The sequence below is a fragment of the Sinohyriopsis cumingii genome, chromosome 9 (genome assembly GCF_028554795.1).
Source record: "Sinohyriopsis cumingii isolate HCF-2022 chromosome 9, ASM2855479v2, whole genome shotgun sequence".
Lineage (NCBI taxonomy): Eukaryota > Metazoa > Mollusca > Bivalvia > Unionida > Unionidae > Sinohyriopsis > Sinohyriopsis cumingii.
Genome location: NC_142969.1, coordinates 8509372 through 8581460, shown reverse-complemented (window position 1 = coordinate 8581460; position 72089 = coordinate 8509372). Strand labels below are relative to the sequence as shown.

At 36.9% G+C, this 72089-nt stretch overlaps 1 protein-coding gene and 2 long non-coding RNA genes across 4 annotated transcripts; 2 read left to right on the top strand and 1 right to left on the bottom strand.

The window, feature by feature from the left end:
• Positions 1 to 21163: 21163 nt before the first annotated feature.
• On the top strand, positions 21164 to 27447 carry LOC149791244 (uncharacterized). The gene is made up of 3 exons (XR_016423163.1): positions 21164 to 21266; positions 24350 to 24431; positions 27294 to 27447. It is a non-coding gene; the product is annotated as an uncharacterized LOC149791244 (long non-coding RNA).
• Positions 27448 to 34670: 7223 nt separating this feature from the next.
• LOC149791243 (uncharacterized) lies at positions 34671 to 37539 on the top strand. Its single transcript, XR_016423326.1, has 3 exons — positions 34671 to 34735; positions 35154 to 35312; positions 35954 to 37539. It is a non-coding gene; the product is annotated as an uncharacterized LOC149791243 (long non-coding RNA).
• A 4812-nt stretch (positions 37540 to 42351) lies between these two features.
• LOC149791242 (uncharacterized) lies at positions 42352 to 53231 on the bottom strand. Of its 2 annotated transcripts, none has more exons than XM_089969166.1 (2): positions 53022 to 53231; positions 42352 to 42994 (listed from the first exon to the last, which is right to left on the bottom strand). In XM_089969166.1, the coding sequence occupies exon 2, from the start codon at positions 42989 to 42991 to the stop codon at positions 42578 to 42580; it is 414 nt and encodes a 137-aa protein (XP_089825292.1). In that variant the 5' UTR covers positions 42992 to 42994; positions 53022 to 53231; the 3' UTR covers positions 42352 to 42577. The 2 variants fall into 2 exon arrangements, with proteins under 2 accessions (XP_089825292.1, XP_089825291.1); XM_089969165.1 differs by lacking the exon at positions 53022 to 53231 and adding an exon at positions 47939 to 48246.
• Between the last annotated feature and the right edge of the window lie 18858 nt (positions 53232 to 72089).

Below are 72089 nucleotides of genomic sequence, written 5' to 3'. Positions count from 1 at the left end.
ATCGGTGGCAAGAACAACGCACCCCGCATTTACCTCCCAATCCCAATTTGAGCGAAATGTCCCATTTACAACACGAATTGCAGTCCTTGATGGATCGCCAAGATTTGTCCGAAACAGAAAAATCGCAAAAGTACGGTCAACTCTTGCAACGACTGAAACTCTTTCACCAGAAAGCTTTAGACGAAACAGCTCTACCCACTCTGAAAGATTTTAAGACCTTGACGAAAAGTCCAGCACCATCACCAGTACCAGTACCAGTACCAGTTCCACCATTACCAGTGACCAAGACAGAAAAAGGAAAAGAAGAAGAAGAAGAAGGGTTTCAAACTCCACCAGAAAAAGTACGCAAGTTAACAACACCACCTACCTCCAGAATTGGATGGATTAAAAAGATGATGGCCACCCCTTCTTCAACACAAGAGAAAAAGAAAGTGAAGACAGAAGTGAAGACAGAAGTGAAAGAAGAACCGATATCCCCCGCTCAGACATCCTCCTCCTCTTCAACACCTATTGCCGGTCGCACACGCAAAGCATTGCAATCCAAGAAAATACCCCAAGAGAAAAAGAGTAGCCTCTTCCAAGAGTGGGTGCCTTATTAAGACACCAATCAACACAAAAAATATGGAAAAAGTCTTAGCCAGCATTTACTACGATCCCTCGCATCCTGCAGGTTACGCAGGAGTTCAAAAATTGTATCGTGCTGCCAAAACGCGACTGAAAAGTCTCCGTTTACCTCAAGTGCAACGATGGTTACAAGAACAAGCTACCTACACTTTACACAAACCCATTCGACGCAAGTTTGCCAGAAGTCGCACCCGAGTTGAAGGCATCGATCATCAATGGCAAGCCGATTTAGCCGATGTCTCTCATTTGGCCAGCTACAATCGTGGTTACAAATATTTGTTTTGTGTCATCGACGTCTTTTCCAAATCTGCCTGGGTTGTGCCTTTGACTTCCAAATCGAGCAGCGAGTTAGTGCGAGCCCTGCAACGGGTGCTGAAACAAAGCGGTCGTCACCCTCTTCGATGGCAAACGGACAAAGGCACCGAATTTCTGAACCAAGCTTTCCAAAAAGAATTAAAGAAACGTGACATTCATTTTTTTACCACCGAGAATCCCGAAACCAAAGCCAGCATCGTGGAACGTTTTCAACGCACTTTGAAAGAACGCATGTGGAAATATTTTACGCATCACCACACTCTGAAGTACATCGACATCTTACCGCACCTGGTGCAAGCGTACAACCAATCTTACCATCGAAGCATCGGACGTGCCCCGCAAGACGTGACTCCCGAGAACGAAGTGCTGGTGTTTGAGCGCCTGTTCGGTACGTCGCCGACGAGGGCTGTCCCCAAGAAAAGTGGAGAGTTGACCGTAGGAGATTGGGTACGCATTGGCAAAACCAAACGCACTTTCGACAAAGGTTACTTACCTAACTGGACGACCGAATTGTTTCGCGTCACTGGACGAGTGCATGGCCGTCATCCTGCCGTCTATAAATTGGAAGACATGAACGGAGAAGTGCTCAAAGGAACGTTTTATCTGCCCGAGTTACAACGTGTCACCAAAATAGAAGACGACGTGTACGACATCGAAAGCATTCTCGAACGCAGAACCCGTAAAGTGGGCAAACGACGTGTCAAAGAAGTCAAAGTACGTTGGAAAGGATATCCACCCAGTTTTGATTCTTGGATCGACGCTTCGCAAGTCATCGACTATAAAAAGAAGAAGTGACCATCATGCCCTTTCACACAGCAGACGCAGCTACGTCGACCACTCCTTCTTCCCCTAGTTCTTCTGTGCAAGATTTACAAAAACAACCCTTGTGGGTGCGGTGTGGAGAACGTGTGCCTAAAACGCAAATCGTCTTTTTCTGCCAAATCTTCGTGGTGTATTGTGTCATCGGGGCAGCCATCGCCAATTTGAGTTTGCAACAAGGAGACAAACAATTGTGGACCATTTTATTGAGCAGTTGCATCGGTTACCTGCTTCCCAATCCCTCCCTGAAATTCTCCTCGAACGGGAACGTTGTGTCCAGTGCCAGTGCCAGTCACCACTCCAACAACCACAACCAGAACCCCATTTTGGGCGGAGACACGCCTCTGACATCCACTAACCCCTCGGACAGCCACAGAACTCTGGAATTATGAGTCACCAAAACCAATTTTACTTGACCTTACCCAGTGACAGTTCCATGGAGGTGTTCCCCAACAACACGTTGTGCTGTTACACGGCTAAATTGCCTCAAGCCATCCCCTTAGATCACGAAGCCCATTGGGAAGTGGCTTTAGTAGAAATGATTCACCCGACCCAAGTCCACAATGTCCTTCCCAATCAAAATTTTTTTCATGTGGAAGTTCTTGACGTGCCATTGCAACAGGAATTGGATAAGAGACCCATAACATCTGACGTTAAAAAAACCTATAATGAGAAAACTAAAACGTGGACCTACCACTTTTTCATTCTTCCAGGCTATTATTTTAGTGGTCATCATTTGGTCAGCACCATAGCCTCCAGGTTTAATGGCGTATTTGGGAAAGCTTTGGAGTATGTCAACAAAAGTGTCACCCTGGAGTACCACAAAGTAGCTCGTCGCTTCTTAATAAAATTTGAACGGAGTAAAATCATGTCCATTTTATTTTGTCCTGAATTGTTTGACATGTTGGGCGGAGACATAAACATGAGAACGACCATACTCAAGAACAACGAATTACCCATCGTTTACGACAACGAGTCTTTTAGCAAGTTATTTCGTGCCCCAGTAGAACTGAACCAAGGACTGAATTTGATGTTCGTGTACTCCGATGTGGTGGAGTACAACGTGGTGGGACACACCTCCGTGCCGTTACTGCGTATCATTCCTTTCAAGGTGGATTCTGCCGCAAACGCTGACGAGGAAGGTGGAAACACTTACCACGTTCACCGCGAATTTGTCCATCCTCAATATTTGCCTATCAGCAAGTCGTATTTGGACACGGTCAACATTACTATAAAAGGAGATTTGGGACAAAATATTTCATTCACCAAAGGAAAAGTCACGGTGAAACTCCATTTTCGAAAACGGTTTTCTCACGACTCGTAAGTAAATAAGTCATGTATCCAGTGTACCGAGGGGTGGCTCGACAGCGAGGACACGGTTTAGGAGACATGTTAAAATCGGCCTTTCGTTCGGTGGCCCCGGTGTTGAAACCGATGGTGACACGCGGATTGCACGCCTTGAAAGATGCGGCACTGACGCAAGGCAAAGAATTTCTCCAAAATGTCATCATCGACAAACAAAACCCTAAAGAAGCCTTCATGAGGGCTGGCAAAAATGTCTTGCTGCAAACGGGCAAAGACATTTTAGGCCGACGAGACACACCTATAAATGCCCTGCACGCTACTGAGTCAAGCATTCAGCAAGGACAAGGCAGAAAGAGACGACGAAGAAGAAAACACCCTTTCACCAGACTTCAAGCGAGAAAGGCCAAGAAAAGAAGAACCGTTCGAGACTTAGACGTTTTCGATTATTGAAACACAGAACAAAATGATGCACCGAGAGTCTTGCGCCTGTTCCAAGACGGAACTGGATCTGTTTGCCATGCCCCCTACCATGATGACGATGCAAGAATCTCAGTGGGTGGAATTTCATCCCGTCTCCTCACTGACCGATTCCGCTCCCATCGAGTTTGAAATCAAGGGACAGCCCGAAGATTACATCGATCTGAATAGCAGTTACTTGTACTTGAAAGTCCAAGTTCTAGAAAAAGATGATAGTGGAGTAGATGACACTGACGAAATAGCTCCCGTCAACAATTTCATGCATTCCTTGTTCAGCTCAGTGGATTTGTACTTGAATAACAAACTGGTCAGCAGCAGCATGGATACTTACCCTTACCGTGCCTACTTGGAAAATCTCTTGACGTACGGAATAGATGCCAAGGATAGTCATCTCAATGCCTGTGTGCTGTGGGTAGCTGACACAGCGGGCAAGTTCGACACAATAGATTCAAGCAATTCCGGCTTTGAGGCAAGAGAAGACAAAATCTTAAACAAGAAAAGTTTAGAACTGATGGATCGTTTGCATTTGGACATGTGATTGCAAGAGAAATATTTGCTGAACGGGGTGAATGTCCGCTTGAGACTGAATCGCAGCAGTGCCGCTTTCCATTTGCAGGCTGCTGATCCTGCTAAGGCTCCTAAAAGCATAATCCAGGAGGCCAAACTCTACGTACGACGCGTGGAAGTGTTACCCAAAGTGGGTAACGACATCAGTCAAACTTTGAGCAGAACGACCGCCAAGTATCCCATACGACGTGTGGAAGTGAAAACGTTCACCATTCCTGCTGGACAGCATTCTATGATCGAAGATCATCTGTTTCAAGGACAGCTACCCAAGCGTTTAATCCTTGGTATGGTCCTGAATTCAGCCTTCAACGGAGCCATCAAAGAAAATCCTTTCAACTTTCAACACTTCAACGTGAAGAAAATCGAAGTCAGTCGCGATGGCAAGACCTTGTGTACCCGACCTTTCGAACCTGACTTTGCCAACAAAAATTACTTGAGATCGTACTTGTCCTTGTACGAAGCCAGGGGCCAGTTAGGAACCAACACCAGTCACGGCATTGAGTACGAGGATTACGCAGGAGGCTACGCTTTGTGGGCTTTCGATTTCACTCCAGACCAAGGCAGCGACGAGGGACATTTCCACCCTATAAAATCTGGCCAGATTCGTGTGGAACTTCAGTTTGCAGAAGCACTGAAACAGACAGTGAACGTCATCCTGTATGCCGAATTCGATAATACCATAGAAATCAACAGTTTGAGAGAAGTCATTCTAGATTATTAGAAGCTATGGAAGACTGTTATCCCTCTTTACCTAGTGGAGAAACTTTGGAGATGGAATGTAAGGAGACCGTGGAAAAAGAAGAAGAAGTGATCATGATGAAATCGAGATGGCCAGAACAAGAAGCCCATTTAGTCTCCTGTTTTGCCAAACACTTGGTCGACAAAATGACGGAATTGATCAAGAAAAATTGCTATGGATGTCAAAACGATCATCCCAGTCAAATTCAACACGATGTTAAGTCAAGAAGAAAAATTGGACGAGTTTCTGGACGAAGCTTGGAGCCTCATCTCGAACAAAGACGTGTTGCACCAGTGGTATAAAGACTTGCGTGAACATTCTTGTCCACCATTAACCACTCAAGAGATCCATCGTATCGAAGCTCTCCTGAATCAGAGTGAGGAAACAGAACGAATAACCGTTTATTCGTCAGACATTTTCAAGCAAAAAGTCAGGATCGAATTGACGACTTATTATTACCTGTGAAGAAGAAAACAAATCAATGGATACCTGGGAACTTTATTACCTTTTGAACCACAGTTCGTATACGGCTTCTTGGAATCCTGTCGTCTGTGCTAAAGATGAACTCCCTCATCGCAAACCTAAAGACCATGAAGCTTACGTGATCAACACGGACGACAGTCATCTCCCAGGAACCCACTGGGTAGCCGTATACTTTCCTCAAGAAGGATGTGTGGAATATTTCTATTCGTACGGATTGCCCCCTTTGGAAGACGATATCATCGACTTTATGAGAAGAAATGCTCAAACCACCCGATTCAATAACGTGAAATTACAAGGCACAGATTCTTTGGTGTGTGGACAGTACTGCGTGTATTTTCTGCATCATCGCAGCCTGGGCTATTCCTTAGAACATTTAGTGACTCATTTTGATCCTCGTTCTTCTGCTAGAAACGATGTGAAAGTAGATCGATGGTTTTGTGACCATTATGCTTATCTTTTGCCTCAAGCTAGGAAACGTAGTGTCCATCAATGGCCTAATGATTTCCAACAGTGGAAATCACAATTTCATTCACAACGTTGTCAGCCATGTTCAAAGCAGTTAGTATTTGAAGAAAAAATGTTTGTGATTAGAAAAAGATTGTTTGATGTTATAGTATTGGATTATTGTTAAAAAATGTTAGAAATGTTGTTGTTTAGTGTTAAGTGATTTTTGAATAAAAAATGTTGTGTTTAGAAAAAAAATGCCTTTGTCTTTTTGTTTAGCTATAAGAATGTTGGATTGATGCTCTTTCATTTCTTACTATCCCTCTCATGACACTCACTGAACGTTGCGACTCAAAAACCGTGTGGGGATGTTTTCCTTCACGTCCGCGCTTTGACTTTAAGAACCGGTTTGTTCCCAGTCTAACCATCCATTGTCGACTCATCCTCCTACGAAGGTGTGCTCCAAACTAGCTAAGCTCAACGAAGCCTACGTGAATTTGCATAGGGTCAGACACAGTCTGATACCGAAGCCAGAAGAAATAGAGAATGTGAGAATGTTAAAAATCACTGAAGACCTGATAGAAGAGCTCTTCAGAGAAGAAATGAACAGGGAGAAAGAAGAATGGACAGAGAAGTACAGACTTCAGAGACAGCAGCAACAGCAACAACAACAGCAGCAACAACCTGAAGCTGACAGAGGCTTTGTCGATTGCCGTATCGACACTAAAGAGTTCTTCTTCTCTTTCCGAAGAAGCAGACCTATTGCCAGAAAGTCTATCCTCAGAGGACATCGCATTCTTAGAAACTAAAAAAGAATGCCATAGCAAAACAAAAAAACAGCCCTTTTCAGGGCTACCCAATACTCTAGAAAAGAAATAACGATCAATTTGCCAATGTGTGTAGGTAGAGTAGTGTGAAAATAAACACTAACTCTTTTTTTAAAAAATGTGAGGGTATGTGTTTGTGTGTTTGTGTTTGTGTTTGTAAGTGATAAAGTAGGTTGGTGTGGATAGTAGATTAAAATGATGTTTGTTTGGTTTTTTTTGGGCTGTTTGAGGTGTAAATTTGGGCTTAGATTGGATTGCCTTGCATATGTGGATAGTCTATTGAAGTGATTTATAAAAAATTTTTACAATAGTGATGGGTAGCATAAAAAAGTGAGTGAGTGTTTCTTTTAGGTCCGCGCGTTGTTTTTTGGTCATGATCTAGGTAAGATGAATTTTATGTTTTTAGGGGGATGTTTTCCATCACGTCCGCGCTTTCAGTATAAATTGAAACTCGTTCGGTAGTCTAGCTACCCTTGTTGATTGATCAACACCAGAAGAATGAACACCAGAATAGTGAAACTGTTAGAACTCCAGCTTCACCTGGAATATGCCTGGCGCATAGTAAACGAACTGGAAGCGGAAGCCATTGTGGAGGAGGGAAGGATAAGAGAGGAGGAGGAAAGAAGAAATAAAGAAGAGGAGGAGAGAAGATATAAAGAAGAAGAGGAAAGAAGATACAAAGAGGAGGAGAGAAGATACAAAGAAGAGGAGGAAAAGGAGAGAAGAAGAAAAAATTTCAGAATCCCAGAGAGCGAAAATTGGGATTCTGAAGCAACATATCCTGCCTCTGCTCTCTCCCCCCAAAAGGTAAAAAGTAACTGGGGGGCAAGATGTGTATGCGGCGCAAGACCTGGAAGGTGCCACCATTAGCCAGGTGCCTCTGAAGTTCAAAAAAACAGCCCTTTTCAGGGCTACCCAATACTCTAGAAAAGAAATAACGATCAATTTTGCCAATGTGTGTAGGTAGAGTAGTGTGAAAATAAACACTAACTCTTTTTTTAAAAAATGTGAGTGTATGTGTTTGTAAATGTTGAAGTAAGTTTGTGTGAATAGTAGATTATGGGTTTCTTTATTGTTTCTTAGCGTATGTGGAGAGTATAGTTTGGGTTTGATTATATGAAATGAGAAAGTAGGGGATGTTTTCCTTCACGTCCGCGCGATGTTGGGTCATCATCTAGGTAAGATCCATTTTATGTTTTAGGGGGATGTTTTCCATCACGTCCGCGCTTTTCGTATAAGAACCCACAGTATTCGTCGTTCAAACCATTCTGCAAAGAATAAAAAGAAGATGGCGTCAAACCAAATGGACAAAATACAAACCTTGCAAGACGTTTTAGACAACTTAGGAATAATGGAACAGATGCTAATAAGACTGGTTGAAGACCATTATTCCTATAGTCCCCATCGTGTAAAGATGGAAATTAATAACTTAAGAAAAGCAAAGGACAAGATTAGTTGCGTTATGAAAGAGATAAAGGAGGAGAAGGAGGATGAAGAGGAAAGAATAAGAATACGCAAATGGAACGAAAAAAATTGAAAAAGAGGAAGAAAATGAAAAGAGGAAGAAAGAAGAGGAAGAAGAGAAGAAGAAAGAAGAGGAGGAAAAAAAAAAAGAAAGAAAAGAAGAGAAAGAGTGTTGGAGATAAAATAAGAAATTGGTGGAGGAAAAGAAGAAATTAGAAGAAAACCCAAAGGCCCTTTTCAGGGCCAGCCATATTTCTCGAAAAGAGATAGCCTTTCAATTGCCTACCCCTTTTTTAAAATTTAAAAAAAAAAAAAAAATCCCATGTTAAATTCCCCTTGTACGTGAAGTGACCCACGATTTATTCCCATGTTAAATTCCCCTTGTACGTATATGTTCCCACGATTTATTCCCATGTTAATTCCCCTTGTACGTATATGTTCCCACGATTTTTCGCCATGTTAAATTTCCATTGTACGTATATGTTCCCAAAGGGGTCTGTAATGCTAATTCCCATTGTACGTAAAGTATCCCCCTTCACTACTTACGGAACATTCCAATAGCCTACTTCACTTCCTTAAACTTATTCTGACAGCGGGGCCGTACATCAAGATACTCTTCAGACAACCTTTCATATCCACATAAATCCTCTTCTAGATAACCATACATTTTTATCTTCGCGATAGCCCATGGTGATATCACATACATGGGTAGTCCGTGCTAATCAGCATCCCCGAAATTAGGCGAATTATGATGCGAGCCACTTATAGTATTTATAGTTTAAGTCAGGATCGAAACGGATTGACATGCTTCACCAGCCCAAACGTTCATTACAAAATTCAAGCACAGCGCTTAGTCTCACTTCTAGTCATACGTCATGTGGAATATATAGGTGCGTTAGCGTCAGTGCGCAGTAAATCGATGCCATATAGTTTGAGCATGGCGAAAATGTAGAAAACAATGTATTGAGGTGCACCTGCTTTGGAGACGAGGAGTGATGACATGACAGCTATGAAAACAACCACAGTTATACCACCAGAAGAAAACGATTTTAATTGGGATTTAGCAGATATTTTTTCCTCCTCGCAAGAATTTGTAAGAAAACCTGTACCTTCACCGCGTTCTCCTTCCTTACCTCGGGTAGAGGATTTTAGGCAAAGGCAGAAAGAAGAATTAGAGAAATGTTTAAAACTGCAGAAATAAGCAAAGTAAGCATTTGTAATTCAAAAGCAGCAACAACATAAAATAAGAGAAAATAAGAAAACGAGGAAGAAGAAGAGAAGATAAAGTGATGAAGAGAAGGACAGTGAAAGTCAAACGATGACGGTGATATTAGACATTTTAGCAACGTTAAGGTATTTGAGACAAATGTATCATACTTCTTTAATTCGACCTAAGAGAAAAAAAGACCTGCCAACGCCAACCGTCTTCACTCAGTCACCACTACCTCTACGTTAAACGAAATGTAAAGTGCCAGAGGAAGTATTTAAGTGGAGGATTTTAAACCAACGTGTGCATTTTTAGATTTTGTTTTATAGTCTTTGATGATTTCTACCTAAAGTAAGTACTTTTAATTTCATTCTCTCTTTGAATTGTTATATATATATATATATATATATATATATATATATATATATATATATATATATATATATATATATATATATATATATATATATAGTTTTAGGATAGATAAATGAATATATTCAGAGATACATAGATACAGAGATAGCTAGCTAGATAGATAAATCGATAGATAGATATAGATATATCGATAGACAGACAGACAGACAGATAGATAGATAGATAGATAGATACATAGATAGATAGTAGATAAATATATAGATGGATAGATAGATGTCATGTCAAATATATACAAAGGGGCGCATAAGATGAATCCGCATCAATTAATCATCATTCTTTTGTACTGACATCGGGAACTTAAATATCAAAGTATTCTGTTCTTACGGAACAAATCAAAGGATCTTCTTTGGATCTGCTGTTAGTATACGTCTGCAGCATTTTCCAATGCTATTAAATGATGTGTATTCCTTGCCTCAGACGTCTGTAAAGACATATACGTCACCTGCTTCGCTACAATGTCCGGCTGTCCGGCAGTAAATACACGTTTTGAAACAATATATACGAGGCAGTAATCCTTTAGCTCGGGAGTGGGGTGGGTGGTTGGTTCCCACTCCTCTACAATGCAATCCAAGTCAATTATTCCTTTTCATTACGATCTCTTTCCAACTTTACTAATGCTTCATTTTTCGATCCCACTCAGTAACTTCAGGAGCATGGATATATTGAAATAAAATGTACTTCACAAATTGTTGCAAAAATGTTCTTCAGCGTTACAGCATTATTGAGAAGGTAGAGATGCTTTATGTCCGTGAATACCGTGCTGAGAGACAAGCACGTTTTATGTGCGTAAAACCCGTACTGGGAGACGACCATGCTTTACTAACGTGATTCCCGTACTGTGAGACACACATATTAGTCCTCAATCTTTTCCTCATACACTATTTCGCGCAATTGCTCACACAATTTTCTCACTTTGCGAGCGAATTTCTGTGCAAGTTTCACTTTGCGAATAATTTGAAAATAGTTTATGAAAACATCAGTTTAATGTGGAATTGTACAGGGTTTTCTATTTTGCTAATCTCAGTTTGATACCGGCATATGTGTTCTTTAGGTAGACTGGTGGAGAGCGGAAATGGTTTTGTTCATCACCTCCAAAAGAAGAAAAAATTATACTTCGTCATTTGTATATGTACATGATCATGTCGTCATGTTAAATTCGTGTAAAAGTTATTGATGGATATTATAGTATTATGTACAGAACTACAACTACAATTGCACAAAAACTATTTAAGTATTAAACAGTCATTGTAATTCTAAGACAAAATAGTTCTTGGTAATAGTCAAATAGTTTATTTTTTCGAGGCGTATGAGTAGCCCTGAAAATGGCCGTTGGTGTTATGTAACCCAGTCGAGTTAACATACGGAACATTCCATTAGTCTACTTCACTTCCTTAAACTTATTCTGACAGCGGGGCCGTACATCAAGATACTCTTCAGACAATCTTTCATATCCACATAAATCCTCTTCTAGATAACCATACATTTTATCTTCGCGATAGCCCATGGTGATATCACATACATGGGTAGTCCGTGCTAATCAGCATCCCCGAAATTAGGCGAATTATGATGCGAGCCACTTATAGTATTTATAGTTTAAGTCAGGATCGAAACGGATTGACATGCTTCACCAGCCCAAACGTTCATTACAAAATTCAAGCACAGCGCTTAGTCTCACTTCTAGTCATACGTCATGTGGAATATATAGGTGCGTTAGCGTCAGTGCGCAGTAAATCGATGCCATATAGTTTGAGCATGGCGAAAATGTAGAAAACAATGTATTGAGGTGCACCTGCTTTGGAGACGAGGAGTGATGACATGGCAGCTATGAAAACAACCACAGTTATACTAACAGAAGAAAACAATTTTAACTGGGATTTAGCAAGAATTTGTAAGAAAACCCGTACCTTCACCGCATTCTCCTTCCTTACCTCGGGTAGAAGATTTTAGATAAAGGCAGAAAGAAGAATTAGAGAAATGTTTAAAACTGCAGAAATAAGCAAAATAAGCATTTGTAATTCGAAAGCAGCAACAACATAAAATAAGAGAAAATAAGAAAACGAGGAAGACGAAGAGAAGATAAAGTGATAAGGAGAAGAGAAGGACAGTGAAAGTCAAACGATGACGGTGATATTAGACATTTTAGCAACGTTACGGTATTTGAGACAAATGTATCATACTTCTTTGATTCGACATAAGAGAAAAAAAGACACGCCAACCGTCTTCACTCAGTCACCACTACCCCTACGTTGACATAAGAAGCCATTAGCAGTTGCAGCATCGATCACTCCAAACTTATCCATCGTAACAGGTGTAGAAGTATGACTTGGCCGTGGCAAGGGTATAAGGCAATTCAAGCTTACTGTCTCCAGTTCATGAGTTTGTCAAACACCCAACGGTACGTTACAGGGACATCCAATGTTTGCCAGATCAATTAAAAATTAATATACCTTGTTTCCCATGAGGATTGAATGATGGACATGTGAGTACGTGCGTATTGGTTCTCATTATATAAATCAAAACCCATAAACAGTTTTTCTTTCTGGTATCTCGACTTTTGTCGCTTGTTGATTCTCTCTTGCTTTGATACTGTCGACATTCTGTATCACAAAGTCGTTTCGTCTGGTTGATATATCAATTATTTTGACTTTTACCTCGAAAGGAGTAGTCCTTTGTCTTCTCTAAAGTACACTTTCGTATGACACCCCTCAAAGCTCTGACCAGAATCGTCTTGACCATTTCTGTACTGAATGACTACTCTGACTCTAAAACACTGGCCCTATATATAATGTCAGTTGCGTGTAAAATCAAGTCATATTAAATAATTTATCAAAATATAACGATCGCGCGATTTAATTGAGAATGGATAAGAAATTAAGAGATCGTGTAGTGAAGAATCGCATCGCACACGAGCTGAATTCTAGGCTAAAATCCATGACAGGGGTTTCGAAGACATGAGTGAACCTGACTCATGGCCTTCGACTTCTGACCCCAGACCAAAAGCGTCTGCCTACAACGAAAGTCAGCCAGTAACAGAAAAAAGTATTGCCACATTCGAGAGACAGAAAAACGCTCCACCAAAAGATGTCGAACTACGGCGTTCACTTAAACGGTGAAGTTTAAAGACTTCGAGTCAGAAGTACCACTGAAATTTCATCATCAATTTTAGTTATTTCTTGTTAACAATACCGAAACGTCAACGTCAATCCAAATAAGACGATCGTTTGGGACTCTCCATGTATCACAATGGTTGGAAGTCATCCGTCTCGATCGAGTTTAGCAGCATGACAGTATTGGCACCTTCGAATGTCATCGATACGATTCAAACGTTCAGCAATCCAACAATCAATTTCACATCACCGATGATAAAGCGACATCTTACATGAACATGAACAACGATCTCCTCAGAATGGAGCGGGCCATTATTGGTGGGCGACGTTCGCAACACTAAACTTAACATCGTCCTAATCACTCAAGATCAAGACCAGATGTGTTTAGCCCTATCCATAGTCGGGGGAGAAAGGTATGTTTACAAGAACGACAAGTCAGAATGTTACAGACGGTTAAATCAAAGTATTGACGCTGAACCATCGAACAAGTCAGCTGCTGATCTTTGTTGTGCTAAAAGAAGATATTCATTTGGAGAGGATCTACACTTTAAGGTGACCAACTACGAGCCACACACAATTGTACGATTCCTAACTGAAGAAATCGTCAGTTACCCGTTTGAAAAAAATGTATCATTTCGTGTACCAGATGCTAGTGCCACTTCCAACCATTTCACTTTACCGTAAGGACAAGCCGATCGTGCAGGGTAAATAAATGGGAAGACTTCAAAGACCTACACTTCATTTTACGAGGAGGAACACAGAAAAACACAGAGCTAGAAAGGTGAATCATCTCGCACAGTCACAAGAGATCTAGGATTAGAAGTTTAATGATAAAGTCGGGTGCGATTCTGAGCCTTACGATCCCATCGATGCCGTACTATGCGACATCATCAATTCGGCACGACATCGGCACAGTCTATACTACCACCACTACTACCGCCATAGAAAGCGATGATTACATGTACATTTTGCATATCATGTTGTTTAAGAAATCAGATTTGATAGGAATCAAATGTTGGTCAATACCTTTTTCTCATTGGAGCCTGGTATTTAAGTCAAATTTCAAAATAAATATTTAAGGCGTGCAAGAGAATTGCCAGAACAGATCTACAGGGAAGTTTGGATCGGACTTTCAAGAATAAAATCTCAGTCTGTGACTGTAGCACAAATACGTTTGTGTCAAAAAATTTGCAAGAGGAAGAAGGAACAAAAACATTAGATTTCTCTTGAATAAGACTTTTTTCCCCATAGTATTCGTATTTAGACCGTTTACATTTGAAAATTTAATTACCATTCTTGAACGTTACCATCATTGACACTGGCCAGAAATTAGTCTCAATATCGATCGCTTTAACTCCGCGGTAAACATTCAGAATCTGCCTGACGTGGGTATACAAATTTGCTGTCATGTAACGACCTTTCTCAGTAGCGATGCAACGGATTCCGTGGAAGTGAGACCTTAGAAGATTACCAAAGCCTTTTTCAAGAACTGTTTCATTTTAATTTCAGATGCCATGGTGTGTGTGTTAGTAACTACATCTATGCCATTCCGTTTGCCAGCAGATTCCTTACTATCACTTTCTGCTAAATGAAAATGACCATTCATCTTTATATTTTCGAACAGTTCGTGCAAAGACATCATGACCTTTTTAACTTTATTTTCCTGAACAATAGCTGCAAAGACGTCATGACCTATACACCTTTAAATGTGCACGAAAGACTCATTCTTTCAAAGCGTTGCGCTTTCACATAGCTTTATTGGCTTGGGATTACGTAGGAAGATTTGTGTGTGTGTGTGTGTGTGTGTGTGTGTGTGTGTGTGTGTGCGTGTATTTGTGTGTGTGTGTGTGTTTGTGTTTGTGAAAAGATTTGAGAAGCTTTATTGGCTTGGGATTACGTAGGAAGATGTGTGTGTGTGTGTGTGTGTGTGTGTGTGTGTGTGTGTGTGTGTGTGTGTGTGCTTGTGTGTAGCTTGTGACCAATACTACAACTGGAAAGATATACGTGACTGGAAAAGTGTTGGCTTTGGCGCTTGGACGAAAAAGTGAAATGTATGCCAAAAGATTTGTGTGCATGTCTTCAAACGTCAAGTGAACAATGTGACATTTAAACCAGTGTCATAAACAGTGACAGAAGAACCCAACAAATGGTAAACCAAATTCAGGACAACAGTTTCTTCGTCGACATCGGCACGAACGGAAAACCATTTTTAGGACAAAAAAGGAGACATGGTGTAGAGACTCAAAGAACCTTGAATCGACAAGGTTGTACAGTGACTTATTTGTACTTTGATCATTTCGTTTGCATTTCATTAATGTACGTAACCGGTTGAGTCCAATGTGTTTTTGCATGTCATGTTAAGTTTCAAATCTAAATACTAAATAAACGTGTAATAACATTATAAAATATCTTGTCATGTTTATGCTTTTTTTCAAAATTCTGAACATCATCGTTATGGCTAAATCTTCCTCATATACTCCTTCCTCTGCTATCAAAATGCTATCAAAATGCTATCAAAATCGATGAAGAAAAGTTCGATCGTTAGTATCTTCGCCTTCCCTTTAACATGTTGATTGCTGGACGGAGTGGTTCAAGCAAAACCGAATTTGTCAATTTGGTTGAGTACAAAACCCATTTAATCGATCGTCAATCCCAGAGATTCTTGAAGTGTTACAATGAGTGGCAATCTGAGTATGACCTCTTTCAAGAACGTCAAGGAGAATCCGTAGTCTTTGTGGAAGGCATTCCTCGTGAATACGACGGAATCGTGTCTGACACGAGTCCACCACATCTAGTCATCTTGGACGACATCTTAGGAGAAGACGAGGAAGAAATTAAATTTTGGTTTACATGCGAAGGGCATCATCGTAATGTCAGTATCATACGTTACCAAAAAGTTGTTGCAATAAGAAAAGCCCATTGTACCAACCGTCTCAGTGCTTGTTGTGTGGTTTTCTTAAAACGTCCATGATATAAATTTCAAGTGCAAGTGTTAGCCAAACAGTTAGGAACTCCGTAGCTGTTGTATGCGTACGTCGATGCCACACCCAAACACCTGATGCGTATTTACTAATCGATTTAAACCCGATTATTTACGATGTCGTACCAATCTGTTTCATAACTACTGCCAAGAAGAAGGGCTAGTCGTTCACGTTTATAAAACCTAGAAGAATCCTCTGACACTTCGTTTCTGTTTCACGTATTCTTAGCATGACCTCTCTCAATCTCATCTTCTGGCCAAATTGAGTCGTGCCATGAACGCCATCAGTGGCAAAACAAAACTACAAGTGCGTGCCCATGTGTTAGAAGCTAGTCTGATCGAACTTTACAATGGTTTACGGTAACATTTACTTCAATATACCATTCACATCCCACATCCAATCAAATGCTTTTATGACAAACACATAATGACCTATCACAACTGGGAGATTCCAGAATCGATACGCAAGCCAAAAAAACCCAAATCATTTTGATACAGCTCTATAGAAGTTGTAATCATTCGTTCTCTCATGAGGCACCCCAAAACTAGAATCTTTCCTTAAAGACGTTCCAAATAGAAAAGTGGTGGTGCCACGACCAAGTCACACTTCCAAAAATAATGTCTCAACAAAAAGAAAAACCCCATGAAAACAGTTTTTACCGGAGAGAGAATTTGTGCTGCTAGGATGCAAACGTACATACCCAAACCAAGACCTTAGTGGCAGTATCTCGTCGATCTTGCTGTTGCTAGTGATGTCAAACAACCGGAACCGATTGGCGTTTGTTTCTAATTTTCGTCTTTTGCGTCGGCAGCTTCAGCCACTAAAAAGTGCCTTCCCACAAGAACACATTCCAAGAGAGACTGGGAATGTTGCAACGTTTACTGGATGTATCTAAGCAAGAGCTGCCACGTTCTAGTCCGTTGAAAACCCCTCTGTGTCGAGTGATGCTCATCAAGATGATGATACGACGTACCGACAATCAGTGGAGACGCATTCTAGAACGACAAAAGCAAACATGTGCCAGGCTATTTGCTTCAGTGTTTCTTGCTCTTGAAAGAGAAAATATGTCACCCAAAATAAATGCACACCACTACTACTCTCCTGTTCAAATAGGGAAAAGGACAGGACTAACTCCTTCTTAAGCCATACACTGGAACGTGTTCTAATTACTGTTGAAATCCATCCACCCATGCGGAAACAAATCATTCAAACAGCCACGAAAGAAATTATCAATACCGTGTGCGAAAGGTGTTTGAATGATATGAAAGGAGCGGTGCCTCTGTCCAGTCACTAGAAAGAACGCTTACAAAATCATCGGAACATTCTTAGCTAAATGGTTAAAAGGAATGAGGTGGGTGCAACGCGGAAGCATTCTACCCATGCTGATTGGACACGTGCTCAAAGGAGTGACTGCTTCTTTGCTTGGAGGAGGTGGAAGATAATTCCCATGAAGTTAAATCAAAGTGGAGGACATCGATCATCAATGGCAAGCGGATTTTCCCGATGTCTCTCGTTTGGTCCCCTGCAATCGTGGCTACAAATATCTGCTTTGTGTCAAGGATGACTTTTCAACGAGCTCCGGAAAAGAAGCCAAGAAGTAAGTTCGACGACACAGATTTTTGATTACAGATAACGCCTCATGCCACAATATGGGATTCAACAACCGTCGCAAGATTAATCAAAGATTAGTTGGATACAGTTTAGAACTGTTGGGTTGTTTGCATTTTGAATGTGGATTGCAAGCCAAGTACTTGTTGAACAGACTGGATGCCCGCTTGAGACATGAAGTTGGAAACGACACCAGTCACACTTTGAGCAGAATGTCCGCCAAGTATCCGACCCAACGATATTACGTGTATATCCTCTTAAAATAAAAAACAGAAAAAGGTGAAGACAACAAGCTTTATGAAATTTAACAAATAATTTATTTCTCTAGAATACAAAGTGAAATATGAGAAAAAGGAACTTACGGCATTGCGAATTAAATCCAAAAATAATCCAAGAATTAAAGGTGCAAGTCCTAGTACTAAAATGTCCTGAATAAAACACAGTTCAAGTCCCGAAGAGATCAAATATTTAAGGTGATCACGTGTCTCATAGTCTGTGAAGTGCTGATATCTCAACAGTCTATTGTTGAATCACAGAAATATTATTCCAGGTTTAAATGCAGTATAAAATCCAATGAATGTCTTTACCCACGAACTTCGGCATAGCACTTTTGTATTTCCAGACAAAATAATCACTTGAATTCAATAATTTGAAGTAAATAATATTTAGACCTAACTGTCACAACATAATGCAACTTAAAGTGTTAGATGTTAAAGCACGACTGGTGAAATCCTCACAGTCACATGATAATATAGTTCTCTGCTTGAGCTCAGGTCACAATTAGCATTTTCTAAACACAACCATTACCTAATGGTTAATAACATTCTAGAATGATCTATTGAGCCTTGTTTATTTACAACACAATAACCTATAAACTTCATATGGGAATTTCCAAAACCATGACCATGATCAACATATGTACGCCTTCTTGTTTACCCGAATAATAATCCTGATAATAAGCTCATACTCATAGAGAATAATGAAACTAGTATTAGCTGTTTACATGCATGAAATAAATAAAGTAAAAATAAAAAGGACAATTAGGTCAAGCAGAAATGATTTCCATTTCGGACAAGTTCAAGCCCAGCATACAATGTTACGTGTAATGAAAAAAAAGAATAAACTAACAAACACATATTTAAATTATATATACATAACAACGAGTGGAAGTTAAAACCTTCACCGTAGCCGCTAATCTCTTTTACAAGGACAGTTACCCAAACGTTTAAGGATTGACATAGTCAGCAATACATCCTTCAAGAGAGACGTTGCTCTAAATCCTTTCGATTTTGAACACAACGAGGTGTCCAAGATATACGTCTGGCGAGATGGCGAGATTATGTGAGCCTGACCCGTGGAACCTAGCTTTGACAAGAAGAATTACTTGGTGTCGTATTTGTCCCTGTACGAAGCCGCCGGACAGCTAGGTGCAATACCAACCACAGCATTTCAAGCCATGATTATAAAGAAGGTTACGCATTGTGGGCATTTGATTTCAGTACGGACCAAGGCAGCGACTGGAAACATTTCAATCCTATCCATCATGGTATAGTTCGTGTGGTATTTCAGTTTGTACTATCTTTTCGCAACACGTTGAACTTCATCTTGTATGCAGAATGTGATAATACTCTAGATATCAACAGTTTGAGAGAAGTGTTTCAATACTATTAGAATCTATGGAAGAATATTATTCATCTTTTGAATACTATTCCTTTTTGGAGATGGAAGATAAGGATATCTTTGAAACAGAAAAAGAGAAGTAAATAGAGGCAGTCATGATCTTGATATAGTCAGAACAAGAACATTTAGTCGCTTCCTTTACTAAGTACCTGGCTGAAATTACAGCTCTGACCCACTAAAGTTGTTATGGATGTCAAAACAATCATCCAAGTCAAATTCAGCACGATAACGGCATCAGCCAAGAAGAAAAGTTGGAACAGTATCATGATGACGCCTGTGGTCACATCTCCGAAGAGAAAGTGCTGCATCAGTGGTGTAAAGACTTGCATGACCATTCCTCCCCTCCAGTGACTTTTTTGTTGAACAAATCGAAACTCTTTCCACATAGTAAAGATCGGTAAAGCGTAGCTACTTTCTTAAAATTTTCAGATAAAACCTCGGGATTGAATTGATGGCGTAATAATTACCGTGGAAAAAAGATAAACATGAATACCAGGGAACTTCATGACCTTCTGAGGCACAATTCCTACACAGTTTCTTGGAATCCTGTAGCAACCATAAAAGCAGTCAAATCTGTGTCATCAACATCGACGACAGTCATCTACCAATAAAACTTTGTTATTTAGTTAATATTTTGTTAAGCCGACAGGTCGTGGGACAATAAAGTCCCAAATGACCAGTGAGGCCTATCATGAGTGGAAATGGACCCAACAAACACTGATCCTGTCTACTGCAGCGTGAGACGTCGAGTTTGATTGGGTAATTCTCATATCACATTACCTCGGTTCCGTGCGCACACACTTTTCGGGGCACCTGATTTCCAGACAAGTGAGAACCGGCCCACACACTCGTATTTTGATATCCCGGAAAGGAGTGGAGGAATGGACCTAAACAGAGGCACCAAACGTCAACCGGAACGTCCCAAACACGCATGGGAGTACTCAATCTTAATTGATAAGCGGTTATCTAAAATGGGATAGATTCTATTACCAATTTCGCGCAAGCTACACGCGAAATTAGAGTCATGGCAATGAGTTATAAATGTACGTCGCATTCGCCATATGGCATGCGCGAAGGGTAATGCCCGCACCGCGGCCTAATTAATTAATCGCAGAGGAAGGAAAAAGAGCCTTATCCCGCAGTGCATGTATGGAAGTTTTGTATGTGATATGCGTTATTGTGTGTGATGGATGTTTTCCTTTACGTTCATGTTTTTGTCACATATAGCTGAGCCTTCGTCAGTCTTGGTAGGGCAAATGTTGGTCTAAAACGAAAAACAAAGCTGGAAAGACTGCATTTAATACATGACTTCATCTATGAAATCGTGTGTAGTATTTCGTGTTCATTTCTTTTCTTTTTTTCACAAATAATTACGTACATAGCGAAACGTTACCTGAAATTAAAATACAAGCATATTCAAGCTCGCTACAATATATGTCAGGCTCTTCATCTTATTTTACACACACCAATGGCTATCCTGAAGCTTCAGAATTTTCAGTCCAAGGATCACATTATCCGTCGCTGATTGCATTTCATCAGATTAACATAAGATCATACGTTGTCTTTTCTCTTTTATTCTAATAATTAATGGATATAATAACCGTGCTATCGGTAAAAATAAGGATTATACCGGTAATTGCCACACCATACCTATATCTTATGGATTTATACCGGTTTTAGCCATGTCATGCCTGTAACTTATAGATTTATACCGGTTTTAGCTATGCCATGCCAGTAACGTATGGATTTATGCCAGTAATGGCCATGCCATGTTTCTGATGGTTGGATTGTGACCGGTGATAGTCATGCTATGCCTATAACTTATGGATTTATACCAGTAATATTCATGATTTATACCGGTGATAGTCACGCTATGCCTATAATGTATGGATTTCTGCCAGTAATATTCATGATGTATACCGGTGGTATCCATGCCATGCATATATTGTATGGATGTGTACCGGTTATAAGTATGCCATCAGTAAAACCATAATTGTAGGTCATTTTCGTAGCATGTGCCGTTAGTTTTGAGAGCGTCTTTTATTCCGGTCTCATGCAATCTATATCCATTTCAGAGATCATGGTGAATAACGTAAGATTTATCCGAATATTTACCGCTGGAGCTTGCATCCTCTGTATTCTGACACCAGTCCTAAGTATAATTCCCATCTGCATATTTGAATTGTAAGTATAAACACCGTTTCAAAACTTCATTATCGCTTGGGTCTTGCAAACGTAACTATTGCGTATGTTCAAAATGATATAGAAAACAGCCATGCAATATTGCTACCTCACAAACACGAATATAATGGGATCAAGGTTTATAAGATAACATTTTCTGGAATGACATTGTGAAAGGTTGCAAATGAAAACATTATCATAGCAATCGAACAAAACAAATAATCGTCGTTGGTTTAATCCTCAATACGTACACATTCGAAGCCGCGGAGTTTTGTCATCCTCTAAGTTTCAGGCGGTAGACAACGACTGTTTAAAACCACAATACCTTTCTACAACCTTCTCCTTTACTGGGTTCATCCTGCAGGTCACCCTAACCGATGAATGTTAACATCCTGAGCGACCTGTTCAATTGTCTTACATATGGCTGATTCGTAAACATCAAATGAATATACGTAAAATACGTTTTTAATCGATTAACCCGAAATAAAAATGAAAATAAATTACCAGGGGCCTAGCAGCTGAAGTTGTAAAATTATTGTACACTTTAAATTACTTGGAGTATAGTGGAGCATTTCAACCAGCTACTAAGGTGGACCAAAACGACCTAATTGGGTTGGCAAAACCGGCCTGTTGTGTTTGGGCTTTGGCTTTAAGACAATTGACCAGATAAATACTTAGATTCATAATTAGTCAAAAAAGGAATGATTACGACAGCTACCAATACTGTTATAGGTGAAACAAAGTACATATGAAGTCTATATTATACGCCCCCACCCCCTTAGACCAAACATAATAATATTCTGTCCTGATGTGGTGTAAGTTATCGATAGAAGATGTTTTGAAACAGTATTTTAAGCAGGCGGAATATTTGATGTCCCTTGTCCCACCAACACAAATTTTGAACATGAGTGCAATTTTTTGTGCTATAAAACATCAATATTTACAGTGCTGGCGGACCGATTAATATTTGCAAACACCCGTATTTCGTGGTATAGAGGGACTAGCTCTTGTATACGGAGATGCTAAATGCTGGAGGTTTGTTGCCTTAAATTATGTGGGCGTGTGTACCTTCAATTCATTTTTCAAAGGAAAATTAGTTTCTGATAAAAAGATGCTTGTTGGCATGTTAATATCTTAAAGAGAATTTATATTTTTCTTGCCATTATTAAAGATCAAAACAAATCTATACTCCCAAGTTTTTCAAGCCACTTCGATTATTGGCTGGCAGAAGTGCTAGCAAATAAGTCACGCACGTAAAACGTTTGTTGCAAGTCTATGTATGATAACCATTACACGGGACCATGTATGTATATGTATATAATAAGCCATTGGATATTATTTCAAAATCAAGACGCTTTCACGTTAGCTTAAAACACAAAGGATGCGGAGGCATGTGTTTTTCACGAGTCCCTTAACTTGAAGAATGAATTGTTTGTTACGACTCTTCGTCCTTTAACCTAAGTAACAGAAAAGAGCGAAAACCATCAACATTACTAAGGTTCAACAAATAATATACTTCCTACGAATATACAATGAATATTTAAGGAGAACTTACAGTATTCCGAATCAAATCCCAAATAGTCATATTATTTCCATCACAAGTCCAAAATACATAGAGCATTTCGAATAAATTCCCGTGGTGTTCAGAATGATTTCCAATCATAAAATTAATATGTATCAACAGCCTTGAACAATGCACTCTTTATGTGTTTCATTAGTTCGATGAAAACTGAGGCTACACACATGTTCAAGGGTTGTGCTCAGGCAAGCATTGATGTAAATCATGTAAGAACATGTGGTCGTGAACCGTGATAGTTGACATTCTGAACCGTGTACGTAATATTATGATATTGGCTGTTTTGTTGAATACCGATCACGGTTGAATTATACCCAACCCCATGCCATTCCGCTTGTATGGGTACCTGTGTGTAACGTTCACGCGTGGGACTGTGAACATGATATTTGGACAATAACATTGGGGTTGACAAATATATTAAGAAAAAGTACAAAACCGCTATTATCATGCTACATTTTGTTTTCAAATAAATAAATCAATGTACATATATGACATATCACAAAAGATGCAAATTAATACAAGATATATGGCAATAATACTAGAAAAAGTCATACACTAAAGTTCTATAAATACTTAGTATGTGCTGAAATAAAGGTGCTTAATTGTTAAATGAAATCAAATCAGTAACTAAAATTAATAAGTAAATGAATACAATAAACATAAATAAAGTAGCTAAACAGTAACGTGAATACTGCGCAAGAATTTCATCCTCTTATGTGGACCAAACAGAATTGTTTAAAGTGATATTTAACATGTCATAACGAATCTATAAAACTCAGCATACTATTTGAAAAGTGTATCGACTATGTGATAACCTATATTTATTATGATAAAATGTCAAAAACAAGCTACTTGGAAGTGATTCGAACAAACTTAATTACATTACTACTAAAACTATATCTGTCTCCATCGCCCCACATGTATATTAGAGAGATCCTCAGTTTAGTGTAAGAATGTATTACCTTTTTAGAACAGTAATTTCCAAACAATGTGTTTAAAGAATGAATTTTAAAAAACCACGAGTATTGAAGCAATGGTAAGTGAAAAATAATTCCCCAGAGCTCAACTGTACGCGACATTGTGCAGCACTGTTTGCATCTGATCTCCGGAATGTATACTGACATTAAGGGATATTATTACCTGTTGAGATTAGCAGTTACAGATGTTTGTCGACTAGTCTGTACTGGACTTCAGTTGCATTTTGCTATCGGAAAAGGTGGTCGGTAAATACAATCGAAATTAAATAACTATTACACGTTATGTCTTTATTATGATAAATGTAATGGTTTCTTTCAGGAAAAAAGACTTCCTAATATTTGACAAAACGTAACCGTTACATTTATTTTATTCATTTATTATACTCACCTAAAATATGATATCATCTAGGATTAAGCAGAGACTGGTTTATTATTTCAAGGTCTTAAATATATAAGAAATATATTTTATGATTGATATACTAGGCAAAGGGTGAGGTTGAGAGAAATTTAATAAAATATTATTGACATTTCAGGAGAGATGGAAACATGATTGGATGTGCTGGACCTGGTGTAGGCATCCCAGTACTTTATTCCCTAATTATATTGATAAACCGGGTACGTATATCGTTGAAGTACAAATATAAACATTGTATTCAAAGTATATAGCCGTTTTGAAACATTTAGATAAATGATAATCTGCAAACATTTCTTTATATTGAATTATATGGTATACTTTGGATGCTCCTGATAAAAACGCTTTGATGCACACACACACACACACACACACACACACACACACACACATATATATATATATATATATATATATATATATATATATATATATATATATATATATATATATATATATATATATATAATGCTAGATGTCAAAATCATGGAAAAAGCATGAGGTCAAAAAGTACTAAAAGAGAAAGTGCAAATAAAAGCCGGACTTATTTTTTCTTAAGTTTTTACTGCATTTGGGCAAATTCCTTAGGATTTGTTTCCAATACTTAGATTAGAATACTTCATCTTAAGGACTAACAACACAAAGAGATATTTAGCTTTACAATAAGTAAATTAAACGGTATTCACGGTGCTATCAGTAAGTCAATATTTGATAATGCGATACACTATGTCAAGGCACTATTTCACAATGCCATAAACGATGTAAAGGCAATAGTTTACAATGCAATAACCCATATAAAGGTAATATTGGACAATGCGATCAACTAAGTCAAGGCAATATTTGATAATGCGATAAACCATGTAAACACAATATTGGACAATGCGATTAACTATCTCAAGGCAATATTCGACAAGGCGATAAACCATGAAGCATTTAATTTCATCATCAAAACAATACAATCTCTTTTACGGGGGGGTGGGGAATGTTAAATACTGACATCAACACTACAGAAGACTGAGACACCTATGAGATGAACAATAATTCTTCGGAAAGAGGAGTAGCAATTACATGACAAAAACGATATTAGACAAATTCGAAACAAAATCAGCAAGGTCTAAATATTTGAAGTAAAAATTATATCTTCTCTAATTGGATGTTTTTTCGTCAACTTTGTATATCGGCCTTACACAAATGGAAGCCTTCTTTACCATCGAAGATCAAACGAAAAAATATTCATATTTCCCAAACACTAGATAGGGCATGTGTGGTAAACAATAATATATCCTTCCACGTAATAGGTTGTGCTGTAGGTTACTGGGACATTTTAAACGGGGAAAGAAATTGTATATTCTACTAAATCAGTGATGATGATAAAATTAAAGCCATGTATTTCACTGTGTTGCTATTACATATGCTCTAAAGAGCCCATACAGATAATTGGAAATATGTACAATCACTGGACTGAATGCCGCCAACAATGGCATATTCCTCGCTATCTATAACAACAGGATACAAAAGCATGGGTGATAATTGATTTAAAACAGAATAAGAGAATCAACATAGATACGACTATATTATACATTGATAACAAGATAATTTAATGATTGTGCCAATGTTATACAATTCATAGATGTTAAAAACGTTAAAATTAAAATAAAAACGTAAGAAAACGCATTTTTTCTCAATAAATAAAAAACGAAAAAAACAAAACAAAACGTTCCAGTAGTTTTTAGGCAACACAGAAATCAATATTTTACTTATTTACACGCTACATACCAGCTTTAAAGTTTCAGTGATACAAATATGAAAAAATGTCAAAAGTTTTAAACCGTAGTCCAGATAACATTGAGTTTTTTTCTCACTTAATGTCGTTATCACCATCTGACTGATCTGACCACAATAAGGTTTCCTCCATATAATTTATATTGTCCAGCAAAAATAAAAAACGTATAAAAACCCCGCATTTTTCGAGGTAAAATAAAAAACGAAAAAAAAAAGTTTTTATCATCTATGTTATACATTGATAACAAGGTAATTTAATGATTGTGCAAGGTAGTACAATAGCACAAGGAGTACAGATAGTGAGCTGATAAGAAACAGAATACCAATGGTTGAATATAGTAGTAACTCTAGCATTTCGAATTACTTTTAGAGCTCATGACGCTGTAACTAATTTGTATGCGTCTTAGTGGTACAGATTGATGAGCCGCTACCATTGTCTTCTTTCATTGATCGTATTAAATGCATTAAATTGGTTTGAAATATTTGCATACATTTATTAAAATTCATGAGAAATATTACAGATACTCTCGCAACAAAGTACTTGGTTGAGCTTTATCTAATAATACTAATACATCAGTATTTATCATTATCATATAATAATTACTGAATGGTATGCACTTTTTACAATCAGGATTATAATATCCTCTTATTTGAATGTACCAAATGAATAAATATTTATCTGAGTACAAGATGGATAGTTAAACAAACACAACAGTTTATAACAATATAATTATATGTATGTACTGTTTGTCTCGATTTTATTTTATTATTTTACTAAATATCATTGTGGAAAAATAACTAATGACGTCACGAAGCAAAAAAAAGTTACTTGCGCTTAACTAAAGTACATTTATTAACGAAGACAGACGGTGTGTAATATGACATACCATATCAATATGACTCTGATTAACATGGGTATCGCTTTTATATACTACGCTCATACATTCTGAATAATGTGACGATCCACAATATTATTCTAGAAAATTTATTTTAATGAAACCACTGTTGACAAATTCGCGCCGTTTCTGCATATATATAATCAAAGTTATTTCGAATCTCATAAAACCGAGTGCTACTTTGTGCACTGCATTACGGTATTGTATTAGTACGAATTGTATTTCCATGTCACATCACTGCATTTCGGTATTGTATTAGTACGAATTGTAGTTCCATGTCACATGACTGCTGCTTCTACTACCACAGGCTCTTTAACGATTCTACACGTACGGGTTTGACAAATATTGCAAACACATTTATTTTCACATGTATTTTGCATTATACAGAGGTACGTGTTGTCAGGCTTCATATGGCTGAAGGAGTTTGTATTCCCCCAAAGACGAGATAATCAAGATGACAATTGCATTGCGGGGCAAATGAACACTGACCTTAGGAAACAATTCATCAGGACTTTGAGACCTTATTGTACGTCCGAACCAAGAGAAGGTCTGTATCACAGTTTTAATTTAGCCTTATAGTCCAGTCTGGCAGAAACATAACACAGTCAGAACAGTACGGCAATAATATTTGAGAAACGAAATGAATGCTAATAAATAAATAAATAAATAAATAAATAAATAAATAAATACAGCTTTTTACATCAGTTTAGTTCAGATGATACGAAAATCAAGTAATTAAACAAATAATGTACTTTTATAAAATGATGTTACGACCTATCCACTTCCCACAACACTCAAAAGAACACAGAACAGTATATGACAGATACTTGCTACAGTATCATGCTCGCGGGTTAACATGCTACTCTGTATAGTGCGTCCTCAATATGCAGTAAAGATCAAGGATATTACTTCGCTCTTACGACATGCTAGCTGGCATTGCAAAGCTGATGATTTAGACATCTTGTGCATCTCAGCAGACTTACTTCATTAATTCTGATAATAGGTGGACCTAAAATTTACGGCTGTGGTATTACTGCCTTACCTAATAATACTTCATTAATCCTGACCATAGGTAGACCTAAAACTTGCGGGTGTGGTATTACTGCCTTACCTAATAATACTTCATTAATCCTGACCATAGGTAGACCTAAAACTTGCGGGTGTGGTATTACTGCCTTACCTAATAAGACTTCATTAATTCTGAAAAAGTCAGACCTAAAGCTTACGGCTGTTTTATTACTGCCTTACCTAATAATACTTCATTAATCCTGACCATAGGTAGACCTAAAACTTGAGGCTGTGGTATTACTGCCTCACCTAATAAGACTTCATTATTTCTGAAAAATGCAGACCTAAAACTTACGGCTGTTTTATCACTGCCGTACCTAATAATTCTTCATTAATTCTGACAATAGGCAGACCTAAAACTTACAGCTGTTTTATTACTGCCTTACCTAGTTACTAATAAGAATAATTCCCAACTACATGGAAAAGTGCATGACGTTTAGGCTGGGCCAGTAGTAGTTGATTGACTCGGAAATTCGTGAGCAAGATTTTTGTAAATCTTTGGTATGACTCGGCCGGGGATCGAACCCACGACCTCCCGCATCCAAGTCGGACGCTGTAACCACTAGGCCACCGGAGAGGTCCCTTGCGTATGGAAATAACCGTTTTATAAACAATCGTCAAAAAGGTTGCGCCGCTAATATTAGAATGCTTACCTTGCTATATTCGGAATCTATTAGAGACTGGTAAAATCTGGCACAAATCAATTACCACCGATCGAGGTATTTCATTCGTCGCTCTCATGCTACGGTATTTCCACCAATGGCTATGAACACACAAAGGTTAGACCAAATCTGAATGTAAAGTCCTGTGTGAAACGCATGATCTGTGTTTGCATATTGATGTTGAAATGGAATCCGCGATGGGAAGCCACCGATACGCGCATGACATGTACTTATAACGTCTTCGCGAACGACGTGGATTAAAAACAGAGCAAATTAGATATTGTGAAAGGAAACAGCGTATGGGTGTGTATCGTTGCACCAAGGTGAGTATGTCTCCCTTTGGTACTAAACGGTAGATTTTCGAGAATGGAATGACTAAAATAAACCTTGGCTGAGTTCCATATCCGTATGAACGATTTGCAATTCCGCCTTACAAATGCTCTACCCGTATGCTTCACTGTACAGGGTTGAACCACCTTGGTTGCTTCGCCAAATAAATACAGTCAGAGATTGTAAATACATCTACAGACCCTACAGAGGCAGGAGCACGACTTTGTCCGCCCTCTAATTCATCGATTCACACCGATCTAAATTATTTCCTAGTGTATCTAGCGGAGGTTGTTCGTACCTAATAGTAACAACTTTTATCAATTTGCCTTTGTAGGCTTTAAACCAAGCGTTCGTGGGATTTTATTATTTAATTATTGTATGACTGTTAGTTACCGTCTTACCTACTCTCGATTTCACTCTCAAGTGCTAGTGCTCTGAACCAGAGACCGAGTGCCCATCAATACTTGTTATGCCTACTGATGTCCGAATAATCGTTTCTTAAGAGTGCGGTTAATTCGATGAACTTTGGCCTTGTCGCGATATATGTTAGCATATCCAGCACACACCTTCACCTAATAGTTTTTTTTTTTTTGTTTGCAACACAGCTACACCTCGGATAAGTTTTTGCCAGGATCCACTCGTTACAGACCTTAGCCATGTTAGATGTTCACGTGTAATACTTTTAAGTGCATCTACAAAATTTTAATCTTTAGAAGTCTAGGGCGCATATTTTGTATCTACTGGGCGCATACGCGTACGTACACAATCATGCAGAAGAAACAATAGATCAGCAGGTGAACAAACCCAACACGAGAAATTATTTTTTGGCGTTCGTTAGTTTAGTTTGCCACATCGTTTGTTCAGCTAATCACCTTGAGCCTCCTCGAAGGTGACACTTTTCTAGGGCAGCTCCACCATGTCCAATGGACGGGTTGTTGTTTTAGGGTTTAACGCCATTTTTCAGCACACGATAGGCTATACATGGCGGCCAGTATTAATGGTGGAGGAAGAACCCGGAAAACCCGGAAAGAACCACAGACCACGAGAAGCTACTGGCAAGCTTTCTCACATAACCACATTAGGCGAATCCGAGACTCGAACCCACGCAGACAGAGGTGAGATGGCAGTGATCCGTAACGTAGAGCGCTTTAGACCACACGGCAACTCGGGGCCCCAATGGACGGAAAGACCGTAGTAGATTGTGGACAAAGTAATCTGGGAAGCAATGATTTACTTATCTATGTTTGTTTCAACAATTATATCGATTTTCGTTTACCTCCAATTATAAACGTTTCGTTCATATCTACTTGGATGATCGATTTTGCAATGTCTTCTCTTAGTTCATGAATGATATTTTAATTCACGGATGATATATATATATATATATATATATATATATATATATATATATATATATATATATATATATATATATATATATATATATATATATATATCAGCACTTTAACGTTGTTTTTAATCTGATTGTGAAATGGTCAACATGGAATTGCATGTACTTGAATGAATCGTTGTAGGATGATGAGCCTTGTTATCATGTAATCAGAATTTTATGGATGAGCTTCAGTCGTGGCCAAGACGCCAATCACCTGCCATTTCTTTTTTCCACATTAGATGAAGCTGTTTATATTGACGACTTTGATTTGAATCAGGTTCATCTTTTCGTGTACGATGATGCGATGTTCAACATCAAGGTAACCCTACAAAAACATTTTCCTCATGTCGACAAAGAATCAAAGACGTGGTCTATGTGAATCTGTAATACGAATGCGAGATAATCGGTCAATGTTAATGGCATTTCGTGGCACTGAATATATTTGTAATATATTCAAACACATATCAAAACACGGAGACTATTGGATGCTTGTAAGTTATATTGGATAATCCAAGAAGATATATCAGAGAACGATGTAATAACAAAAAACAGCCAGGTACTTGACCAGTAGGTTAGAAAGGATAGCGCAAATATCACGCACATACAAGTCGTAGATGAAAAATCCTGCTCAATACTTTATTGAGCCAGCTCACCATGGGATTTTAATGACTCCCGTGTATTTTGCTGTTATTAGACCCACCGAATAGAAATATTACATGTTGAAAAGGCCATCTAAGGCACATCGTAAACACATGGACCTTAATGGCCTGAACTGGTATTTAAGGTATAAACAGGAACGAAATATTACACTGATCATTAGTGTATTGATTTTACGAACACATATGCAACCCAAATACGAACATGGACCCGGGCACCAAGCCCATACTTTACCCACATCTCCAATGGAAAGATTTCCCCCAGCCCAGGATGAAAGACAACATCGACAATTATTGCAATTACACACCGCCATGAACCCAAAGCAAACATTTATTTGTATAAAAAATGCCGACAGAAACATCGGAGCGAACTTCAAAGAAAGATGGTCTTGGTGGTTACAGAAGCCCTCACGATCTTCCAGATCGGCTGGAGACAATCGGGGGAAATGCACAATAAATCATTAATGAGGCTTCATAGACTTGTCAGCATTTGCTTACCAACAACATTATAGATCCAGGAAAATGTCTCTCGTTGGTGCATGACGTTATGGCAGACATCGATCATGTATAAGATCAGTATCATTCGTAGATCAACAATTGTCAATTCTAAGGCGATTCTTCGTGGAGTGTTACCTCGATGATTACAATCTCATCATCTAAACCAGAATTGTATGCGACTTTTCTACTATAATCACTGCTTAGTAGGTCAGGTCGCGCACTCGAGATGGAACTAGCGTAATTACTTGCTTATCGGATCTGTCATAATAACGGAGACTTGAACGGCAATAACTCGTTCGCCTTTCCGTCTGACTCTGACACCACGTGGAAAATTGTCTGACTTTCCACATGCGCTTACGAGCTTGATCGAATCAAAGAAGCGATCTGACGAAGGATTACATGGGTGACAAAACGCGATTCTAATTTTTCCATTCATGAACATGACCCTACACTAATATCTGCCATCTCGATGGAATCTTTAACATACAAGGTTGATAGTACACTGTCATCGTTGACAACGGTTCTTGGTTAGCATGACGATATTAAGATCTGTGGACCAAATAATTATGTGTGCAGGACCCGACAGTACCAGTTACTATATTGTGTTATAGATTGTCAGAACTACCTAAGCGATTCATGTTAATCTGAACTGTGACGACCTGTGATAATATCAGTGGCAGTTATGAAGCCTTGGGATTAGCAGTGCGAGCGTCGCACGGTTACCTATTGTTTTGGTTTCCTCGCACAAGGCCCGGGTGATCTAATATCGATTACTCCCATGCCCGCGTATCTTCCATGCGATAATCTCTGTTTAAGAAATCTTCTTTTAACCGTTGTAGATCATTACAGACCCACCATGTGCCTACACCTAGAGGCCTTGACAAAACAACTGTAGACATCGACCTGATGTTTACTAAAATAATAAATCCTGCCGGAGGTGTAATACCTACGCGCGTTGTCAAAGCAAGAATACCCTTTACAGGCCAGTTTACGGATGAAAATGTTTATCGAAGACACAAGTGTTTAACAGCTGTTGTTCAGCATGATTCTTTTTTATCTGCACTTTCCGTAACACACCGCCCAAACGTACAAAGGTGCTAGGAGTTTTCCTGAGTGATTCCATCTTCACATATCAATATTTATAGAAACTTTCAGAAGGTTAGTTTAACGGCCACTAATGCTCACGTTAGACGGAAATTGAAACGCCAACGAAGTAATCTGGCATGATACTAATGTGCTTTATTGATGGTATCGTTTAACTAAAAGTATACTTTAATGCCATCATTGTGTCCATCAGTTGCAACAAAAGCGAGTTTAACATAATTTATTATGTATAGCGGAACATCAGTAATTTCATTTCACGTGATAATCACAGGCCGTTTCAGTAACTATTAAATAGTGTTTTTTCAGTCAAAAATAATAACTAGTTAGAAATGCTTGTGTGTGTTGCGCCGATGAAGTGTCAACCTGGAGAGCAATTATACTTCGAGATGGTTTTACTAATAGAAGATCTACAATATGTCCTCAAACTTACCGATGTGAGAAAATAATCGAAGAGGGAAAACAGCTGCGTCATAAATTACCCAGAAAACAGCGCAACTGGTGAAATATAAACGCATTATTCTAGGTGTAGATTCTATTTTCGGAATCACTCAATCCACCACAGGCTGTGGCGGAAATCATAACTGCTGAACCTATTACAGACAAACCACTCTGAATTCTTATTGGAGGCTTATGAATATTAACCATTATATGTCTGGTTTGGATTTTTACTTAGCTTGAACAATGTGAGTCATATCGCTACGATGTCTGCAATGTGTTAGTTAATAGTGATGTCTAGCATTGAAGCAACATGCCACATATATATGGCATAATGTCTAACCGATTCACATTATCCTGACACCAGGCCGACCATTCCTAACACTAATCTCATAATGCTGAACGCCAATAGCTGCTAGTACCATTTTTATGAAACTTTTGTAACTCAGCCTGGGTTCGAACCCGATACCTTCCACATCTGAGGGGGACGCTCTAACCACTAGGCCACCGGAGCGGTGTTGCGATGTTGATAAACAATTTTGGTACGGCTGCTTTCGCTAATACGTGCGTATTCAAAATTTATCGAGGTGGCAAAAATAAGTCTCAATATAATTACTAAGCTTTACTCAGTGGCTACTGAGATTAAATGATTACCAAACTTTATTCGATGGCTATTGATGAGAAATGATTGCCAAGCTAAATTCAATGGCTACTGAGGGTAATGATTACCAACGTGTATTCGATCGCTACTGAGGGTAATGATTACCAACGTGTATTCGATGACTACTGAGGATAAATAATTAGATGACTGAGTTTGACATTGTACTGGCGGAAAAGTAAAACCACCGGTGACTCCGAACACAGATACAGAACCGAAACTAGCCAAAACCTGCATTAGATTTACAGGCAGAGACAAAAATGTTTCCAAGCGCATTTATGCTTTCAGGATTTTGGATCATATGCATCAATGTTCTGATTTTGCAATCAGTGATTGACATTAATACTAAGATAATAACTCTTTTGTTTGGCTACTGGTCTAGGTTGAAATCGTGTTCCCCAAAGGCTATAATCTGTAATAGGTGCATCATGGTAACATTATTTCGAGACGCGTGCGGATTATAATCCCCGGTTTGCGTCTGGGTTCCGATCCGTGCTCGTGTTTTCTAAGGACAAAGTCATGGGGGTTGAGGTTTCTGAAGGCTTTGACTTGGATCAGTAACACAAAAACAAAACCCTATTATCATACTCCTAACTTTAAGGGTCAGCTCATGTAACTTCTGGTTTTTAATTTCTGCAATAATGAAAGAATTTGACGACTTAACGTTTGAAATGGCCCCAAGATTTACATATAGGTCGCCTTGTAATGGTAGAAAGGTTTCTGAAGGGCTGTTTCCGTTAGAAACTTAAAGAGTACAATTACATTGATGCACATTACTCTGATAAGAAAAATGGATTAGTAACTCATAATTTGATTATGACTTACGTATTTTATCTATGTATATTCATAGTTTAGTTTTGTCCAACGTGTAAACCTCTGCAACATGTGTCTGTGGTCTGTAAGATGCTTAGATATTGTTATTATTATTATTATTATTATTATATCACTGTCAGATGAAACGTGTTCAATATGTCTACAAGGCAGAAGCTGGGTCAAGAAATTCAGTGAGCTACCATGTAAACATGGTAAGTACCACGCCCCAAGTTTTTAGTCATTTCAAGATTATTTAATTCTTCCGTTCTTTCTTATTTCTTTATATTCTATCTTTCCTTAACCGAATGTGTGCAATTTAGAATTGCCGAGTTTGCTATTATATGGAAAGGTTTCCAGTTGTTTATTTCCGTATATGGAAACAGTCGTGTTGTTTATGGTCATATATGAAAAAGGTTCAGTAGTTTTCATCCGAGGTTCACGATAAGATGATTTTAGTTTATATTTCAAGATGGCAAACACATTGCCTCTGCTGTCGAAGAATGTCCTTCTGTGCCATCTTTAAATGGCGTGCTAAGATGTTCGATTTTAATCGCTCAGCGTAGACTATACAATTTTGTCATAGTACAATTGTTTATATTGTTAGCTAATTAAGAGTTTTAAAATTTGCAGTCTTCCACAGCAGCTGCATCTTACTTTGGATCAAACGACAAGTTGAACCTAGTTGCCCTCTGTGCAGAAACAAAGATCCGCAAGGTATCTCGCATTTTCGAGAAAATCCAACCACGGCCATACATGCAGTTTCTTTGAATATCGAAGAGAATTATTCAGGTAAATGTTTTCAAAATGTATGCATATCCAAGCATTGACATCATGGAAAATCAGAGGATGATTCGCCAACTACTTAGAAGTTACAAAAACAAATCATTAAAGTTGTCAGACCATTTTAAGTACGTGAGAAATGTTGAATTTTATAAAGTTTTGAAATTATATATTTATTATATTTTACATAACGCATACTAAATATTTGACTTCTGGGGTCCTATCTAACAGCAACACAAACTATAATATGTGGTATAGTAGTTAACATTCATGCCTAGGTGATTAGTTTGACTGGATAATATGCAATTGAATCCTTTGTCCAACGTTTGATTCACGGTAGCCGCATTCACCGGAGTCATCAATTGCATGGGGTGTCTATAGTCATTTCAATTATACGGTATTATTATTGCAATCGGGGTATTTATCTCGTTTGGTTAATAGTCTAACCGACGTACAATTTTATTTTTCTATTGCGCCTCTTGCTATTTTTCATCATCGTTTTTAAATTTAGGTTGAACAAAACTGCTTTATTCAGCTCATAGCAAATTTTAAACACTATATTTTAAACCAGTTTACATTTTCCCTCCAGAATTACGAAATTTTTAATTGATATATAATTCTAAAATGATTGTATATATCGTACTTTTCAGGATGTGTACAAACCACTGACAACAGTCCGAAAGAAACGGGAAGTTTGGAAGCTATTCTTCATTTATGATGAAATGAAAAAAAAAAATATCTAATTTGTATATGCAGTAAGATATCATAGAACTTCGTAGTCACTTTTAGAATTTCAAGAAAGGGCAAATGAATGTATTGAAAACTACTTTTGATTCAGTAGAACAAAAACATAACTAAGATAATATTCCCTGGATGCGATGAAATATTTAGTTGCCATATAATTACAACTGCGGCATTGAACGTAACTGATTGCAGAAGTGTGGGATATCTACAATTGGTGACTTGTATTCAAGGTTTGGTTTTATGTTAAAATGCGCGAGGGATGTCCATTTAATTTTCGGAGATGGTGAACTTGAGAGTTTCGTACCAGCCTGTATATCATATGCAATGAGAAATCCGATAAACGTAAGCTCTCTATCTGTGGACTGCACCACAGACGCTGTACTGATAGGCTCCACTTGGTATCTTCATAGGTTCGACTTAGTATATTCATAGGCTCGACTTAGTATCTTCATAACACTTATTTTATCAGGAAGCTGCCCACTTTACAGATCGAAATTTTTAGCTGTAGAAGCTGTTTGACTGTTGGCAGCTGTAGAGCCTTTTGGCCGTCTGGGTGTGTCTGGAATTTTGTAGTACGAATTTAACCGTAGCGCTAGTAGCTTGAATGCAGAGTTGCTGTTCAAGGTGGGTTGTTGAATGTTGTATAACCTGTGTGATGCTGCTGTCCGTGATGGATAATGGTAATTTCGTGTTGAGAGACCAAAGCTTACGCACCAACACTAAGCCATGAAAGATGGCTTTTGTGGCATCCTTATGCAGACTGGAAGGGGCGGGACATGCGTGGTGGCTCCGTCATCATCAGACAGAACGCTGGGAATGAAGATACTTTGTGGTCGTCAACTGGACCCCACAATGTGTATGTTACAGTTATTAATTTATCAGTATCAACATTTGAGTGAAATCTTATGTATTTGTACACATCCTACTTGTGGATCAATTAGTATCCTTATTAGTAAGAATTCCATACTTAATTCACCTTTGATGAATAATCATGACGTCTTTATGATTTTGTAAATTCATACTTTGAAACTCTTGAAGGTAGATGCAATACTGTTCATTTAGTTTAGTTTCTAAACATTGACCATTCTAGGTGATAGATCCATAAATCATTCATATTTATTTATAATTTCTACTCATTAATTCTTGTTGATTACTCTTTAAGTTGCATGTTATGGCTCGTTCCTTTGAGAAAAATTATTTTCCTTATCTCAAGTTTTTAACTCGGTTTGCATCATTTTTTTAACTCCATTACCAAATTCAATGCGCAGGATTTTTGTTAGATTTAGTCACGTGATAAATAAACATCTTATTCCCGAACCCGGATCATACTGTTACAGTCGTTTCAGAGTATATCTGGATATTCGTTAGGGATAGAATTAAATTTCCTGCAACATATGATTAATATTAAGATTAATATAAATATTGTTGTCTGAAGCAACCTTGCTGAATTAAATATCCATATTTTTATACAGATTATGGATATTCTAAATTTCGTTTGATGCTAATTCTTTCTAACAACCGCAACGAAGCAAATCGAAACACTTAGGAGACATGTTTAGATTTGTCTTATCTTTCTTTACCCATTTAATATTAAATTGATTTATTGGATAACGACTGACTGCGAACACAACTGCAAGGAATATATACACCAACATACTGTCAACGATAATATTTTCCTAGTGGATGTGATGACTGGTATATACACTGAAGCCGAAATTGACCAAGGGGCATAATGTGGGAGGAAAATAACGGATATATCCCTGAAAAGTGCACACATCTAATGTAAGCCACCCCCCAACAGATAATGGTCTGTCCCTTAGTACGCACTAGATATATAGATGAAGTCTAAGTATGTTGATGACGATAAAAACAATATTCCTGATTGAAATTAAAATTCTGTGACAGTTGAGATATTCTAATTACGGAATTGACAGCGATATACACATATACATACATTCTTTGCATTTAAAACTGTGATCTTGATGTTTTACTTGTTTCGTCACATTACCGCAGTGCCAGGGGAAATCTATGGTCATGCTTCTACATTATTCACTTCATTGTTCATGCTATATGTTTTTGTGTATATCCTAGATAAACAAAAACATTTTGTGTCCAAAACAGATAATGCCCGTCATGTCACTCGCTTTCGACCTTTTACAGTTCTGCTTAGGCACTTCAGTTAATTAGAACATCAGTGTATGCATCTTGAGTGCAACATGCTAGGCATCTTAAGTAATCACTGTGGGAATTTTGACTACAACATTGTAGGCATCTTGAGTACAACATTGTTGGCATCTTGAGTGCATCATTCTAGGCATCTTGAGTACAACATTGTAGGCATCTTGAGTACATCACTCTAGGCATCATGAATCTAACATTGTAGACATCTTGAGTGAATCATTCTAGGCATCTTGAGTATAACATTGTAGGCATTTTGAGTGCATCACTCTAGACACCTTGAGTACAACATTGTTGGCATCTTGAGTACATCACTGTATGCATCTTGAGTACATCAATGTAGACATCTTGAATCCATCATTGTAGGCAATTTGAGTACATCACTGTATCATTCTTGAGCGCAACATTATAGGCATCTTGAGTACAACATTGTAGATATCTTGACTACATCATTGTAGGCATCTTGAGTACAACACTGTAGGCATCATGAATCCATCATTGTAGACATCTTGAGTACATCAATATATTCATCGTGAGTACAACATTGTAGGCATCATGAGTACATCATTATATTCATCGTGAGTACCTCTATAAACAGCATAGAACATTCCCCCTCATTTTAGAACATTTTAAAGGAGAAAAAAAATCTAAAAAAAACCCCCAAAAACCCCCCCAAAAAATCGCAAGAAACACCAGGCAAATGCAACAAGAAACCAGTGATGTAAAGCAAGCAGGACCGTTCCCGAGCTCTCCTTCCCACTAATGACAGCCAGCCATTCAACTGTAAGGGACCTTTATGGACCCACAGATTGATGCCAAACTATCAGGGTTCCTTGAATCCATACAAGCCTGGGGGAGGTGGTACCATCCTCTTCCCAAGGAACAACTAGCAGGATGGGGTTCAGTTAGAAAAAAGTGGCACATGCACAATTGTGCGCATGCCACTATAATTAAACTCAACAACAACAAGTATAACATTGTAGGCATCATGAGTACATCATTATATTCATCGTGAGTACAACATTGAAGGCATCTTGAGTACATTTGTTAAGCATTGAGACAAAACAAATCAATGTAAGTTCCTTTTTCCCTGCTATTAATCCTCAAACTCAGGACAAACATAAAAGTTCCTTAAGAGCTGACAAGGGACCGTAAAGGTCAGAAATATGATTAAAGACGGCTTCTAAAGGTCCGAAAATCTATTAAATCTTCAGTTAAATTTGGCAATCATATCCAAGATGATTGGGGGTGGGGGTGGGGGATATAGTCGTTTGAATATTTTGAGTGATTGTTTCCGGAATATCTCACACTAGTTTATGGTTGACATATTCCACAACATTGTTTTTTAAACGACTATAAAATGCGCTTATGGACAATATATTTGGTCGAGAGAGAACACATGAAATTCCAGAGAAGAACCACTGACCTATCGGCAACTGCTAGTAAGCTTTCTCACATATTGAGCTGAGACTCAACCGCACGCAGACAGAATGAGATTTCAGTGATCTGTAAAGGAGATCACTATAGACTATTCGGCCACCCTGGGCCCCACAACTTAAATGATTTGATTTTTAAAGTCTTGACAACTGGCCGCTGTACATCATATTAATACGAAGTATACATTCACATTACTTGCTTTTACGAAATTTAAGAAAAGAATGGGGGCAATTTTATTTTTGTTTAATGGCAACTTTATAGTTGTGTCATGATTCCAAAACCTGAGTAAAAATCCCATCTGTAAAGCAATATTGGAGTCAACTTTAAAATATAAGACTGAGGGTGGGGAGGGGTAATTCCTTTAGGGATTGACTCAAGGCAGGATGACTGTCTAAAAAATTTTCTAGTTCTGATCTTCTAATATGTAGGGTTGTGGTGACTTTGACATGACCTCGATACCATACCATGTCTTTTTATCATTTTGCAGTGTCACACACAGTGTGTGTGTGTGTGTGTGTGTGTGTGTGTGTGTGTGTGTGTGATTTGGATATTTTAACGTAGCTTTAACAATTGTTTAGTCATATCGCTACGATGTCTGCAGTGTGGCAGTTTATAGTGATGTCTAGCACTCAGACATCATGCCGCAGACATGTTGCATGATGTCCCACACAGTCACATTATCCTGACACCAGGCTGACCAGTCCTAATACTAACCTCTTAATGTTGAGTGCCAAGCGAGGCAGTTGTTAGTACCATTTTTGTAAGTCTTTGGTAGGACTCGGCCGGGGATTGAACCGAAGACCTCCCGCATCCTAGGTGGACGCTTTAACCACTAGGCCACTGGAACGGTCTGTATCACACATTATCAAACCGAGAGTATAACGAATAGAAATGGCGATGCTTTGAGCGATGTGACTATTCAGAAATTTGACATTATGGTTACCTTGTGAGACGGGATTTGACTTTCAGAGTTTAAGTGTTCTGTTGCAAAATCTTTGTGTGTGTGTGTGTGTGTGTGTATGATTTTGGATGTTTAACGTAGCTTTAACAATTTTGCACTCATATCGCTTCGATGTCTGCAGGGTGGCAGTGTACATTGATGTCTAGCACTGAGGTGTCATGACGCAGACATGATGCATGACGTCCCACCTTCACATTATCCTAACAATAGACCGACCAGTCCGAACACTAACCTCTTAATACTGAGAACCTAGCGAGGCAGCAGTTTGTACCATTTTGTATAAGTCCACTAGACCACCGAAGCAGCCTCCTGTAAACGAATTCGAGCTTGCAAAGCTTACTTTTTACCTTGTTGACTTCTGGTAGAAAATGCTGCCAAACTCACTGGGTAAACAAAGAAATATTGGGATAACAATATTCGATAAAAATATTCGAAAGACACTATCATAATTTGAATGTTCGAGTATTTGTATATCCCGTTAAATGACCATAATCTTTTACTTTTTCTTGTTCTTTTAAATGATTGATATACACGTAATACATAAACCCTATTTTATTTTCTTTTATTAATTTGCATATGGTTACTTGGCATGACGCTATGTACTGAGGAGGATCCATAGAAAACATGACAGGCACTAGTCGCTCACTTTTCTAAATGTTTTCGTTAGGTAATCGCTTTTATTTTCACATGATTTTAATTCCATTATTCCAAACTATATACCGTTCATTCTGCTTCAAATAATTGATTGCAAAAGTTTGTTTCTCTCAACAAACACCATTGATTTTTCTTTAACTCTGTTATCGTGCTCTCAACACTTTTTAGCCAAGCAGTTAATGTACGAGATGTTGGGGAAACAATTTACGGTGATTGCCTAATACAGTTTTGAAATTTGCAATGTCATTGCATGTAATTAAAGTATATACAACGTAGCTGGTTTGTCCTTTGCTTCATTGGTCACGTCACACTCGGTTGAGTTCTTTGCCTTGGGACGAGATCTAGATAAGAGAGCCATTAGAGTGTTTGTATCCTCGAACGTTTATTGTTATAGTAATTTTCATTTGATTTTAAGGGCTTTTCGTATTCAATAGCAGATATACTTAGGCTAGTCGCTTAAAATAATCCACCATTTAGTACGCATGCATAATACATACACCGCAACCTTCGCATTTGATCAATGCGATATTGCAATAAACCACGTTATCTTTGATTTTCGCAGGCTGCGAAAGGCCTTTTGTTGTAGTTAGAGAAACACATAAGGAAGCAATTTCCATACAAACATTAATTTCGAACAATATTATTGCAGAAGCTAAAATTTAGGCGAATCGGAAATATTGTACGGAAATTAATTGAAACACAGGTAAGTTAAAATAACCTGAATTTGTGTACGGAATATAATGCTTTCCAACAAAACTGATGTCTGCTCACTACATGTACTAATTAAATTTCCGGCACATTTTTTGTTTTGTTTCAGGTGTAAATTTCAAATGTTCTTTATATGTAGTTCTTTCGTGGTTGTATGCCATTGTATTTATAAAATGAAGCTATTTCTAAGTGAAATAGTTGTGTCTCGTAAGTGTTCCGTTTAAATTGAATTCTTTCATAAATTGTGGGTACTTTTGATATATTTACTTATATTATTGGTTATATTGTTCGAGTATAAAAATTATATAAGCAGGTACATTATATCATTATGTACAAAGGGAAACAAAAGTGAAAAAGACCGTAAAATCGAGGATTTCTTATTTCTACATTTATTTGTACAATTTTGAATTAATGCTCTGTGATAAACATCATTATGAATATTATCACTTTTTGAATTCTTCATGTTCAGTGTTTGCAAATTATAGCGATTCTGTAATTGAGTTATTAATTACTTTTCATGGTTCTTGACTCGGTATATTCATAAAGAGCGAATAAGATTTATTAAAGAAAACCTTGAAACCATGTCCCTTATTTAAAACTTCCTCCACGACAGAAAACTTCCGTCTCGGAAACCTCTTTTGTCCCAAAATCCTCTCTTCTCTTCAGGTTCATTTTTCGAAATGGGAGTGAACTCGGCAGCGCCCTCATAGTAAGGTGGTATGTTGTACTTGTTTAAAAAGTAAGATGACAAAGGATGTCGACCAAACAATGGGCTCCTTTTATCCCAGAAGCCTCTCTTGTCCCAATATCCCCTTTTATCCCAGAAGCCCCGTTTCTCATTCCATTTAATTCCCTCCGGTTCCACTATGTCTTCTGCAATAGATTCAGCCTTCAAAAGGTCATCCGACTCATGCCTTGACGGAATGTCGATCAGCACCTCTGACGAAACAGCACTGAGAAGCGTGCATGAGCAGCCAAGTAGTAACCATTGTACCAGTCGAGTCATCGCCTGGAAAGATAATAACACTGGAAGCTAGATAAAAATAATTGATATTTTGTTAAGCCTAAAATAGTACATAAAATAACTATGAATAATCAGATGTACTGTTTCCTAAATAAGATGATTCCTGAAAATGTTTTCATCATTATTATATCGAAAACATGACAGAAAATTAACTGAACGTGAAAAATGGTCTAGATCTTATTTGTCAAAGGTATATTGTCTGTTTCCGATGCGCAGCCTGAATTGAATTCCACTTTCAGTCTCGGAAAACATTTACTGTATGCGATTACGTTCTAGCTCAAAAGTATTTTATTCCTTCTTTGATTAAAAATGTCAAACCATACGTTTTCCGCAAGCTTTTCTAACGTAGTCGTCAACCACAAGTACATCCTTGAAATTCACGCTATATTTTGAGATAAGGAGCTGAAAAAATAGATGATAGAGTGCAAGATGTGTGCAATAAACATTCCACGATACAAAAGATGTTTATAAAATATAATGTGTTTTCATATGAAGATAGTGTTAAGATTTCAGCGCTTCGGGTATATTAAACAAATGTTTTGAAATACTTCTTCCTCTTCTTCGTTTGCTTCTTATTTCTCTCCCTTTCCTCCATGCTATTATTATTATCATTATTATTAAGATGTATTTATTGTCATCTTTTGTTATTAGAAAAAATAATCATTAATATAATAATGTAATTTTACACTTTGATTTATTTGTGAAAAATGTTTCAATAATAATAATGACAATAATAATAATGATAATAATAATAATAATAATAATAATAATAATAATAATAATAATAATAATAATTATTATTATTATTATTATTATTATTATTATTATCATTATTTATATTATATCTACATTTATTATATTGTAAATGTTAGAGAAAGTTTGGCCATCTTAAATACAAGCAAACAAATGCGCAGAAAATATAAATATATTCCGATTGCATTATTGATGATCGATTTGAGTAGGAATAAAACCCATAAAAAAACAATGATAAAATCATCAAACACCACTTACTGGAAATAGGTTTGATCACAAACGTTTCATACTATGATTTGGTGACTATTTTAGCTTAAATAAAGCTAAATAACTATTCTACAAGTAGGTATATTGCATGTTGTATATATTTGTATATGGAAAATCAATTTATAACTGCTAAGAACCTTGCTTTCAGAAAAGAGATAGAGAAATGTGAGGACTTGAAACATGTAACAAGTAATAAGGACAAAGAAGAATGCTTCAGTCACCACATACACAAATAAATGCTCCCAATTGTTTACACCACATACACAAATAAATACTCCCAATTGTTTACACCACATACACAAATAAATACTCCCAATTGTTTACACCACATACACAAATAAATACTCCCAATTGTTTACACCACATACACAAATAAATACTCCCAATTGTTTACACAGGCCCTGTTACACCAATAATGACTTTATTATGGCTTTATAAGACAGTGTGCAATGAAACCAAACAAAAATGCAGCATAATCCGAGTCAATGGACTCAAAATTTGAGAGTCAATATTGTTGACATGAAATATGATTAAAATAGTTGATGTCTGACTATATATTAATTTAACCTTTCTTAAGGCAAAATAGAACATTGGCAAAAGTTCAGATACATGTACTTAAGTCCTAATACGTCTAAACTAAATTAACGTTTCAGATGTGGTCCCATATTTCAGAAAGCATGCTCAACATTAAGTTCGGTGACATCTAATTCTTTAACTTTGGTGCGATAATAAAAGCACCTGGAAATTTTCAGCCTCATGCTAACATTCAATTTGTTTTACTGGCCTGCTATATTTTAAAGGACGTAGATGAACTCTAAATACCATCTCTGGTTTGATATTTTGTGGCTTAGCTTACGTTTCTTGCACAGAAATGTCTGAGAAATACAGTGCCTTGCCTGGAGATTTATTTGTATGTCGTTTACATTGTGATGAAGATTATGTGTCAGTTAGTGACACAAGACTACAGATTTAAAAGAAAAGGGTTTCATTTTGCTGGACCGGTGTGATATAGTATTTATACTCAGTGGTAAGACTACCCATCCCCCACCCCGGGGAACTTTGCTATATAGTGAAAGTACATAGAGGTTGCTTGGCTATTAAAGTATATATATCTACCCTGTGTAATTTGCAACATATCCCCCTCCCCCCCCAACTTGATATTTAAATTACACTATTTAGTATTAATCTACCATTATCTAACCAAGATATTTATTAGTGATATTTAAAAAATATTATAAATAGAGTGTAATATGAAGAAATATATGCTACGAATGTTACTAATGTGCAGTTTTTCATATAACCTGATAATATATTTTAGCAGTGTTTTAAAGACCAATTAATATATTTATTCAGGAAATAATCATTGAATAACATGTTGTAATTACCGAGACGTTATATATTGTTTGATCTTAAACTATTAAGAGAGATAAATTATTTGCATTTAGCATGTCATAAATTCCCAACTACCCTTTGATAAAGTTCTAATGATGTAATTTACTTTATGCATTTCTAATTAGGTAACTTACTTTATGCATTTCTAATTAGGTAATTTACTTTATGCATTTCTGACTATATAATTTACTTTATGCATTTCTAACTATGTAATTTACTTTATGCATTTCTAATTAGGTAATCTACTTTATGCATTTCTAATTATGTAATTTACTTTATGCATTTCTAATTAGGTAATTTACTTTATGCATTTCTAATTAGGTAATTTACTTTATGCATTTCTAATTAGGTAATTTACTTTATGCATTTCTAACTATGTAATTTACTTTATGCATTTCTAACTATGTAATTTACTTTATGCATTTATAATTAGGTAATCTACTTTATGCATTTCTAATTATGTAATTTACTTTATGCATTTCTAATTAGGTAATTTACTTTATGCATTTCTAATTAGGTAATTTACTTTATGCATTTCTAATTAGGTAATTTATCTTATGCATTTCTAAGCATAATTTATGCTGAATGCTACTTTCATTTCACTCATTTTTCCGCCTGTAGAAAGAATAAAAAAGGTGTATTTACTTTTACTATAGTCATAATATTATGATGTGACATGCACATGAAATAACATCAGCATCAATAGTATTGGAGAACAAATTCATGTGACTATAAATATTGTGAAATTAATGAAGTCAAGTTGAACACTTTTTGGTAAGTTTATTAGTTTTTCCAATGATTATTTTGGTTTATTTTATGATCATAATTTGCACAAGGAGCATCTTTTTATAAGTGTAAAATGTGTTTCTGGGCCCCTAAAAAGGAGGTGCTGCCCCTTAAGACCCCATTGGGTCTTTTATTCAAGGGTTAGGCTCTTGGTGCTTTTATTATAATCATAATGTATGTATGTGCCAAGGGTCTTTCCATCCACTGACAAAGTAAACTTCCTGAAGAACACTGAAAACCATTTTGATTATGTTAGCAACATAGAACAAGTTTGAGTCAAAATATTGGGTTTTTAAAAAAATACTTGATATTTGCATTTGCTTTTAAGAATATATATTTCATAAATTTTTAAATTAACATTAATATACTAACCTTCCTGTAAGACATAAAGGTACAGTTATGTTTTAAGTGTATCTCAATATTTATAATGTATGTATTTTATATATTTTGTATGTATTTTATATATTGTATGTATTTTATAAATTGTATGTATTTTATATATTGCATGTATTATACAATAAAATGGATATTAATATGAATCATTCTGGAAAACATAAGGATTCAATAATGTTATAATCTAGATCATTGTACTTTGTTTTTTATAAAAATAAACTTTAAATTTTTTTAATCACAAAGAACATTGTCACTATGAACCTACACACATTAAAATATCGCAGAACTTTACATTTCATAAAATTACCTTTTTCTGTGCTGAAGCTAATGTCAAATTGATTCATTGATATCTGTAATTCTTATAATAAACTACTGATATCTGTAATTCTTATAATAAATTACTGATATATGTAATTCTTATAGTAAATTACTGATATCTGTAATTCTTATAGTAAATTACTGATATCTGTAATTCTTTTATAAGAGTTCCAACAAGAAGATATAAGAAAAGAAAAGAAATAATTGAGTTAACTACTCGTAGGTATAAATTCCACATGGTATATTATAGCATTTCTAGTCCAGGGTACTTTTAATATGGAGGTATAAATCTCTCACTGCATCTCTGTGCCTTGCCCCATATTGTTAAAACTGGATCCGATCTCTCTGCATTGTCACTTATTGATAAACTGGTGCCAGATCTTCATGGTTTCTTTCATATTGTTAATGTTTCTGCCATATCCCTATGCTTCATCCTTATTGCTAATACGCGGCCCAGATATATATGCCCTGTCTAGTATTGTTAAAACTGGAGCCAGACAAACGTCGAAACTCGATGCCTAAACTTGGGCCAGATTTATACATTCAGGTATACATAAACATGCATTCGCACACACTCACATATACACAACACGAGCCCACACACGTTTGAGTATATACAAACATTAACTAAAATACACATTTCAAATAAACTGGATAGCCTATATCATATCAGTGGTCAGCAAGTATTCTCAGTTCAGCATGTAAACAGTCGTACAAGCATAATTATGCATTTTAAATACAAAAATACGTATACACGATTTTCAACACACAAGCATATGCCTAGAAAACAGTGCTGATTACTTTGTAAAAAATTCCAAGTAATTTAACTCAATTGTCCACTAATTTCAATTGCTTTCTAAACACTGTTTAGAACACAACATGAATTAAGAAACCATAAATTCAACTAGAAACTATAGACCTTTAAATATACGTTGAATGTGACAAAAGAATCGGATGGAAATTTAAATGGGCAAGCTAAGCTAGCCTCCACAACATGGTACACACAACATGAACACTTACCTTGGTCCGTGGGATGTCTTTCTGAACAAAATTTCCAGATTTCCTTCAAGTAATTGTCTTTTATACAAAATTATGGAGTGGAGGTGTTAGTCGGTAGTAACAGTTTTTACGTGATAGATCTTCATAAATTTCCTTAGTTCAGTTAGTTCGCATTCAAAGCATGTTGAGAGGATTTTAATGCACAAAGCTCTCGGTGTCGTCGGTATTAGAGTATTAGTCCGAGCGTAGCAAGCCTTGTAGCAATTACTGGAGATAATTAATTGACATGATAATAGATTTTAGAGAATTTGTATGGAGGATGTGCGTTACAGTGCACACAATATTTTGGAAGAACACTGATTCTTTGCGATATTCAGTCATATGGGTTTGCGTGGGATGGGAATAAGTAGACAATTACAATGAGATTAAGTACAAAATTGAAAATATAAGGATCATTGCTTATACGGGTTTCTGGAATTTAATTTCTTTTAGAATGCAAGCATTTTTTTATGAATGAGCTGAAGTTCACGGCACGCATATATTACATATATTACATATATTACAATATTTACTTTATGGAGGATTGTGTACACCGAGATGACTTTAACCATTTTTAGCAAGTTTCCTTTTCTCGGAGGGTTTCTTTCCAAAACGTGCAGAAAGTTTCAATCAATCTCCCTCTCTCTCTCTCTCTCTCTCTCTCTCTCTCTCTCTCTCTCTCTCGACCGCTCCGGTGGCCTAGTGGTTAGAGCATACGCCTCGGTAGGTCGCGGGTTTGCGGGTCTGAGTCATACCAAAGATTTGTAAAAATGGTACTAACAGCTGTCTTGCTAGGCGCTCAGCATTAAAAGGTTATTGCTAGGACTGGTCGACCTAGTGTCAGGATAATGTGATTTTGGTGAGACATCAAGCTACATGTCTGCAGCATGATGCCCCAGTGCTAGAAGACATCACTTTATACTGTCACATTGCAGACATAGCGATATGACTGAATTTGTTTTAAAACTACGATAAAAATTCACACACACACACACACACACACACACACACACACACACACACACACACACACACACACACACACACACACACACACACACACACACACACACACACACTCTCTCTCTCTCTCTCTCTCGCACCGCTCCGGTGGCCTAGTGGTTAGAGCGTCCGACTCGGATGCGGGAGGTCGCGGGTTCGATCCCCGGCCGAGTCACAGCAAAGACTTACAAAAACGGTACTAACAGCTGCCTCACTTGGCGCTCAGCATTAAGAGGTTAGTGTTAGGACTGGTCGGCCCGCTGTCAGGATAATGTGACTGGGTGGGACATCATGCTACATGTCTGCGGCATGATGCCCCAGTGCTAGACATCACTATAAATTGCCACATTGCAGACATCGTAGCGATGAGACTAAAATGTTTTTAAAGCTACGTTAAAAATCCAAATGACACACACACACACACACACACACACACACTCTCTCTCTCTCTCTCTCTCTCTCTCTCTCGTGTGTTGGAGGTTAAAAAATATTTACCCCATCTTTACACAGCAAGTTAACTCTAAACCTGGAGACCATTTGTATGAGTCTTCATTTATTTTTATGGCGAAAGACACTAGGATCCGAATAAGCGCACTAATATTTACGTTGAAACCCATAATCTAAACCTAGAAAGAAAATGTTTTCATTATTTCTTTTAAAAGAAACTCAGAAAACAAATATAGATCTCTATTCATATTTTGTAAATATTTATGGAAATGGTGCTCTAATTTGGTCAGAATATTTATATGCAGCGTTTTGAAAACGACAAATTTGAATATGCAGATATAAAAAATATTCTAGAGCTATCTTATTCCTATAAATGCGTGTGTTTTATTTTATATAGGAATTTGTGGTTTTACACTAAATAACATCATATTTTCACCGGTATTTATGCTCGTGAGCTGACTGTAATAGGGAAATGCGTCCTATCGTCGTCATATATGGATTGCTTGTCGAGTATCTAAACTGGTTTTTCCCAGAACTCCATTGGTTGCTATAAACAGCAACAACAAACATAACCTGATACAATCCCTAAAATGTTAAATTTCGATGCGATGCTACAGACAATATCACGTTTTGTTGTTAGAGAACACAATTATTTTGGTTTAAACGTTTCCATTTTGTGTCTAATGTAACCGTTAGTATGAACTCAACACTGTTCGCAAATAAATAGAAGACGTGTACCGCCACAAGACGGATGCCACGATGAATAAGATGAATGGATCATGAAAATTGTAGCACCTGAACAAAACTGCCTATCTCGAATGTTTGGAGGCAATGGCCTCAAATTTCATGTATGAAAATAGTACTCGCCTATAAGACGAGTCCAACTGCACAGACCCAGATATGCCGTCTTATAATGAGCAGGAAGATTTAGGTCTGTGCAGTTTGTTAGGAGTAATCAGCAGAAAAACAAAACAACATAGACCCTGATCATCCATCGCATTATGCTACATCAGATCAGAATCTATATTTTTTATAGTTAGACTGGACTTAAAAGTGATTAAATATGGTAGCATATAAAACCATGTAGCTACAACGATATATGCGAGGCATTGTTTGTTGTCATAGAAACTGCGTTATTTTTTTTCCTATACTTTCCGAGACAGAAAAAATACCTGAGCGTAACGTTTTTAACGGAAGCAAGCGTGAAAAGGTCACTACAGTCCTCATACCAATAATTCATATTATGCTATGTATTAGTCCCATACATTTTCAAAGACGTATTGGGGATTAGGCAACTATGCTAATCTGGACATGCGTGTAATTAAATCTTTGTCATATCATTCAATATAGAGACTTCAGACTTTGGAATATAATAGGGGCTGGTTGGTACATTTGCACAACCGTACTAGAATGTCGATCTATCAATAGTGGGCGGAGATAAATGAGCGAGGGATATGTAGTAGTAGTATCATGATAGTATGAATAAAAAAAAAAAAAAAAAAATTGGCGATAGCTTAAACAGGAGTAGAATGCTTCTTTGTTGCAAATTTTTAGCTGTTAATGCCTGCAGTTTTAATGCCTGTTGTTAATGCCTGCAGCCAGATTCAGTCCTTTTATCCTCTTCTTACACCTCAAAATGATTTTGATTACTGGTGGATTCGTTACTTCTATATTTAAGTCGGAAAGTTACATTTCGCTAGGATATTTTCCAAAACATGTCCGTATTATTATCGCAACATTAGAGATGCTATCTGTCCAACTGTTATCATTTTAAAGACGTTTAAGTTTGCAAAATATTCATCTGTTTTGCATCAACGCCACTTGACGTAATCTCATCGGTGCATGTCTTTTATTTGGACTACTATTATTGTTATCGCGTGTAACATCTTGTTTTGATATCATTTGGCACAGTACTGCTCACGTCTTTCTATTGAGCAAATAGATTTTTATCCGGTGAAGAATTCTGCTGCGCAGCTACATATCAAACTTTGTGGCACATCTACGAGTTTGTTTTTCTTTAAGTTCCGCATGTATGTTCCACAGTACGATAGTTGATTACGTGGAATGGGTAGTCGGCAGATTTATACGTTCACACTTCCAGTAACAGCAAGAAATGGCACATATAGGTTGTGCACAATTGCAACACCGAGAGATATTCCTGTAGAAAATAGCTTGAATAAAGTGCTCTATCAGAACTTTATATTTATACTTCCTTCTCTGTCATCGTAAAGCATGCTAAAATAATATTATCCAGGGTTAATCACGCCATATCAACCATGCTTGATGTCGCAAACACGAAGCAATTAAAAAGATACAATGTAATTAAAAGCAAGACAAATGGGGCGAATATTTCCACAGATCACTGGCAGATTGAACATTTACAAATAAGGCATGGCAAGGTCCATAGGGTTATAATGGACTTGAGAGGGAAGATACTACAAGGTGGCTGGACTTCGATTGGTAGGGTTAGAATGGACATGAGACGGTAGATACTACAAGGTGGCTGGACTTCGATTGTTAGGGATGAGTTTTCCTTCATATGATTCTTTATGGGACAGTCGCAAAGAGTGAAATATATGTATTCAGTTTCGCCATTAGCAAAAACAGGGGTTGGACATTACAAATTTGTCCTTTTGAAGATGATTTTTTAAATATTTTATTTACTAAAATGTACCTTGTGTATTTGTATAGGTTAATTTAAACAAGAAAATATCGATTTGCGCGATTTAATGTCTGTTTTACATTCAAATGGAGCTATTTGTTTACATCATGTATAGATCACGAGAAAATAACGACTGTGTAAAGAAATGAGGTTTTCAATGCGATTTATTACTAGCTATAAACCCTGATATGTTTGGTTTACACATTTACTTTTCATTCCGAAGAAAGTGCGCGAACAAGTCATTCATATTTCATTAAACCATAAAAACTACCCTTAATGTGTTTCGATTTACCTCTTTAAACTTAATGGATAAGATGAATTAGTCATTAGCTGTAATGTTACATTATTAACATGAAGTTCCAAGTTTAGAATAAAATATCCGTTCACCCCAAATCAAATAAAACTCCCACAAGATATTGAGAACAATAAACACGTCACCACAACCATCACTCATGACTTCTGCATATAAAACAAGTCATTTTTTCCAGTTCTCATTGAAGGTTTCTCCAAAAATTCTAAATATAAATTGATACAAAAATATCAGCTTATATCTAAATTATATATGACTTGCTGACGCATCGAAGGTATATTGTGGTATTTAGATTCATCGAGTATTGAGCAGTGAGATAAGACAGACCACATAAAATACAATCTTTAAATAACAAATTGGTCTTAATGTCATTATTTCATTGAAATGAAATGCCCTAGTCCTCATGTCCAACAAAGCTTAAAGTACGACTAGCTCATTGAAAGGTTAGAAATCGTAACATTTAACTGAAAACAACTAGCGTCGATCCTTGAGTAGAGTTTCCATTCTTCAGCGTTTGAACAAGAGGGGAGCTAATTAAATTTATACATCAACCTGTCAGATCAAATGAGGTCTGTAGAACCTACGCATTAAGACATCGTTTTCGTTCTGTCTGCCAAGAGAATAATGTGAGAATGTTTGCTTACCTCAATAAAATAGTGTTGCAATCTGTTGAAACGTGGGCGTCAAAATCATAATTGCTGGTTCTGTTAACATACATCATTATAGGATTCGCATACAAATATGTAAAGCTAATCAAAATCCGTCTGGCCTTGTTTAAGGCACATAAAACTACTTTTAACCATAACTACTATACCAACATCACCATGTTATATTTGACTTTCTCGTGTGCATTTTCCTCCAGCACCTATAGCAAGTCTAATAATTACTGTTGCTGCAATTACGAAATATGCATCAATGTATGTCTTAGAATCACAATTCTCTCTCTGTCTATCTCTCTCTCTCTCTCTCTCTCTGTGTCTCTCTGTCTCTCTCTCTCTCTCTCTCGCTCGCTCGCTGCAAGAATTGACATCCATCAGCGTGAAACTAGTTTTAAAATTGCCTAAGCACTTTCGACACAAAACAAAGACAAGACAAACAATAAACACAACAGAAAAATAAGAATGCGTTGATATTTTAAACGTTTATATGAATATCTGTAATGGAGTGCAAAAGCAAAAGCAGTAGCGCCATCAGCTGAAAGACAGATACATAAATAGATAGACAGACAGATAGATAGATAGATAGATAGATAGATAGATATATAGATAGATAGATAGATGGATGGATTGATGGATAGATAGATATAGATAGATAGATAGATAGATAGATAGACAAACAGATACATAAATATATAGATATATTGACAGACAAATGAATAGATAGATGGATATATATATATATATACAGACAGACAGCTAGATATATACATATATATAGATAGATTGATAGATAGGTATATATATATATATATATATATATATATATATATATATATATATATATATATATATATATATATATATATATATATATATATAGATATATATATATATATATATATATATATGTATATAGATATATATAGATATAGATAGATAAACATAGATAGATAGATAAACATAGATAGACAGACAGGGACGAAGAGTAACGCGCAGAGAGAAAAAAATAAAGAGAAAAGTTAAAAATGAAAACTGGACAAGTATGGTCAGATAAGATTTTATGAAGACATTGGTTTATTCATAATAACGATATTTAAGATGATGTTTTATATTTTACTTGTGTAAAATTTCTACTACTACTACTGCTAATGCTACTACTGCTAATGCTACTACTGCTAGTGCTACTACTGCTAATGCTACTACTGCTAGTGCTACTACTGCTAATGCTACTACTGCTAATGCTACTACTGATACTACTACTACTGCTAATGCTACTACTGCTAGTAATAGTACTATTGTAGTAGTTGTAGTAGTATCGTTGATGGTGGTGATATTGATCCCTGCAATATTTATTCCTTTGCTAGGTTCCAAATTTTGCATTGAAATATTGCATGCCTGTTCCTGTTTTATGTGGTTTGTTTCCCTAAGTGATAATAACTCTAATTACATCGACAGTAAAGAGCAATATTAGTTACTCCTTCCAATATGCTTTATTTTAAACTATCATTTAAATTTATTTTCAATAAGGGGCTAAAGAATTTAAACATCCAAACATATTTCAAAATTTCTTTTGTCATAAAAGTAACCAGAAAACAACAGCGGAAGGCCGTTGGAAATATGTGACCAAAATAGACCCAAACACTTGTACATAATCCTTTGCTGTCACATGAGTAACTGTGGAAAACATGACCTCATAGAATAAACGTGACAGGTCATCTAAACTGCGTAGCAGATGTAAGGGAGATGGTGATTTTAATGAAACAGGATTGACTAATTTTGAAGTGCAAGTAGCATCGCATGCAGAAAACGAAGTTCTTTTGAAAATTCGGACGAGACGAAGGAAGCAATCGTTGTTAGACAGCATCTGGCGAGATACGTTGGAAAGAAACGAGAGTCGTACTCAATAACTTTCTGATTAATCTATGCGTAAATGACTAGAGCACACTCTTGGAGGATAAATCTATAGAAACAGATTACTGTTCCTGTGGCCTAGTGGTTAGAGCGTCCGCCTCTGATGCGGTAGTTCACGGATTCGAACCCCGACCGAGTCATGCCAAAGACTTATAAAAAAGGTACTAACAGTACCCTCGCTAGGCGCTCAGCATTAAGAGGTAGTGTTAAGACTGGTCGGCCTGGCGTTAGAATAATATGACTGGGTGGGAAATCATGCTACATGTATGCAGCATAATGCCCCACTGTTAGACATCGCTATAGACTGCCACACTGCAAACGTCGTAACGACATGACTGAAAAATTGTTAAAGCTACGTTAAAATTCCAAAATCACACACACAGACACACATAGAAACAGATTAGGTCAGTACATATCATGATGATGCTGATGGTGTCATACAAATGACGAGTATACCTTCTTATACTTAGAAGCCTCGAGTAAGTAAATCATTGACCAATTTTTACCGAGATACGTTGGTCATACCATAGTGTATATAACACCCTTTCCAATTGTTGCCTGTTAACGTACCAGTCATTCTTATAACTAATTACTTTTATTTATAAACACCTGATTATAACGACTGTATACACGAACCTGCAAAAAGCAGATAAGCTCAGCTGATGGAGTGGACTAAAGTGCAAACTTAATTCATATCTATGACACCTGCAATTTACCTGAAGACGATCAGTAGTGGCAATATCCGCTAGCATAGAGTCAACAGTTTCAAGGGACCGTGACGTACATTATTTATTTGAGGAGGAGGTTTTCATATTGCTAGTAAAATGTAATGATAGGCAACTACATTGAAGATTTGGCAAGTACCATTGAAAACAGCAAGTTGTTATATCTCAGACATAGTTTTGTTATAGTTGGATTAAATTCTTTTGAAACAAACTCAAATCGTGTTTGGAATACAAAGTTCAGTTAATGGTATCTATGAGTACTATCCATTTATTAAAACAATGAAATTTGTTTACAAAATATATAAGGTGATCCAGACTCTGTAAAATGTGTTATCCTGTACAGCAAACACCTCATACAAGGACTGTCTCCAGAACAAATTGTCATATTTTATGTATTCAGATAAAACAGAAAATATATACATTATTGTGGTGCATATTGTACGCAAGAGACATAATGCTGATGAACTGCAACACTGGGCTTGTTCGTTAGGATGATTAGCAGCCGATCAAGAATGGTGAAAAGGGGCTGTACCATACATTGGGTCGAACCATAGATACTAGCTATACGTACTTCTATTATGAACCACGTGATATGAAAATATCCACCTCTATGCAATATCCCAACTGTGCAAGTAAGAAATGCCTCCTTTCCTGTGAGACCCCTGAGATTTTGTCAAGAATATCTAACACAACCTTAGCGTCATCTAGATTGGTGGATTGGGATGGAGTGCATCTGGCAGACACAATAGTAAAAACATTTTAATCTGGATTTGTCTAAAAAACGTATTAAACGCAAAATGTCCCTTAGCTTGTATTTTGCATGGTCTTCCAGTTATTGTTTACGGATTTTTTTATGAGTGGGGTGGTCTGGCTACTTTGGGGAATGTGGTCAAGATTCTTGTCTTTACAGATTATTCACATCCCACCTATTCCGTGTGGGTTTGAATCCCCGCCCCGGTCGTCGATGAATACTTGCCACTAGAATTCCGTAAGTCGGTGGCTTTTCCAGGGTTCCTCATGCACTAACTATGCTGACCACCATGTATAGCGTGTCTTGTAATGACCACCATGTATAGCGTGTCTTGTGATGACCACCATGTATAGCCTGCCTTGTGATGATCAACATGTATAGAGTGTCATGTGATGATCAAAATCATAGCGTGTCTTGTGATGATCAAAATGCAAAGCATGTCTTGTAATGATCAAAATGTGTATTGATGTCTTGTGATGACTACCATGTATAGGGTGTCTTCTGATGATCAACATGTATAGCCTGTCTTGTGATGACCACCATGTATACCGTGTCTTGTGATGACCACCATGTATAGCGTGTCTTGTGATGATCAACATGGATAGCGTGTCTTGTGATGATCAACATGTGTTAGGATGTCTTGTTCTGACTACCACGTATAGCCTGTCCTCTGATGACCACCATGAACAGCCTGTCTTGTGATGACCACCATGTCTTGTGATGACCACCATGAATATCCTGTCTTGTGATGACCCATGTATAGCCTGTCATGGGATGACCACCATGTATAGCGTGTATTGTGATGACCACCATATATAGGCTGTCTTGTGATGACCACCATGTATAGCCTGTCTTGTGATGACCACCATATATAGCCTGTCTTGTGATGATCAACATGTATAGCGTGTCATGTGATGATCAAAATGCATAGCGTGTCTTGTGATGATCAACATGTATAGCGTGTCTTGTGATGATCAACATGTGTTAGGCTGTCTTGTGATGACTAATATGCAAAGCGTGTCTTGTGATGATCAACATGTATAGCCTGTCTTGTGATGACCACCATGTATAGATTGTCTTGTGATGACCACCATGTACAGCCTGTCATGTGATGACTACCCTGTATAGCGTGTCCTTTGATAACCACCATGTATAGCCTGTTTTGTGATGGCCACATTGTATACCCTGTCATGTGATGACTACCATGTATAGCGTGTCTTGAGATGACCACCATGTATAACGTGTCTTGTGATGACCACCATGTATAGGCTGTCTTGTCATGATAACCATGTATAGCCTGTCTTGTGATGACAACCATTTATAGCATGTCTTGTGATGACCACCATGTGTTAGCCTGTCTTGTGATGACCACCATGTATAGCGTGTCTTGTGATGACTACCATGTATAGCGTGTCTTGTGATGACCACTATGTATAGCGTGTCTTCTGATGACCAGCATATATAGCGTGTCTTGTGATGACCACCATTTATAATGTGTCTTGTGATGACCACCATGTATAGGCTGTCTTGTGATGATCACCATGTATAGCGTATCTTACGCTGACCACCATGTATAGCATGTCTTGAGATGATCAACATGGATAGTGTGTCTTGTGATGATCAACATGTGTTTGGATGTCTTGTTATGACTACCATGTATAACCTGTCTTGTGATGACCACCATGTATAGCCTGTCTTCTGATGAACACCATGTGTAGCGTGTCTTGTGATGACCACCATGAATAGCCTGTCTTGTGATGACCCATGTATAGCCTGTCTAGGGATGACCACCATGTATAGGCTGTCTTGTGATGACCACCATGTATAGCCTGTATTGTGATGACCACTATGTATAGCCTGTCTTGTGATGATCTACTAGTATAGCCTGTCATGTGATGACTACCCTGTATAGCGTGTCTTTTGATGACCACCATATATAGCCTGTCTTGTGATGACCGCTATGTACAGCCTGTCATGTGATGACTACCCTGTATAGCGTGTCTTTTGATGACCACAATGCATAGCCTGTCTTCTGATGACTACCATGTATAGCGTGTCTTGTGACGACCACCATGTATAACGTGTGATGTGATGATCACCATGTATAGGCTGTCTTGTGATGATCACCACGTATAGCCTGTCTTGTGATGACAACCATTTATAGCATGTCTTGTGATGACCACCATGTATTAGCCTGTCTTGTGATGACCACCATGTATAGCGTATCTTGTGATGACAACCATGTATAGCTTGTCTTGTGATGACCACTAGGTATAGCGTGTCTTGTTATGACTGCCATTTATAACGTGTCTTGTGATGACCACCAGGTATAAACTGTCTTGTGATGATCACCATGTATAGCGTATTTTGTGATGACCACCATGTATAGCGTATCTTATGATGACCACCATGTATAGCGTGTATTGTGATGACCAACATGTATAGCCTATCTTGTGATGACATAGATTTTTAGCCTGTCTTTTGATGACCTCCATGTGTTAGCCTATCTTGTTATGACCACCATGTATAGCGTGTTTTGTGATGACCAACATGTATAGCCTGTTTTGTGATGACCACCATGTATAGCGTGTCTTGTGATGACCACCATTTATAGCCTGTCTTGTGATGATCACCATGTATAGCGTATCTTGTGATGACCACCATGTATAGCTTGTATTGTGATGACCAACATGTATAGCCAGACTTGTGATGACATCCATTTATAGCCTGTCTTTAGATGACCATGGTGTGTTAGCCTGTCTTGTGATGACCACCATGTATTGCGTATCCTGTTATGACCACCATGTATAGCGTGTCTTATGATGACCACCATGTATAGGCTGTCTTGTGATAACCACCATCATAGCGTTTCTTGTGATGACCACCATTTATAGCGTATCTTGTGATGATCACCATGTACAGCGTGTCTTCTGATGACCACCATGTATAGCGTGTCTTCTGATGACAAACATGTATAGCGTGTCTTGTGATGACCATCATGTATAGCGTGTCTTGTGATAGGCTGTTTTGTGATGACCACAATGTATTAGCCTGTCTTTTGATAACCACCATGTAGAGCCTATTTTGTAATGACCACCATGTGGTATCCTGTATTGTGATGACCATCATGTGTAGCGTGTCTGTAATGACCACCATGTATAGCGTGTCTTGTGATGACCACTATGTATAGCGTGTCTTGTGATGAGCACCATGTATAGGCTGTCCTGTGATGTCCAGCATGTATAGCGTATCTTGTGATGATCACCTTTATAGCGTATATTGTGATGACCACACTGTATAGCGTGTCTTGTGATGATCAAAATGTAGAACTTGTCTTGTGGCGATCAACATGTGTTAGGATGTTTTCTTATGACTAACAGTTATAACCTGTCTTGTGATGACACCATGTATAGCCTGTCTTGTGATGACCACCATGTATAGCGTGTCTTGTGATGACCACCATGTAAAGCGTGTCTTGGGATGACCAACATGTATAGCCTGTCTTGTGATGATCAACATGTATAGCGTGTCTTCTGGTGATCAAAATGCAAAGCCTGTCTTGTGATGATCACATTGTATAGCGTGTCTTGTGATGATCAACATGTGTTAGGCTGTCATGTGATGACTACCATGCATAACGTGTCTTGTGATGACCACCATGCATAGCGTGTCTTGTGATGACCAACATGTATAGCCTGTCTTGTGATGATCAACATTTATAGCGTGTCTTGTGATGATCAAAATGCAGAGCTTGTCTTGTGATGTTCAAAATGTATAGCGTGTCTTGTGATGATCAACATGTATAGCCTTTCTTGTGATGACCACCATGTATAGCGTATCTTGTGATTACCACCATGTATTGCCTGTCTTGTGATGATCAACATGGATAGCGTGTCTTGTGATGATCAACATGTGCTAGGATGTGTTGTGATGACCACCATATATAGCCTGTCTTGTGATGACCACCATGAATAGCCTGTCTTGTGATGACCCATGTATAGCCTGTCTTGGTGTGACCACCATGTATAGCGTGTCTTGTGATGACTACCATGTATAGGTCGTCTTCTGACGACCACCATGTATAGCCTGCCTTATGATGATCAACATGTATAGCGTGTCTAGTGATGATCAAAATGCACAGCGGATCTTGTGATGATCAACATGTATAGCGTGTCTAGTGATGATCAACATATGTTATGCATAGCGTGTCTTGTTATGAGCACCATGTATAGGCTGTCCTGTGATGTCCACCATGTATAGCGTATCATGTGATGGCCACCATTTCAAGCGTATCTTGTGATGACCACCGTATATAGCGTGTCTTGTGATGACCACCATATATGGCGTGTCTTGTGATGACCACCATGTATAGCGTATCTTGTGATGACCACCATGCATAGCGTGTATTGTGATGACCAACATGTATAGCCTGTCTTGTGATGACCACGATGTATAGCGTGACTTGTGATGACCACCATGTATAGCGTGTCTTGTGATGAGCACCATGTATAGGCTATCCTGTGATGTCCACCATGTATAGCGTATCTTGTGATGGCCACATTTTCTAGCGTATCTTGTGATGACCACCATGTATAGCGTATCTGGTGAGGACCACCGTGTATAGCGTGTATTGTGATGACCAACATGTATAGCCGGTCTTGTGATGACCGCGATGAATAGCGTGTCTTGTGATGACCACCATGTCTAGGCTGTCTTGTGATGACCACCATGTATAGCGCATCTTGTGATGACCACCTTTTATAGCATATCTTGTGATGACCACCATGTACAGCGTATCTTCTGATGACCACCATGTATAGCGTGTCTTGTGATGACTACCATGTATAGCGTATCTTGTGATGACCACCATGTATAGCGTGTATTTTGATGAACAACCTGTATTGCCTGTCTTGTGATGATCAACATGTAAATCCTGTCATGTGATGACAAATATCGCTAAACCGACCAAATCCAGCCGTAGTTAGGTTTCTTTACAGGATTTCTTTCCTACTTAGTCACCAATATCTGGTGTGTTTTTCGAGTATTTGTTTGTTTCTATAGTTCGTCTGGCAAAATATTTTGGGAGTTAATTGATTATGGAAAATTTTGGAGAACTAAGAAATATATTTCAGGCGGCTATTAGTGAAAATGAAGTCACTCAATTTCCAGTTTACTTTTTTTTATAATAATGTGGTCTTTAAGAGTCCATGGAGGCCTCTAGTGACGAGAAGCTATCAAATTGTCTTTCTGAAGCCATTTGGACAGGAATTCTGTATTGATGAAAGCCAGGAATGAGAATGAATTTAATTTACGTTGTATGCATTACGATCGTACCAGCATTATTGCATTAGCAATATATATATATATATATATATATATATATATATATATATATATATATATATATATATATATATATATATATATATATATATATATATATATATATACGTGAACATGTCAAAGTTATATAACTATGTCAAATCGAATCGTTGGGGGAGACTAATGACCAGTTGACCGATTGAAATTAAATTCATATTAAGCGTACATATTGCAGATATTTTTAATTGTGCTCAGTTTAATTTAGTTTAGAGTTCAATAATAAAAAATCTCATAGAAGCATATAAAAGATATATTTTAGTTTTATGTTTAAGCTTCTATTGAGATTCTGATATTTATTGTGACAGAAAACTCTATTTTCTAGTTGGCAGCTACCAGATAGCTGATAAATTGCGCCGACAGGGTACGTATTCGATTAAGACCGACAACGAAAAGCTAATATTACAAGAAAAAGTTAGGAAACACTCAATTATTTCCTAAGATTCACGATGGGGTTAATTATTTATTGTAGATTTACCCATCCTATATCACAAAACATGCATACAAACATACGGACACTCACTAGGTTATTATATTACAAGTACTAATGTATGTTACCACAATCACCAATTATCCAAAGGCTCATTGAGTCTCAGTACGGATTAATGTAAGAAATTGAAATCTCGCCTTAGCATTTCCAATTTCATTATGCATTAAATCGCCGTTACAACTGTGTCCACTCACCATGTAAATGACTTGTTTGATTCCCAGAGTCCCTTGTAATGATATGAAGTCCGCTGCAGACATAAAACTAATTATATGTCATCTGGAATAGAGCGTATTCAAACTCACGAGAAAATATTTAATGTCCACAATTTGGAAATCACTGCATCGTATTTCCACGCTTTTTCACAAATTAAATACGATTGCTTCCAAAGTTCCTCATGATTTATTTATAATAAAAATGACAATCACAATAATAAAAATAAACGTGATGATGATGATGATGATGATGATGATGATGATGATGATGATGATGACCATGATCATGATGATCATGATAATAATGGTGATGATCAAAGAACTTTAGGCTAATGTTTTGGTGGAAACTGTAAGGAATCTTTGTAGTAGTACGAACGTATAGTTTTTGTAAATTACATATATGTATATATATATATATATATATATATATATATATATATATATATATATATATATATATATATATATATAGTGTTACGTGTTTAGGCCCTAATAAACAGTAACAAGGAATGTAAAGATAACAAGCTTTGTAAAATTTAACAAATAATTTATTTCCCTAGAAAAACAAGATAAAAATGATGAAACGAACCAACGGCTTTAAGAATCAAATCCAAAAATAATCCAAGAATAATCCAAAACTTAAAAATTAGAAGTCATAGTAATATAAAGTTCTAACGAATTTGAGTTCGAGTCCCGATGAAATCTAAAATGGAAGGCGATGACGTATACTGTACCCATTATAGTTTTAGGACGCAAAACAGATCCCGATATGAGGGTCACATGATCACTTTCTGGAACAAGATAGAAGCTTTACATCACTTACTGCCAGTACAGCCTCGATTTCACTCAATAAATTACACACTAAAACTGAATAAAAAAGTTGTTTACTTCACAGAGAAAAGATTTAATAATTCGATAAAATAGAATTGTTTACTAATTCTGCATCAAGGTCAGGAACTAGGTCAGCATTAAGATACAAAATTCTAATATTAGGTATTTACGAGAAAACCGTCAGATCAAACTAATTTCTAGAAAATGTAAAATTCCAGTAAATAAAATTACATTTCACTGTCATGTAATGGAATAATAACATATTTTAAACTAACAAACAAACAATTAAATCAAATCAAATATAAATTAAATCAAATATGCATAACAATGGATATATATATATATATATATATATATATATATATATATATATATATATATATATATATATATATATATATATATATATATACTGCATACATATATTATACGGGGTCCCGAGTGGCCGAGTGGTCTAAAGCGTTCACCGTTCCGGATCGCTGTCATCTCACCTCTGTTTGCGTATGTTTGAGTCGAAGGCTCGGTTTGCGTGGGTACGTGAGAAAGCCTGTCAGTAGCTTCTCGTGGGTCGGTGGTTCTTCCCTGTGTTTTCCAGGGTTCTTCCTCCATCAGTTATACTGGCCGCCATGTATAGTCTATCTTGTGCTGAAAAATGGCGTTAAACCCTAGAACAACATATATTACACATATAATAAAAAAAACAGATCTTTTCAAGTGTTGGTATAAAGCAATTTGATATACCAATACTATTGTTATCTCAAATTGTGATCCGTCCATGGCGCAATAATACACGGATATAAACATTCTTGCAACTGTGCGCTGTTGTGTCTAAATTAATGATGAATTGCCAATCATTAATCTTTAGCGACGTATGGTAATAACGATACAAAATATTAATAATCCTTGTTGTCTAAATTATTTTAATATGGTATATAATTTTATCGTAATCCTTTCTGCTTCCCGTTCCACCCTCCCCTCTCCTGCATAATGGGCGAAATTCGCAGAAATCTGGAGTGAGAAATGAAAAGAATTTGGGCTGGATAAAAACACTGAAACTGAATTAACACCAAGTAACCTACAAGAATATGGTTCGTCGTAAAGTTACGTGTACGCATTCCTTGGATTTTATCTACAGTGTTTATATATTCAATGATGATACATACTTGCAATAGCCTGTCGACACGGTAAATTTCTTGGTTACAAGTCACACATACTGTAATGAATATAAAACTTTACTTTTGTTGTTGTTGATGTTGTTTTGCTATTTCTTCTTAACATATTACAAAATTCTGTAAGTCAATATTTATTAATTAAATATGAAAATGTCCAAAGGCAGGCCCCCTCTCTCTTTCTGACTGGATTATCGTAAGAAGATACGAGCTAAAATCCATGAAAAGACGACGAGCTTAGATGATTTTCGCTTTTGTCACGATGTCTCTGCACGTATGAATGATGGTAAAAGTTAAGTAAAACAAAAACAAAGGAGAGAGAGATAATTTTATGACCGATTATAATTAAAAGTAAAGCAGAAAAATGACTTATGTCAACAGCAAATATATTAAATATTTTAATTACCTCTTGTTGGTTCGTCATTTTGCTTAGTTTCTACGTCACACTTATTTCCATGCGCCCGTGCGTGAATAGCTGATCGTTCAGTGTTTGTAGTGCTCTACTTTCTTTATTAAAAACATCGTCTATGTTTGAATCAAAATTGAGTCTTTTCATGATTTAATCAATGTGAAGAAAAATAGAAACTCAAACAAGAAAGCAATCAACTTATCAATATGCAAAGGTAATTGCGAATAGCCACAAAATGCACAGAACTATGTTTTGTAGCGGACACACTCGACAGAGATTCGATGAGTTCGTTCACTGTCAATACCTGTAGTCAATCGTATTTATGTTCAAAGGTCAAATATGTGCATTTGTATATGATATAAATAAAATATTTGTATAGTATGTACGCCGTTTCAATGATATACCACGAGATGTATACATTTTTCATTGAAAGGATATCAATGATATCAAAGTCTAGTTTCTGTTAATAAAAAATATATACATCTTGTGGTATATCAATGATACAGCGTACATACTAAATGATACTATATCTAACTATCCATCCACACACACACACACACACACACACACACATATATATATATATATATATATATATATATATGTATATATATATATATATATATATATATATATATATATATATATATATATATATATAATAAACACAAAGACAGTTTAGTAATAGTATACACAATCAAAGTCAAATTACATATCGACTCACCAACTCGAATAACCGAATAAGGACTTCAGATGACTAGTAAATCTGGATTGGCTTTGTGTAATTATTTTATTCCTACAGCACCATATATCCTTTCGTGTGTTGATAGACACCAAAGAAACAAAGTGTCATTACTTACGTAACAATTAATGCTATCTCTCGTTTTGTGAAACATAGATCGGTATAAGTAGCACTACTACTACTACTTTTGCTACTACTACTAGTACTACTACTACTACTACTACTAGTACTAGTACTACTACAACTACAATACTAATACTGCTACTAATACTACTACTACATTACTACGACTACTACTACTTTAGTACAACAATTACTACTGCTATTACTACTACTACTACTACTTCTGCTGCTACTACTACTGCTGCTATTGCTACTGCTATTACCACTGCTGGTGATCTGCTGGCACGAATGTATCTTTACAAAAGAAGAAATGGAAGGAAAAAAGAAAAGGGACGGTATGGTAGAAACCTAGACAATTCCGATCCGTTATCAGAAAATAAATACCTATTATACATAATTCTGTAAAGCAATGTTTGAGTCGGTTAATAGTACATTTTGAGTCGGTTAATATTACATTTGTTCGCTTCAGTCGTTTCAAAGCACTTTTTTTCATCGATATAACATAATTATGAACGGCTTAATAAAACAGACTTTTGCATGAACTGTACGTGTACATGGCACGAACTGTACGTATACATTGAATAAGCTGTAAGTATACATTCCACCTTTTTATTTTGTCTGGAACTATGGTAGCTCACTTGATAGAACATCAAAATCGAGGCAGCTGGTTCAATACTTGTCCAAGCAAGCTTCCTCGACGTTAGCATCCATTGATTTAACCAATAATGTGTCGAGAGTGCCACTAAAACCCACTATAACCAAACATATGTTGTTTTTTTTCTTCTTCATATCTTCCGCTGTTTCGGTCATTAATAATTTTAGCAAACGTGCAGTGTAAGGATCGCTCTAACGCTTATGTGATGCTGTGATTAAACTGACTTATGAACAAAATAATAAGATGTCACTAGGAAAGAAGAAATAAAGTTCGAATGTGTGTGCGTGTGTGTGGGTGTTTTGTGTGTTTGTCTTTGTATAAAGTTTTAATTTCAATTCATGTGCGTCAGCCGTTTGCTGAAATGTGGAGCTGACTTTTAAAGTTGAAATGACCAAATACAGAGTGAGTAATTCAGGAGTGAAATGTCTTGGATTTGCTATGTGGCTACATTATCTTCAAACGTCCAAATGCAGCACAACCCATCATTATGATAGTGATTAGATCATCATCATCTTTATTTCCTTCCATGGAAGATTACATGATATAAGAATAAATCATCTGAATACAATCAATAAATATTTAAAAAAAAAAAACGTCTTGGATTTGCTATGTGGCTACATTATCTTCAAACGTCCAAATGCAACACAACCCATCATTATGATAGTGATTAGATAAGGTCTGCAAATTAAATTGGCTAAAATAATACATCTTTTTTTTGCAAATGGGATTAAGTCGTTGGCATGACAACAAGTTGTGTTTGTCTCAGGTTCACACAATTCAAAGACCACTTCACTTTATAATATCTACTCTCGGGTGAATGATACCATGCAGACTATACATTAAGGGTCAGGAACACTACTTATCCTCTGGTCCTTGCCGGTCGAGTAAACCTTTACTACGTTCTCGCTCTTTGGCTGAGACGGTGCCGATTCTGACCTGGAAAATAAATAAGGATGCCTAATTGTCTTCAATCTAAAACATGTCGAAAAGAAAATAACTTCTTTCTTTTTCTTGACAGATATACCCGATGCAAGCTAGATACTAAAATGGCTACATATTAATTTTTCACCTAGCTTTCGATGTTTAAGTGATAACTGCCAGTAATTGAGGCGTAAGTTTGATGTTGAGAAGGGTTCTGATTGAATGAGATATTACAGATCCATGTGCGTGTAATATCAGATAATTAAAGAGAGAGAGAATGCCAACATTCTGTGATTTTCCATCTGGGGAGGCAATGTTACAGTTGCACCTGGTCATTTTGCAAGACTGCGGCATTATTGATGCATTGTCATGCCAAAGGTTGGACTTCTTTCTTCAAATGGAAGTTTTCTTGAGAAAAGTAATTACATACATGTACTTAAATAACTATACACTGGTATCATTAATTTGGCGTGTCGATGCATTAATAAAGCAGTACAATCACAAAAATACTGGTGATCTGCGGCAAACACAACAATGAGCTCATCATAAACTTTGGACATTGTCTGTCTCCAGACTTATCCCAAATCAAGATGTGTGACAGCTCTTTGAAAATGAAATATACCTTGAACACTGGAATGCTTATCTATATACTGGAATACCAATAAGAAAGCAAAGGTTATGTGTACAACTACAGTTTCTTGGGCTACTTACATTATGTCTGGTTATATGTGTATCTAAGGAGCAGTTAATTAGAACATACCAGTGTCAGGTGTGTGGCCCATTTTAGTATCAATCCTGCAACAGATAAACCTTTAAATAGTGTAGTGGAGAACTACTTTGTTGAGTATCATGTGGAGAAGGACGATTAACGTTTACAACTCACATGTGGCAGGGACGAGTGCTTATAACTGTTTTTGATTCATGAGCCCCGTGGACATTGAAGGATAAAACAACGAGAAACACTGTGCTGTAGATAAGTTACACTGTCTGTAGATGAGTAACACTGTGCTGTAGATGAGCAAAATTGTGCTGTAGATGAGTAAGACTGTGCTATAGATGAGTCAAACTGTACTGTAAATGAGTAACACTGTGCTGTAGATGAGTAACATTGTGTTGTAGAAGAGTAATACTGCTGTCGATGAGTAAAACCGTGCTGTAGATAAGTAAGACTGTGCTATAGATGAATACAACTGTGCTTTAAATGAGTAACCCTGTGCTGTAGATGAGTAACACTATGCTATGGATGATTAACACTGTGATGTAGATGATTAAAACTGTGCTGTAAATGAGTAACACTGTGCTGTAGATGAGTAACACTATGCTATGGTTGATTAAGACTGTTATGTAGATGATTAAAACTGTGCTGTAAATGAGTAACACTGTGCTGTAGATGAGTAACAATGTGCTGTAGATGAGTAACACTGTGCTGTAGATGAGCAAGACTGTACTATAGATGAATAAAACTGTGCTGTAAATGAGTAACACTGTGCTGTAAATGAGTAACACTGTGCTGTAGATGAGTAACACTGCTGTAGATGAGTAACACTATGCTATAGATGATTAACACTGTGATGTAGATGATTAAAACTGTGCTGTAAATGAGTGACACTGTGCTGTAGATGAGTAGCACTCTGCTGTAGATGAGCTATTCTTTTCAATTACTCTTTAAAGCAGCTTATGTCTGAGACAAATCATTTAGGTTATTTATTTGTACAATGCTAACGTGGTGCTTATGGTGTACTATATTACTACGAATGGTGTAGGCAAAGAAGAGTAATTGATAAATGCATGGACTAATAGAACGGGTCCGCTAATTTGCCCTTACTGGCGATACAAATATAACACCCATCAGTTTCATACGTAAATTTACTCTTGGCTAGAGGCTCCATGGTCCATATATCAATAACAAATTTAATACCAGTAAATATTTTAAAAGTGCTTCCTTTCTTCAAGTCATTTAAATTCCTAAGTATAATATCCTGTAAGATGATACAAAAGTCCTTTACCAAGCATTACTCTGTTAAAGTCCTTGACCAAACTTTATACTGTTAAAGTCCTTGACCAAGCATTACTCTGTTAAAGTCCTTGACCAAGCATTACACTGTTAAAGTCTTTGACCAAGCATTACACTGTTAAAGTCCTTGACCAAGCATTACTCTGTTAAAGTCCTTGACCAAGCATTACACTGTTAAAGTCCTTGACCAAGCATTACTCTGTTAAAGTCCTTGACCAAGCATTACTCTGTTAAAGTCTTTGACCAAGCATTACACTGCTAAAGTCTTTGACCAAGCATTACACTGTTAAAGTCTTGACCAAGCTTTACACTGTCAAAGTCCTTGACCAAGCATTACTCTGTTAAAATCCTTGACCAAGCTTTACACTGTTAAAGTCTTTGACCAAGCTTTGCACTGTTAAAGTCCTTGACCAAGCATTACTCTGTAAAAGTCCTTGACCAATCATTACTCTGTTAAAGTCTTTGACCAAGCATTACTCTGTTAAAGAGATACTGAATTATAGATTATTGATGTGAATCTTTGCAGACACAAAATGGACAAATGATTTGATTGGGCAACGGCCAATTTAAATTCCAAAGTTTGTCTTCACAATCCTCAACACGTGCCCATCTTATTTTCTGAGGGTGCATTCAGATAGTAATAAAACAATTTACGACTGAGTATAACTCTACATTTTCTTTTAATTATTTCGAAGATTTATTGCTATGCAAACTTGAGACACATCAACACTTGTTAGTCTACGTCTGGAAGGCAACAGAAAGAAACTGTTTAATTCAGATTAATTATTCATGCACACTTTGTGGAGTTCATCAAAGGAATTGCATCTGAAATAAATAAGTTCATCTTTAATCATGATTTCATTTCTACGTGTTGAACATAACGTTACAGCACAGCAAATATTGTTCCAGGGAAGTCACTCTGTCATGACGTTGCCCAGTGTTGTGTACATAAAGAGAAGTTACCTCCCCTGCCAAGTCAAGCATTTACTTCCTGATATGACTCTTTTAATTGTCATGATTACAGTTCCATAGAATAGATTACAAATTAAAACATAAACGAAACGCAATTATTGAAGAAACGATAACCATCTCTCAATTTAAAATAAAATATGCTTTGTTAATTTCTAACTCATGGATAGAATGCCCCCACCCCCATGTATAAATGCACATTTTCTTATTGATTTCTTGACAAAGCAGCAACCATTTGTCATCTCTGTACTGGAGGTAAAACATAAAATAGAATTAAGAGTCATTGAAATGTTAAGTCAACGATAAACGTGACCAACTACGTGACTTGCCTTACAGACTTCATTCAATGTGCTCTTATTTGTGGTGTTTTCCATAATTATTTATAGTCGATTCATAACTGGAAGAACTACTGCAGCTATGCGTACAAACTGTATATATTGTTCAGAAGAAATGGGACCTTTGAAGTGCTAAGTACATTGCTTGCTTCATCTCCTGATAGGATGTTAAAGATCTCCTCAGAATTAATGGACTCGTGTATTATGCATAGTTACACGAAAATTCATGACTGATTCCAATACATTTAATTGTACTCACAAACTTGTAAATTTAGTTACACTTAAGCAATAATAAAATCAACCAATTTCATTATTTGTTTGTTGAAATATGCTGACAGTCTATTACTGTAGTTTAATAGAGTTATTGAGTTGGAAAATTTCTACAATACTAGTTATGAATTATTACATTTAAAATATTAATCCATAAATAATTGCATTTTACATCTTATTCCAAAACAAATAGATTTGAATTATTTGCGTTATTGCAAGCTTTTCAAGATAACATTGCAATGAAGTGTGACAATTCAAAACAAACATTTTACAAAAAGCCAGACGAAAATTTGGAAATCAGCAGGTAGCTCCCGAATGGTCCAGTTGCTAATTATGCCAGGCTCCCACATTGGCCTAGGCTTAGAAAAATGTCAAGTCAAATTGTATCCTACAGCCATGTGTTTATTCTTAAAGGTTTCGTGTATTAGTGATTTATTTCGTTGATTTTATTGCTACATGTCAAGGTGAAAATTTATCCCATCAAAAAGCTAGTCATCGACTGTAGCATTAGTTTTGAGGAATTATCTCCCTTCCAAAATGTTAGTCATTTGGCATTGACTAAATTCTGTGGATTCTCTCCCTTATCTCGTATAATTACTTTGTGTTGTTGATATAAACTGTACATGTGAATGGACTGAAATAAATTATCTTCTTTGTTCAAAACTGCGTAGCCAGGTAGATTATACAGACTTGATGAATCACGTTATGTTTATTTCTTCGCCGAAACCAACATGGCCGCTGTTACATTGTACACTTGCCTTCTTCAAATTTTCGTCTTATAGGTACAACACTGCTCACAGGGGATTTCTTTAGGAATGACGTAATTGCTCACTAGGGTCCTTCCTCCTAATTAGCAACCAGTCATATGCCAGAAAATATTTGTACGATGTACTAGGATTTCATTGATAAGAAATTCTGAATCTCATGCACAGCGTCCATTTGGTGTCTTGTCTATTTGGTGTCTTGTCTATTTGGTGTCTTGTAAAATAAAACACAGATTCAAGGGGTTTGACTTTTATTTTATGGAAAGGTTATTAACTATGATATTAAACGCTTATTGACTGAGTATTTTGAAAACTAAGCTATTTTATTATCTGTAAGCAATGACATTCCTTGCAACATAGGCTAGGATCAAATAGTTCTTAGT

Coding starts and splice junctions, on each gene's coding strand:
- LOC149791242 (XM_089969166.1), bottom strand. CDS start 42,991: ATGACTCGACTGGTACAATGGTTACTACTTGGCTGCTCATGCACGCTT.